Consider the following 72,089-nt stretch of genomic DNA (forward strand, 5'->3'; position numbering starts at 1 on the left):
AAAAAATGATTGTGAGTCAATCACTCTCTAAGCTTCAAAAGTGATAAAATAGAGAGTGATAAACAGCCAACCAATCAGCTCCTACCTGCCATGTCACAGACTGTGTTTGAAAAATGACAGGTAGGAGCCGATTGGAAGATTGATACATCTGGCCCTTAATTTGAAACATGCATCATCATCATCCTCATAATAATAATAATAAAAAAAATAAAAAAAACATAACACTTTTATTGGAATATACATTATATACATTTTGGGGGCTGCATATATACCAAACCAGTCAACTAATATTGCAAGATAGTAAAGAGATGAGATAATAATTATTATTATTATAATTTTATTTATAAGGCGCCACAAGTGTTTCGCAGCGCCGTACAAAGGAACAGTACAGGGAGACAAAACTTGGCATAACATTGAATAAATAACAAAAATAGAGTACAGGTAAAGAGCGCCACAGATCAATACACAGTACAGCTTGAATATAAGTAGCGAGGACTCAATCAACATACAACTAGAGGCTTGTGGCCAATGATGGAGATGAGTATGCAGACGAAGATGGTCACTGAGGGCCTTATTCACTCTTTCTGACAAAATCCTTCTTAGTCGGACAAAACCATGTGCACTGCAGGTGGGGCAGATGTTACTTGTGAAGAGAGAATTAGATTTGGATGGGGTTTTACTTCAAAGTGAGATCTATATTGCAGTGTAAAAATAAAGCAGTCAGTATTTTCGCCGCACAGAAACAAAATAACTCACCCAAATCTAATTCTTTCTGCACATTTTACATCTGCCCCCCCCCCCTGCAGTGCACATGGTTTTGTCCATCTAAGAAGGATTTTGTCAGAAAGAGTGAACTAGAATAAGGCCCTGAGTGTTGGAGTATAGGAGAGCTGTGAGTGAAATGTGAAGAGAAGTGGGCTTTAACAACAGGAGGGAAGAGGGCCCTGCTCGGAGGAGCTTACAATCTAGTAGGAAGGGGAGGTAGACAGATTACAAGAGGTGCACGCAAGTGGGTGGTGGCCAGATAGCAGGATGTAAACAGGCAAGGGGTCGGAGAACCAGCTAGATCACGCAGTGGAAGGGTACGCTTTGATGAATAGGTGAGTTTTCAGTGCCCGTTTGAAGCTTTGCAAGGTCGGGGAGAGTCTAATGGAGCGAGGGAGTGCGTTCCACTGAAGGGGTGCAGCACGGGCAAAGTCCTGTACTCTAGCATGGGAAGCAGTGATCAGGGTGGAGGAGAGACGATAATACTTTATATCCTCGATACAGTATCACTGGAACGTGTCTCTCATCCATCGTCCGGTCACATCTGGGTCTATTACGTATGACGCCTGTTATTGATTATTTATAAATCTCCAGCATTTTATGTACTGCACACTCAGGGATAATAAATACATAAATGCTAAATAGAGATGAGGACAGGAACAAAGGTGATACGGATGTTTATGGCAGAGTTTATAACTCCACAAATCATTATCATGAAGCCCCAATTGGTCTTATTTATAAGGTAGTGACTAGTCACTGGTCACCAGATAAGAGCTTGAGGGTATGAAGACACCAGTACACTGTACTTTCCTACTTTTCATTCCCTCAATCCAACAGAGATTCCATGAATCAATGGATGGCTGTGAATTGGTTACAACATAATCCTCATCACACCCTTTTTATTACTATGAACTTGGGTTTGAGGAGTTTGACCTACTCTCTTGGAATTCTGTGGGGGCACCTCATAATTTGGAGATCCGGTCATTAGATCGACAGTCAAAAGGTCAACACAAGCTAAAGGTCGACATGGGAAAAGGTTGACATTAGAGTTCATGATTTTTTTTTAAATCAGCATTCCCCACAAAGTCTGCAGCGTCTGTACCTATCTTCCCAAGTAATTCACAAAAACTGTTACTCTCTCCAGTACCAGTCCGGTTCACTCATCTCCAGTGCAGTACGGTTCACTCATCTCCAGTGCCAGTCCGGTTCACTCATTTCCAGGGCAGTTCGGTTCACTCATCTCCAGTGCCAGTCCAGTTCACTCATCTCCAGTGCAGTCCTATTCAGTCATCTCCAGTGCAGTCTGGTTCACTCATCCCCAGTGCAGTCCAGTTCACTCATCTCCAGTGCCAGTCCGGTTCACTCATCTCCAGTGCAGTCTGGTTCACTCATCTCTAGTGCCAGTCCAGTTCACTCATCTCCAGTGCAGTCCGGTTCACTCATCTCCAGTGCCAGTCCGGTTCACTCATCTCCAGTGCAGTCCTATTCAGTCATCTCCAGTGCAGTCTGGTTCACTCATCTCCAGTGCAGTCCTATTCAGTCATCTCCAGTGCAGTCCTATTCAGTCATCTCCAGTGCAGTCTGGTTCACTCATCTCCAGTGCAGTCCGGTTCACTCATCTCTAGTGCAGTCCGATTCACTCATCTCCAGTGCAGTCTGGTTCACTCATCTCCAGTGCAGTCCGGTTCACTCATCTCCAGTGCCAGTCCAGTTCACTCATCTCCAGTGTTAGTCCGGTTCACTCATCTCCAGTGCAGTCCTATTCAGTCATCTTCAGTGCAGTCTGGTTCACTCATCTCCAGTGCAAGTCCGTTTCACTTATCTCCAGTGCAGTTCGTTTCAGTCATCTCCAGTGCCAGTCCGATTCGGCAACCTCCATTGCAGTACAGTTCAGTCAACTTAGGTGCCAGCCCAGTTCAGTCATCTCTTGTGCAGTCCGGTATAGTCATTTCCGCTCCAGTCTGATTCAGTCACATCCAGTTCCAGTCTGGTTCAGTCGTCTCTGTTCCATTCCAGTCCAGTCACCTCCGGCTCCAACTCATTCAGCTAAATTGGTTCCAACCCAGTTCAGTTACCTCCGATTCCAGTCTGGTTCAGTCGTGTCTGGTTCCAGTCCAGTTCTGTCATCTTCGGTTCCAGTCCGATTCAATCACCTCTGGCTCCAGTTCATCTAAACCAATGTTGGTTTCAGTCCAGTCAGCTATCTCCAGTTCCAGTCCGGACTGTGATATCTCCAGTTCCAGTCCAACAAGGAATCGATTCAGCCTCTTCAATTCCTGCACATACTTAAAGTTCATCCCAAGTCCAGCAGATTCCTACCTTAGTCTGGCAATTTGCACTGGTCCAATGGATTTAGCAAGCGGTTCTGAATTAGGATCGTCACTACTACAGATTATAGCCAATCATAAGTTTGGAGAATACTTAGCGATAACTAGCCCAGTGCCTTTATGAGATATCAACATGCCGGGCAGGGCCAGTGCAAGGCCCCATGTGGGGGGGGGGGGTGTTAGTGGTGCGCTGCAATTTTGCCTCTCCACACGTGGGGAGGGGTGTGCCAGGTATTGTGGCAGGCCACCACGCCATTCCACAGGGGGGGGGTGTTTGCCAGGGGCGGGGGGTGATCCGGCAAGTGCCGCCAAGTAACTCCAGGGGTGGGGAGGGGGAACGGGTGATTCGGTGGCAGCCGCCTAATTGCTCCGGAGGGGGAGGAGTTGTGGCCGGCGCAGGCGCCACTGACCTCCATCCAGGGGGGGACCTGCTCCGCACTGCTGCTCTCTAGTGGCCAGCGCCCTAGGCTGCCTAGTGGTGGCACCAGCCCTGATGTCGGGATACATTTGATCACTTTCCCCTGCTTCAGAGTATGAAGCCTTCTATTTATAAATCTCCAGCATTTTATGTACTGCACATTCAAGGATAATAAATACACAAATACTAAATGAAGTCACCTAAACATCGGAACAGGGCAGATTCCCCATTAGCATATGGGAACGCCTCATATGGGCGTTCCCGTGCTAATGACCCCATGACGGGAACGTGGTGGGCGGCCCGCTGACATCACTGAATTTCAGCTGCCCACCCACTTGCCCCCGGGCGTACATGCATATGTATGGTTGCTCAGAGCAACCTTACATATGTGTGCATCGTCCACATCTTTTGATGGTCGGCGACCATGGAAAGATGTGGGAGGGTCCCAGTGGCATGCGAATGGATGTTTATGTAAAACATCAATTTGCAGCCAGTGCGAAGGTACACGACTTGCGATTGGTGGGCCGGCGTACCACCATTTGCAAGGCGGGATCTGGTTCACTCGCAAGGATGCGAATTCGCATCTGAGCGTATGAACCAGAATAACCCCCACAATTCATCCAGGTTTTATTACATGAGACATGCAATTAGTACATAAAGCAATGCCATAATTGAATTAATGTAAATACTAAAGTCCCTAAATTAGTAAGGACAAAATGGCATGTAGAATGTTGTACGGGTGATTACTTCTGTATATACCACATCGAGGCCGTCATTATATAGAACAGTAGAAGCTGTGGTACTGGTTGCTCGGGCAAGCTTTGCTACCATTACACAAGTAGAGCGCAGAGTAACATACAGATTTCCCCGACGTACTAGAACATAGTTGAAGACCGCTACATTTAATACTAGCTGCAGACGGGCGTTTTGATCCAGATCCCAGGAATAATAGAGACAAGGCTGTGGACACTATTATAAAGGACTAATTGGGCTCTGGGGACCTATTCTAGAGGGGTATTATCAGTCCCGCATTATAATGATCATCGAAGCTTCTGGTATGTGACAATGTTATGATGAATTGTTGTTTTTATCACAGTATATGATTGCATAATAACATATCGCTTAAAATATAAAAATACATATACTGTATAACGCACACTCTGTGGTGTGTGAGAGAGAAAGATGTAGTTTCACTCGCTGCCAACGGATGACAGTGTTTCGGAGACACACAATCAATAGACACACATATATATATATATATATATATATATATATATATATATATATATATAGTCTCTTTGCAGTGGCGTAACTAAGTTTTGGGCACCATCCCCCCCCGCCGCCACCCCGCCAAGCACCCCCAATCCCCCACCGCCCATGCAAACCCCCCCCCCCCAATCCCCTGCAGCCTTACCTATCTCGCTGGTCCCGGCGGCTCCGTTCTTCTGCTGAGGACCACCACAAAATGGCCACCCCCATAAAGCAGACAGTTTCAGAGAACTGTGTGCTATATGGGGGCGGCCATTTTGTGGTGGTCCTCAGCAGAAGAACGGAGCCGCCGGGACCAGCGAGATAGGTAAGTCTGCGGGGGATTGGGGGGTGTGTAACTATAGCACCGCAGCCCCCGGCGCCCCCACATGCACAGCGCCCCCCCGCGGTGGCAGGGGCTGCGGTGCTATAGTTACGCCGCTGTCTCTTTGACAGTGGCACTCCGGACTTTGTAAACTAGGCTGTAATGATCTGACAGAGCAGAGCCAGGCATTGCAACAGGTGGCTATACACAGAAGTCTAACCACCAGGAGGAGCTGGTTCCAGACGGCATGCAGGTAGTTCAGCACCGGTGATTCCTCACTTTTCAGAGACTGATATAAATACCCCTGGCTGGAAAATGATTGGCTATGGTAATTAGGTGACAGCTGAGTGGTTCTTGTCCAGTCTGCTGATCCGGACTGTCATGGCTGCACCCAGTAATGGGGTTGGAGGGAAACTCTGGCAAGCGCCTGACAGGGTAGCGCTGCCAAACAATGTTTTGGAACAATACGGTGTCACGTGCCGGATATAGATTGGATAACGGAAGACGGCTCACTTGTCAACAATGAACACCTAGCCATTTCTTGTCTCATGCTAGATAAATTACAGAGTAAATAATATACCTTTACAGCTGTGGAGATGGAGAGATGATGAATACAGTAATCCTTCTGAATTATCCGTGATATGTTGTATTGGTTTCATTTCACCATAGAGCTGCACACTTGCAGGTTAACCTTGATGGCATCAATCATACTGTAATTCTTCGCTGATTCCTGATTACTGTCAGAAATCACCTCAGTAAAGCTCACTAATGATCTATTGACACATATTAATGACTGCTGCCAGTACTGGAGCTGTCACGCTGTACACTGCAGACATGAACCTGGGAGGGGGTGGGGGGGTTATCAATGCTTGAGAGTAAGCACCAACCAATCCGATTCTGTTGTCTTATAGGCTGTTTGAAAAAATGACAGTTAAGGGCGGATTGGTTGGTACTATATCTTTTTTCACTTTAATCCTCTTTGAGATTTATTGTGAGAGAGAAAGAGAGAGAGAGAAAAATTAATCAGCTTACCATAAGGGAATGGGTCATTGTATCGACCCAATATTCGGTTGACAGGCCATAGATCGACAACCTATAAAAGGTAGACATGGCTACGGTCGACAGGGACTATAGGTCGACAGGGACTATAGGTTGACAGGGACTATAGGTCGACATGGTGACAGGCATATCCAAACTATGGCCCTCCGTCTGTAGTGAAACTACAATTCCCATCATGCCTTGCCACAATTTTGCTTTTAGGGAATGCTAAAACTATGGCAAGACATGCTGGGATGTGTAGTTTCACAACAGCTGGAGGGCCACAGTTTGGACATGCCTGCCCTAGTGGTATATGAAAAACTGCCATTTTTAAACATGTTCACAGCCGTGCATAGAGGCAGGGGGGCGGCGGCTACCTGTTTGCTGGTCTCCGAGTACTTGCACCTGAACGGGCAGGTCTGAATCGTAGCCAATATTGCAATAGACAGACATCACCGTGCGTGTAGTACATTCCATGATGTCACCACTCCCATTTCTTTGCAAAGCTACAAACTGTATATAAAAAAAAAACTACAATGCAATTTAATTTTGTCCAATCAGGACCTTCTGGCCCCAAAGGGGGCAGGGCCACATGAGGAGTGGGCATGGCCTTTACTGGAGGGGGCACGGCCTAGCACCAGGACCCCCCTTCATTACAGTAATTTTGGGGGCGTGCCATGTGCTCTCTCTGAGCAGCTGGGCAGCCCCCAGCTCCTCTCCCTACACTGCTAGATGCTGTCACAGTGAAAGTGCCTCTTAAAGCCTCTGTTTAAGTTCTTATAGAAGGCTGGAAATTCATATGCACTAAATACACAATTCATCAAAACAGTCTGGGATATTCCTGCAGTAGGTCCTTGTGCTGTCTGCATTAAGCGTGTAGTCCAGATGTAGTCATGGCAATCTGTCTGGCGAGACTGCCTGGGTTCATACTTATTCATGCACTGGCTCTGTGTAAGGACTGGGATCACTTCTGATCATGAACTGTCACTGTGGAATTTGGTCTCTGCAAGTTTGGATATAAGATGGGTCATTATTATACCAATGCTCATAGTCATTAAATGGGACATCTGCAATGTAACAATGTATTGCAAGAGCCACTACTTATATTATACTGTAGCATTTTATACACAGATACTGTTTCTATTGGTGTTACTGTTAATATTGGATTACACTGCAGCAAATGGCTGTTTGCTAGGTACAGTATCCATGCTCAGGGTTATGATAACCACACAGGAATGTTGGTTTGTTGCTGTGCTTGGAATGTGCATGTTAACATTGTCATTTTTAAATAAAGTTTCTGCATTTGTATTCAAGGCTAATGCAAGTTTAATATTCATGCCTGATAGATCCATAGGCTGAACATGTAGTCGGTTTTGTTATGGAATTGGCTGCTACATTTTAATTGATTTTACTGCCTGTGATTCTTTGCTACATTATCTGAAGAAAATTGATTGATCTAGACTTTCTTGATTCGCTTCACTATGGAGAATCAGATTTTTTTTAAGGCCTGGTCCGAAAGGTTCTTACTGATCATTTAAATGAAGTAAATTAAGTATATTGTGCTTACCGGTCTCTTATAGGTTCAGTTATGTGGTGGTTCTAATCAATTGTGCCAAGAAGGAGGGGAATTTTTACCCGGGCCCGAGACAGATAGAGGGGCAAAGGTCCTGCCCCCCCTCTCCCGCTGCAGCTAGCTGGGCAGTATGCTGAGCGGGGGAGAGAGGAAGCTGCAGCGGAAGCCTGTCCTCTCTCTCCCTGAGCAGGGACCACCAGCAACCTACTAAGATTTTTTAAGGGATTTAGCCATGCCCCCTCCCGTAGGGGAGTTGGCCTGTCTAAGAAATTATTGCAATATTTTGAAACCAACTTTCCTTGAATTTAAACAGAATACAGTTTGGAGTTTAAAGGAAGGGGAGGGGGGTGATCAATTATCAACGAGAGTCAGGGCCGGTGTAAGGCACCGGAGCGCCCCAGGCAAGCCGGGGTGGGGGCGCCCCGGTGTCTGCCACCCGAGTACCTGTCCTGCGGCGCTGTGCGTATATAAAGCTGGCGGCGGCAGCAGGGGGTCCCTGCAGTCAATGAGAAATAACGAGCGCTATCCGCCGGGCTATGCGGAAGTGCTTCTGTTTTGGAAACACTGGCCGCACGGCGCACGCTGATTGGCTGAATCTCAGCGTGCGGTTAGTGTTTCCAAAACAGAAGCGATTCCGCATAGCCCGGCGGATAGCGCTCATTATTTCTTATTGACTGCAGCAGGGCCGGATTATAATGGGGGCACAAGGGGTCATTGCCCCTGGGCCCCCCTCTAGCTAGGGGCCCCCTGTGGTTGGCATGTATTTTTTTATTTTTTTTTAGCTAAAGGTTTTGTGCATGGGATAGGTGGTGCAGCAGCTTCACCTATCTGCCAATGTGACAACGATTAATGGTGCTGAGCATCGGGAGCCAAGTGTGCAGTGCAGAGGCTGAGACATTTGTGCTGAGCTCTGATTGGTGAAGTTCATTACATGCTTCTCAGGCCCATGGATAACAGCAGCAGCAGCCTAGTCATGGGAGTTTTTTTAATCAGAGGCAGCACTGGGACTGTGAGGTCTCCTACAGAGTAAGGTGCAGAGGGACAAACACAGGCTTTTCATGTGGTATGTATGTATGTATGTATGTATGTGTGTGTGTGTGTGTGTGTGTGTGTGTGTGTGTATATATATATATATATATATCTCCCCTGAAGTTACCCACTGACCAAGTTTATACTGCCTTTACTCTGTGTTTTGACAGTGTAATATTCCCCCATGCAGTTTGCGGCCAGTAATGACAAGTGCAAGGGGGCCCCCCTGTCTAAAGTGCCTCGGGCCCCCCGAAGGCTTAATCTGGCACTGGACTGCAGGGACCCCCCGCTGCCGCCGCCGCCAGCTTTATATACGCACAGGGCCACAGGACAGGTACCCGGGCGGCAAGGGGGGGGCGAAATACCGCCCTCCAGTGGCCGGCGCCCCAGGCAAATGCCTTGATTTGACTAGTGGTGGCGCCGGCCCTGACGAGAATGCTGCAGCTGTGAAAAATTGTGGATTTTGTTTTTATACGACCCCGACTCCTGTGAGAATGCCACCACTGGAATCCCAACAGCCGGAATTTCAAATTTGGGGGGGAGGGTTAGGCTATGGGAGGGGACAGTTAGGGATATGTACATAGCTACAATGTGCACCTGTCTAATTTATAATATAGAAATATATATATATGGTTAACTACTCCTCCCCTCTATGAGGTGAAGTACCACCAGCGACCACTAGAGGCCACTCAACGGACCAAATGACTCCTTAGCAGAAAGTGAAAGCAATTTTTGCACGGACACTGATCTGTTTTAAAGTTGCTGGATATGGAGAGAGAGAGCTGTGAAGACAGAGATTAGAGGAAGGAACTGGTAGTGGGGTGGAGAGTTAAGGTCCATACACACTGGGTAACTATGTCCAGTGTGCATGGACAGTGATGATCGCATTTATCACTGGGGAAAAAGACGCTCAGTGCATACACACTGAGCGGCTTTCCCCCGGCCCGGCGCCGACGGAGGGGGAAGGACGGCGTTGAATAGCAGAGCGCTATGCAAAGCCGTTTTGAAAGCCGTCCTTGTATAACCAGCAGATGAGCGGCTTTCCCGGCGATGTTGCGGGAGCGTGCAGCAGTGCTCACCGCCGGGCCATACACAATGGGCGGCTTTGAGCTGAAAGCCGCTCAAACCTGCTGTTTTGAGCGACTTTCAGCTCAAAGTCGCCCAGTGTGTATGGGCCTTTAGTAGGCTAAAACTGTCACAGCTCAAAGTGAAAGTGCATTGCAGAAGCTGTCATTTTGACGGGCTTTTAACCAGTATAGAAATAATATTCCATCACCAACCTGTTTCCATGTTTCTTGTTTTAGAAATCTATAAACTAAGAATGAGTCATTAGCTGCTGAGCTGCATTATAATTAATATACCTCCACCTTCTGTTTGCCGTCTCCGGATACACATATCACCATATATCACAGCGTGAGCCCATTATTCTCAAGCAAAGAGGATGTACAGTGTATTTAGCAGGAGAGTCACTGTAATGATTACATCACTCACCAAGCTGCAGAACTCCGGCTTAATTAACTGCATGGATTTTATTTAACCTCCCCAAATTCTCCCGTGAATGTATTTTCGGAAGAAAATTCATTTATCAGTAGTTGTGTGTACAGAAAAGGTCAAAAAGACAAAAAATATGTCAATTAATCTGCCGCCTGTTATAATACATTACAAGAGATTGTTCCTTTTCACCCACATATATAACGTGATACTGTGTGTAGTAGACATTTATGGCTACTTAATTGAGAGCTATTATAGAATTTTTGATTATTTTTTTTTACAATATACATTTTCTTCAGCATCTCTTATATAATAATAAAGTTATTTAAATACACAGTCCCTATTTTCCAGACCGCATACAGTAGCTGGTGCACAGGTGCAGTCATTACTAACTGTCACATTTTCAAACATGCTGCATTCATTCCTAACTGACACATTCTACAGATCCACAGTTGGCCTGTAAAACATGACCCATTGGTAGATCTAGGACAAGTTTGGCCACTCCCAGTGCTTGATTAACCAATAGGATGATTAGGGCGCACAGACTGGGGGATTGCCTTGCAGGTAATAGCCAAGGAATAAAATGAAGGCCTCATTTATCCTATACTTGTTAGCTATCACCCATCCTGATGTACTGTGGGGGGCAACGTTCTTAAGATGACTGCCAATGTAACTTACTGATGGAACCATAACTTTATGTACAGATGGGGCAGGCCTCTTCTTTGCTGGCGAATCGCCAGAACGTCACCGCTGGCGATCCATCAGCAGCCTGGCTCACCATCTGACTGAGACGCGCGTGCGTCTCACGCGCACGCGCGTCTCAATCTCCGTCGGCGGGGCGACGGGAACCCTGTCTCCGCTTCAGGGAGACGGACAGGGTTGGGGGGTGGTGCGGGCAGGCGGCGGGGACCCCGGGTGACCGCTCACAAACCGGCGGTGACCCGGGGGAAGCGCTGGAAGCGCCGTCGAAAGGGGACGCGTGCGCCTCTCATGCGCGTGCGTCCCCATCTCGCTATACAGATGGCGCTGGTGGGGGATGGCGGCTGGCGTCGCCATCGCCATCCCCTGCAAAGATGGGACCTGCCCCATCTGTACATTGTGCCAACTGAGCAGCCTAAAGCCAAAGTCTCCTTCCCTGGAACCCCTCTCATTCATCTCCAGCGCCCACCAGAATTTCCCCGCTGGCTGAGAGGGACTCCATCAGACTGGGACGAGCGAGCATCTCACACGCGCACGTGTCCCAGTCACTCTGCGGCAGAAACCCTGCCCGTATCCGCTTCAGGGAGGCAGGCAGGGTTAAGGGGGATGGGGTGTGGAGGGAGGCGGATGGGGACTGGCGATGGTGGACGGGGAGGCGGCGGATGGCAGCGGGGAGCTCCATCGGAACGTGGTGTGTGAGCATCTCGTGCGTGAGCATCTCGTGCAAGCATGCCCCTTCGGACGGATGGCGGGGTCTAGGACGGATGGCAGGGTCTGGCGGCTAGCCTCACATGAATGACACAGGCTCCATCTGTATATCTTTATGTATATATATATATATATATATATATATACTGATACGGGACGGACCGGCACTCAAATCCTTGGAAGATAAGTTTGCTGCGGTGCCTTCCAATACTTGGAAATAGCAGGAGAGGAATAAATGGCGGCACTCGTAGACTTGATGGTGAAACAAAACTTCTTTATCAAATCATCATAAATTGTGCAAAAAGATGTCCGACGTTTCGGGGATGTACCCCGTTTTCAAGGTGCAGAATACAAACAACGTTGTTTGTATTCTGCACCTTGAAAATGGGGTACATCCCCGAAATGTCGGACATCTTTTTGCACAATTTATGATGATTTGATAAAGAAGTTTTGTTTCACCATCAAGTCTACGAGTGCCGCCATTTATTCCTCTCCTGCTATATATATATATATATATATATATATATATATATATATATATATATATAAGTCCAGTAGAGGGATGGCACTCAGAAATAATTTGACATGAGTCAGATGATAGTCAACGTTTCAGGGATCTGGTCCCTTTTATCAAGACATGAATAAATGGTGCAAAAGTACATGTATATATACAAGACAGAGTACTTACAGAAAGTGATTCCCTTCACCCAGCCACGCTCACTCACGGAGGCAGGTGACGTCATCTCTGCGCATCAGCGCCGACGGCCTGACCGATCGGGGGGCGTGGACTCACCGGAGAGCATAGTAACCATGGGGATGACAGCTTGTCAACGGGGCCAGTACTCGAAACGAACTGCTCTGGCCGCCGGCGGTATAGGCATCGATCGTCACTCCGTATAAACCGGAGGAGAATGCACTGTTAATGAGACAGGGTTACAATGAACAAGTGATGAAGATATGTGCAAAAAAATGGCATAAGAAAACATATTAAAAACAAGGGATGACATGGACTATGTCAGCAATGGTGTCGACACTAACTGTGTGTCGGGTTGTGAGTGAATTCACAAAAGACTGCTATATAGCCCGGTGGCCCGTCATGGGCAGATCAGTGATGCACCTCAGAGTCAACAGTACCACCACAGAGGGTGGGGGGGGGGGGGAAGGAAAAGGGGAATGACAGAGAGGGGAAGACAACAATCCAACATGAGCGTTCATGATGAGGGAATAATTGTCCAATTACTACTAATTACAGAAATGGAGTGAATGATAACTGCTCATTCAGTCCTGCAGGGTGGATGGTTTGCAATTTGTAAATCCACAATGTCTCTCGCTGTAATAAGATCTTGCCTCTGTCGCCTCCTCTGCGATTAGGAGGTATCCAGTCTATCATTTTGCATTTGAAGTTGGTAATTGAATGATTGAATTCTTTATAGTGTCTCGCAACTGGTTGGTCCATCGATTTCCCTTCAAGTGCAGCTCTGATGTGGGAGCGATGTAGGGCAATTCTTTCCTTTAGTTGGCGGGTGGTTTTGCCTATATATAATAATCCGCACGGGCAGCGGATTTGATAGACCACGTAGCGACTAGTACATGTAAGGGGGTATTTAATTTTGAAGAGTTTTCCTGAGGCCGGGTGTCTGAAGGTATCACCTGTCTCCATGGTGCTGCATGTAGCGCAACCCGTGCAGCGGTAGTTGCCGGGTTTGCGAGATAAAAAGTGGCTGGGTGTGACAGTGTCCATGCCAGTAACGTCATTGTGAACCAGAACGTCCTTAAGGTTTTTACCTCTGCGGTATGAAGGCAGGATTCGAGTGTTCTTTAACGATTTCAGAGCAGGATCGTTCGCTACAATAGGCCAGGTTGTTTTGGCGGAATGCATCAATGATTTACTGGAGGTGCTGAAATCCTGTGGCCATACAATTCTGTTGTTATCTGGGATTTTACTGCTGAGGTTCAAGGCTTCTGTTCTGGATACAGCTAGCGCTTTTGTTTTGGCTGCAGTCAGGGTTTTGTAATGATATCCTCTTTTGAGGAATTTGGCCAACATGGTGTTGATTTGGGTAACTTTATCAATGGGGTCACTGCAAATGCGCACAATTCTCAAAAATTGAGAATATGGGAGAGCCTTCTTGAGTGGAAGGGGGTGATGGCTTTCACCCTGTAAAATTGTGTTGCGGTCTGTGGTTTTGTAGAACATGGATGTGTGTAAAGTACCATTCTCTTTCTGAGTCACCTGAACATCCAAGTAATGGACCGATTGATAACTACAATCGAAGGTGAGTTTGATGGTGGAGTCAAAGCAGTTGATGTTCTTTATCACATCCTCAAATTCTATTGGTGTACCAGACCATAACAGGAAAATGTCATCGATGTACCTTGTGTACCCCAATATTTTGCTGGATATGGCAATGTCTGTAAAGAAGAAGTCTTCCTCTGTTTCGAACATATAGATGTTGGCAAAGCTCGGGGCTACGCAAGATCCCATCGCGCACCCCGAGCTCTGAATGTACAGCGAGCCATTGAACAAGAAATAATTTCTTGATAATGTTAATTCCAGCAGTTGTAGGAACAGGGATACATCAGGGCCGGAGTAACTCAGGTTGTTGGTAAGAAATCGTTTGACGGATTGTATGCCCGCTTGGTGGGGAATGCTGGTGTATAAACTAGCTACATCAATTGTGCATAAGAGGCATTTGGAGGGTAGGGGTGACCAGCTGATGAGTTTATTGAGAAAGGTGGTGGTGTCTTTGAGAAATCTGGGATGTAGCTGGATCAGAGGTTGTAGGTAATTGTCCAAATATTTAGAGATGTCGTAGTATAGTGAATCCCTTGCCGCAATTATCGGTCGACCGGGTGGCAAGGTGGCATTTTTATGCAGTTTGGGGATGGTGTACAACGCAGGGATGCGGGGACATTCTTTGGTCAGTGCTTCCTTGATTATGGGTGAGATCAATTGATCTTTAACGGCCTTGTCCAAAATGTCGTCAAGTTCTTTCTTAAAGGTCAATGTTGGATCGTTATCCAATTTTCTGTACACTTTGTCATCCGATAGTTGTTTGTTGATCTCTGCAGTGTATGCGGATAGATCTTGAACGACAATTCCACCCCCCTTGTCGGCGGGGCGAATGGTTATATCTTTATAACTGCCTAGGTCCTTGAGGGCCTGGCGCTCGGTGGTGTTAAGGTTGTTTCTGGAGGTGGTCGGCATCTGACGCAGGTTATCAATTGTTCTTCCCATGTGATCTGTGAAACATTTGATCGTCATACTTTGGGAAACTGGGGTGAAAGTCGATTTTTTTCTAATGATGGGTGGTTTGTCGGAAATAATACTGTTCTGTTCACCATAGAACTCGCGTAACTTTAATCTGCGATTGAATTTGAAGAGGTCAATTTTGTCTTGGAAGTCGTTGGCATTGTGAGTGGGGACAAAGGAGAGTCCTAAATTCAAAACCTTAGTTTCTGCCGGAGTAAGGACCCGTGAGGATAGATTAAACACTATGTCCTCTGGTTGCGTTTCCTTCCTCGTCTGCCTTGCCCACTGACCTCCGCGCCGGGTGCGGGTTCGTGCCTGAGATCTAGGGTGGCCCGGGTAGCAACCCCTAAAGGGGGACGTCTGGAGTTTTTCTGGGGGGCACATTCGGTCTCGCTTGATGAGGCTGCTCCGCTAGATAGATCAGTGTCCAATGGGAACCGTTTGTGTTTTCTGTAGCGTTGATTTCTTTCTCTTTGCTGACCTCTATTGTATGCCCAACCGTAGACTTTTTGCTCCTGGTAATCCCGGTTAACTCTGTCAAATTTTGATTTCTTGAATATTATAAGGTCCGCTTTGTATTTCTCAATTTGTTGATTGAGATTTGATAGCCAATCTTGAGAATTGTCTGATTTGATTTTAGGCAAGTTCTTTTTCTCAAACTCTGCAATGTTGTTAGTGGTGAGAGTGAGTTCTCTGCGTGCCTCTTCAATTACTAGAAGTATCAAATCGAACGAACAACGGTTCAATACAGCAGCCCACTTGCGGCAAAAATCCGTGTTGTAACGGCCAATGGTGGGGGTATTTCGGATGCGAAATCCTCTGGGTATCTTTTTTTCTCTGAAATAATCAGATAAAGACACCCCGTGTAGATAGTAGTCGACTTCACGTTTCTTCAAGCGTGTCAGTTGTGCCAGTAATTGTTGGACTGTGTCTTCTCCCGCTGTGGTGGTGAGGTTGTCACTGAAGAGGATACCTTCTGCCTCAGAGTCGGTGTGGGTAAGCACTTCTCCCAACGGTAGAATAATGTTGGTGAAGCCGATTGGGTCTTCTGTTGCTGACATATCCTTTAGGTGCAGTTGCAAGGACTGCTACAATAAAGGAAAAGTAATGCTGCTGGAGCACAAACACAAAGTCTGATAAGTAATCCAATGAAAATGCGGGGTGCCTTGTCAGCAATGCTAATGAGACCACTAGCTGCAATATATTGGTCCAGGAGGACCGGCACTCGCCGCTCAAATACAACAGTCCTGGTGCCTTTCCAAGAAAGAATAATACAAGTCCAGTAGAGGGATGGCACTCAGAAATAATTTGACATGAGTCAGATGATAGTCAACGTTTCAGGGATCTGGTCCCTTTTATCAAGACATGAATAAATGGTGCAAAAGTACATGTATATATACAAGACAGAGTACTTACAGAAAGTGATTCCCTTCACCCAGCCACGCTCACTCACGGAGGCAGGTGACGTCATCTCTGCGCATCAGCGCCGACGGCCTGACCGATCGGGGGGCGTGGACTCACCGGAGAGCATAGTAACCATGGGGATGACAGCTTGTCAACGGGGCCAGTACTCGCAACGAACTGCTCTGCACCTCAGAGTCAACAGTACCACCACAGAGGGTGGGGGGGGGGGGGGAAGGAAAAGGGGAATGAATGAATCTTATTACAGCGAGAGACATTGTGGATTTACAAATTGCAAACCATCCACCCTGCAGGACTGAATGAGCAGTTATCATTCACTCCATTTCTGTAATTAGTAGTAATTGGACAATTATTCCCTCATCATGAACGCTCATGTTGGATTGTTGTCTTCCCCTCTCTGTCATTCCCCTTTTCCTTCCCCCCCCCCCACCCTCTGTGGTGGTACTGTTGACTCTGAGGTGCATCACTGATCTGCCCATGACGGGCCACCGGGCTATATAGCAGTCTTTTGTGAATTCACTCACAACCCGACACACAGTTAGTGTCGACACCATTGCTGACATAGTCCATGTCATCCCTTGTTTTTAATATGTTTTCTTATGCCATCGATGCCTATACCGCCGGTGGCCAGAGCAGTTCGTTGCGAGTACTGGCCCCGTTGACAAGCTGTCATCCCCATGGTTACTATGCTCTCCGGTGAGTCCACGCCCCCCGATCGGTCAGGCCGTCGGCGCTGATGCGCAGAGATGACGTCACCTGCCTCCGTGAGTGAGCGTGGCTGGGTGAAGGGAATCACTTTCTGTAAGTACTCTGTCTTGTATATATACATGTACTTTTGCACCATTTATTCATGTCTTGATAAAAGGGACCAGATCCCTGAAACGTTGACTATCATCTGACTCATGTCAAATTATTTCTGAGTGCCATCCCTCTACTGGACTTGTATTATTCTTTCTTGGAAAGGCACCAGGACTGTTGTATTTAAGCGGCGAGTGCCGGTCCTCCTGGACCAATATATATATATATATATATATATATATATATATATATATTTTTTTTTTTTAAGTACCATTTAAGTTTACAGTTTAATTGAAACCATTTGGACGGACCATTATAAGTCTGAATATATCCACAGGGCCTTCTTTTAATGCAACTTGTGCTACCAATCTCCCCCATGGTCAGTTCCCATTATTTGTTCTACACCAGTTACTCTAAGCTCAGCGGGGTTACCTCCATGATGTTTCTCAAAGTGCTCCAAAAAGCTACCGCATGTACTTGTAGCTAACGAATAATGTTTCTTCTGTGCTCAAAGAAAGATCTGTTGGACAAAGTTTAAATCAACTCAAAAGGTTCAATAACTATCGCAATCTACAAATGTCTAAAACATTTAAGTAATAGGCACATAGCAAGATCATCTGTTGAAATGACATACTGTATAGTGGCATCTCTTACTGCTTTTAAAATCTTTAATGTTACACACACTTCAACTTTGTCACATTGGGTCTAAAACTCTAAACACAGCCATTTTGTTATAAATTGACCAGCCTACCTACACACTTATAATTCAAGCAACCATCGTTTTAAGTTCTTAATAATTAGGAGAAAACTAATGACTAAGCTCATTAATTTTATTAACATTCATTTGGGTCTATTTATTAATATAGGTTTTAATATTTTATCTTGTTCATTTTTTAAATATTTTTTTTCATTATGCTATTAAACGTTTGTATATTTTATTATCTATTGAATCTTTTGAGTTTGTTGAATCTTTTTTACAATACATCTATACAGCTCTAGCGAATGTACCTGTACTAGTCTGTTAATGAGGCTACATTATGAGATCCTTAGCATTATCTTTATCTTTAAAAGCTTTTATTATACTGCATTTCATAAAAAAAAAAATCATTATTCATCTTCAGTTCACCCACAAATGTCGGTGATTGAATGAATCTACATATTACCAATTGGTATTGTTAAATAAATTAAAATATAGTAGAGTTCTATTGAGTGATATGCAAAATGTCAATGCTCTTTTTGTGGTAAGTGAGCGTTTTTTAATTTCTAAGTATTATGAAATATATTTGTAGCAAAATTAAGAAATGGCGTAGAACATCACCTAAAAATGTAAAAAAAATGCGACAAGTTTTCAACATAAAGATCAATCAAAATGGGTGGATCAATGTACTCAGGGCTACAATTGATTTCTATAAATGGAACTGTGATCGCATAAAAAAATAATATGTAAAAAAATATATAAATTAATTCAACAAAAACTTGCGAGACCCCCGTGAGATTGCATTATCAGTGTAACTTCACCGACCCAGGCTTTTCAGTTGTTTTTTGGTAATCGAAACTTGTGCATACTGTAGATGGTCAAGAAGCAATGGTACTTGTTTCCTAGCACGGCGCCCATCGCCAAAAGGCATACAATGGTATGCGATGCGATGTTAGCCGATGTTATACAATTTTGAATTGTATACCATCTAATTGTATGGCATATACAATGGTATACGATTTTAAATTGTATAAGCACCCTAATGGGTGTTTTCAATGTTAAATGTGCCCCCTATACGATAAATAATTGTATAAGCACCGTAATAGGTGCTTGCAATGTTAAAAGCACCCCCACGCCACCCGTATTATCAACGCCAACCCGAAGCGTGGCGAGTGGCGGCGGTACAAGTCCTCAGACCTTTTCACACCCCCACTATCCACGTCGGCGTGGAGTTGGTTTTATATAGTGCCCAAAGCGTGGCGAGCGGACGCGGAATACATGTGAAGTAATACGCGTCTGCTCGCCATGGTTCTGGCTCAGTGGCTCGCTGCGCGCGCCACACTATATAAAGACAACTCCACGCCGACGTGGATAGTGAGGGTATGAAAAGGTCGGACGACGTGTACCGCCGCCACTCACGGGCTCGCTGCGCTCGCCACGCTTCGGGTTGACGTTGATAGTGGCGATGGCGTGGGGGTGCATTTAACATTGTAAGCACCTATTAAGGTGCTTATACAATTAAAAATCGTATAGGGGGACCATTTAACATTGAAAAAACCCATTAGGGTGCTTATAGAATTTAAAATCGCATCACATTGCATTGTATGTCATTGTATGCCATATACAATGTTATACAATTTTAAATTGAATACAATGCCATACGACTGAATATCGTGGGCGCCGTGCTAGGAAACAAGTACCGAAGCAATACCATTCCTTCCATTTTGTATCTTTAATATCTGAATATTGTCTTTAATATAGGACCTTAAAGAGGACACATAAAATAGAGCAACATAATAAAAGTCTTAAAAATTATGGAACTCAGTGGCTTAAGTTTGTCCCAGTGGCCCAAAGGCAAGATAAATATTGGTGCCCCCAAATAGCTTAATCAGTAAGGTGTCTGTCTCCAGTAAGACAGGTCATGTGCTCTAATACAATGTGTGAGACTTGTAAAAATGATGTTATGAGGGGGAGTCAGCCACAGAAGCGATATTGACGACTATCAATTAACTGATTCAAACTCAAAGGGGAGGAGAGGTGCCCCCTTGGGAGCAGGAGCCTGGCAGCAGATGACTCCATTGCCTCACAGTGTTACGCTTCTGATGCAACTGTTACCAAATAAAAAATTGTGGCCAGCGGACGTACAGTATCAAGAGATTAGTGTATTTTGGACCAATGATAATATGTGAGGATTATGTCGGACAGGTAGGTTAAGTAATTAACAAAAAATTTAATTCCCATTTGTTGCCCCCTCAATATCTGACATTGAATTGATTTTCATTGTAGAATTCATAAGTAGGATCCTCTTATAGTCAGATAAAGTGCATTATTTTATTTTATTTAATCACCAGATTTCTAGACCAACACACTCCTACTGGCTGAAATATATTAGATCTATCTGATAGTCACTATGGGCCTTATTCTGGTTAGGTCGGTGAAACATACGTACGGTCCGTTTCACCGTACGTTTCCCATACGCGGACGGTGAGCGTAAGTCCGCCCACAGACCAGCCGCATATGGACGGTCACAAACACCGACAATGGGGAGTGGCGTACACTTGAGCGTACGCCACTGTATATGGACGGGTTTCCTCTTAGACACCGTTAACTGGCGTACAACAGAGCGTACGCCACCGTATACAGATGGGTCTCGTCCGTTTTCACACCGACATCTTCTGTATATCTGAGCGTACGCCACAGTGCACGGACGGGTCTCGCCTTAATTCAATGGAAAACTCAGCGTGTGTCACCGATCGTGAGAGTGAGCGTACGTCCGTGCACGGTGGCATACCCTTCACATATATGGCCCTGCTAATCTAGCCTTTCAACTATAATTAAGACAATTAATTAATTATTCTAACTGTAATTCAATAATTGTTTTCTATTAACTCAATTGTCTACCTTAATAAACACCCTAATAAAACAACATTTTCACCCTCATTACATGTATATTTATTATGTTCTAATGTGGCATTTTAATCACTATCTATGTGTCCCCACATTGGTTTTACTTTTAAATAAAGTTATGTTGGTGTTACAGTGAAAAAGTTGACACATGTCGACTTCTGTGAATTGAGTGTCCTGCTTTTTAAAGTTTACAAAAACACTTACTGAATGGGTGTAGATGGTTATAAAATAACTACCTTGACATATATAAGCAGGTCTTAGAATAAATATTACCTAAAATTAAAACAACCTTTAAATGTAGAGAAGTATAGAAAGATAAGGTTCCAATGTGTTTGAGTGCTGTGTGTGGCTTGCAGGTAGTGAAATCATGGTTTTCACTTAATAGGCTGCAGCATTGCTTATTACATTCAGGTGTAGTAATCAGCATTAATTAGCAGACCCAGGCGTCCGCTCTCATGCGGTATCTCTAGGGGTGGTCTGGAGCTATCTTTGGCTTCCGCCTGTTTTTGGCCCAAAATGCACGGTGCGTTCGCCAATTAAGCGGTTGTAGCACCGTACATTTTTGGTGCACACCCGCGTGTAGCCCATGTTAAGCCCAATTTTCCTCATTATTCTGGCCGCTCCCCTAAAAACGCCCCCATGCCGCCCACAATGACCGTACTCTTGCGGACAGGTTTTTTCAAACGGAGAGACCCGTCCGTGAGCGGTGAGGTCGCAGCACCTGCGCATTGCGAAAGCTACGCATTCGCAGATGAAAAAAAAAAACAGATCCGCCCGTATACGGTCCCACCGTACCAAGCAGAATAAGGCCCTATGTACGTAGGTGCCTACTCTAGTATATCAGGATCTTTGAAAGCGAATGAATGTCAGTGGTTATATAAAGAAAAAAACTTTCATGACATGACCTCTTACAATACGTTCGGTAAAATTGTGATTTTGATTTAAACTCATTGGTAATACTCTATTCTTATCGCAGATCAAAGTTGTGCTAATATCACAGAGATGTCTTGTTCTCCGACACAATGGGATGTGCACTTCGCTCTTTCCAACAGTTCACGGGGTCTCTCAGGCTCTCATTATCTGCATTGTCCTGTAGTAATGGCATTGAAAGTATTCTTTTTTCTTTAAGTCTTTTAAGGCAAAGAATCTTTTTCAGCACTTGCGAAGCCATTGAGCTCTTGTGAAAAAAATAAAAAATGGGTTCCGAATTTTGGAAAAACGTAAACGTTGACTTCTTATTTACACGGACAATGGTGCTAGTACCCTAGATGATAAAGATTTGAAAATAAAATATTATTTATTAGGATTAATAATTCGGTACTTATGTAATATCGGATTCAGTATTGAATCCCGGCGGTCGGGATCCCGGCGGTCGGGATCCCGACGCCGGAATCCCGACAGCCGAAATGCCAACAAGGGGGGGACGTGGATCGCCCCCCCCTTGCGGGCTCGCTGCGCTCGCCACGCAGCGGGCCCGGTGCCTCGCTAAGCTCGGCACACTAATTTATTCTCCCTCCAGGGGTGTCGTGGACACCTACGGAGGGAGAATGTGTCGGGATTTCGGTGGTCGGGATTCTGAACGCCGGGATCCCGACCGCCGGGATTTTAACTGCATCCCGTAATATCTGGGCTCCCATTTTTCTTATGAGACCGCGTCCCCTTGCCGGGTTCGCTGCGCTCGCCACGCTTCGGGCACGGTAGCTCGCTGTGCTCGCCACACTATATAAAATCATCTCCATGCGTAGTTGGATAGTAGGGGTATGAAAAAATGGGGTGCATTTACCATGGGAGCCCAGATAATACATAAGTACCAATAATTCTCTTACTACTTTTGACTCAGGTAAATTTGCGAATGCTTCTAAAAAGGAAAAGAGGTGATGTTGCCCATAGAAACCAATCAGATTCTGTCCATCATTTCTCAATTGCATTCTTGAAAATGATATACACAATTTGATTTGTTGCTATGGACAATATCACCTTGTTTTGTTTCTATAAGATTTAGTAAATTTTCCACTTGGGGGGGGGGGGGGTAATCATTCTGGTATTCCGACAGTTGGATTCCCAGACCGTTTACATCTGATCTGACAATTACTCGACAGTCATAATTCAATGTTCCAACTGTTGAGTGTCGGGAAGACCATGGTTCAGAGAAAACGAGTGCAGCTTATCGAAAAACGGACGTGAATTCGACAATCCGTGTTCGATTCTAACAAAGATCCGACTTAAAAAAAAGTCAGATCTGACTGCCTTCAGTGCTGTTGGTATAGGCAGCATTGAATAGGTGAGTACTACTATTTCCACCAGCGGCACAGATTGGATACCCCTCTTAGTCTCTGTGATTTTGGGGTCTCTTTATTAATCCCAAATTGTTAATCCTCCCCCAAAAAAGTTACTTGATGATTAACAAGACCCTCTTTACCCTTGCAAACGCAGTACTCTTATCTTTCTATGAAGACTGAAGAATAACCCTATTTACCAAGATCCAACATGCTGAGAGCTTTGGGGCCTGACCATATGAGCTAACAGTCTCTTTAGATAAAAGTCCTTCTGTGGCCAGACGCTCCGCAGTTAAACAATGAGTAATGCATGTACAGTAAACCACAACTCAGGGAACATTCATGCTCACACTCATCCTGGGTTTATCCAGGGACGTTCCACCTTGCACACCTTCTGCAGGTTGATGTTCTTCCATTATTCAAAGCATGGATCCTACATGACTACTCTTTCGGATTGAGAAGACTCTTCCGAAGGGCAGTACGGATGGTGTAATGGTTAACATTACTGCCTCACAGCGCTGAGGTCATGGGTTCTATTCCCACCATGGCCCTAACTGTGCAGAGTTTGTATATTCTCCCCGTGCTTGCGTAGGTTTTCCTCTGGGTACTCCAGTTTCATCCCACAATCCAAAGATATACTGGTAGGCTAATTAACTCCCAACAAACTTAACCCTAGAATGTCTGTGTGCGTATACATGTGGTAGGGAATATAGCTCCTTTGGGGCAGTGACTGATGTGAATCTTCGAATATTCTCTGTAAAGCGCTGCAGAATATGTGTGCGCTATATAAGAAAGAAACTGATAATTAATAAATAAATTGTCCGGAAGGCTCCCGAAAATTGCATGACCCTCCTGACCCCCTGGAAGGCTAGGCAAAGCTTTACAATTTTTTTATCCCCCAGGTTCCAACATGTAAAGTGGGTGTTCCAGGTGTCTCATGGCGCACATTTTGCTTAATCGCGTCATCCTAGCCATGTCCCCAGCTGTATAATACTGGCAATCTTTGGCACTCCATATTTTGGCATGGCTAGTGCTCAGCCCAGAAGTGGGCAAGAGAAATAAAGTGGAGAGAGATAAACGACCAACCAGCCAGCCCCTAACACAGTCAGTTATACAGTATGACAGTTAGGAACTCATTGGCTGGCATATCATCTCTCTCCTCTTTAGCCCACCCTCCCCGTCCCAATGATGACAGTTGCTCTTTAAATAAGCCAAGTACAATCTAAGAAATAATAGAACTATTGTCGCTGTCTCTAAGTTTGAATAACAATTATTCATGATTTCTCTGTAATGAATACAGAAGAGGAACATTAAGCTGGAGAACATAGCACAATCAGTGAGCATCACTTGAGAAATTACTCTTTAAAAGCAAATAAAGCGAGTTGGTACAAATGGTATCTGAACATTTAGCGTTCGCTAACAGCAGCTTAAAATGACAGAAGAGTCCTGAATCTGCTTTTCTCTAAAACACTCTCAGGGCTTCCGAGTATTCTAAATGGTAAAGAAAAAGCAATCGTCCTCCAGTGTTCGTTTGCACAAAGGCTGAGAGTGTCTTTTAATATCAATGCTGGAATATAAAACGGTGTGAGAGCCCGACAATCATAAGCTTTTATGAAGAGGGAGTCCGAACTAGTGACACTCCAATTCTCGCAGGCGGCACATTACAGTCCTCAATCTGCTCGTAAACTAAGACGGACGCACGCTGGGCCCCTGGCATGCACAAACCCGTATCATGCCTGCTTTTTAGCAGAAAGACATTATTTTTATGCTCCGCTGTTCCAGGAGGCCCACTCCCTGCCATACCAATTAAATGATGATTGAAAATATAAAGCGGCTTCGCTGCCTGACCCTGCTGCTGCTGAATAATACTCTCCTCATATTTCTGTGTGTCAGTGAATCTAAAACCGATGTCGCTCTGACGCACGGTCGGAGTCAGCGGTTTCCGGACACTGGTGTTAGGGTAAAACTGCTGTAGGAGGGCGAAACTTAAAATGGAAATAGGGCCAGGTTCAGTAATGCAGAGAAGCAAGTTATTTTGTGTCTGGAAGAAACCATGTTGCTATGCGAAGGGGTGCAGTGGCGTAACTATAAATTTTGCTCCCCCCTGTCAAAATGTTTGTGGGCCCCAAACACCCCCCCCCCCCCCCAAAAAAAAAAAAAATTGCCCCCCCCCCCCCCCCGACATAATGGAGAAGGTGAAGCAGGATAGAGGAAGAGAGACCAGCAGACATTGCTGCTTCCCTTGGCTCCGATACATCCCAGGCTGCCCCAGCACGCCCATCCGCCCGCCCATCCTGTACACAGTAGCCGATAGCCAGCTCTGTGTACAGTCAATTGAATCAGTGAGGGGATTTGTTGTCTCTGTCATTGCCGCACCCGCGCTGCGGCTGACTCATCTCTGGTGCTTAGCCAGTGGGCAGCGGCAAACAGCAGTATGTCAGTGCGTCGAGCAGGTGCCGGCGCCCACACAGACCCTGCTGCCGCTTGCTCCCCCAAGCGGCTGCTGGGGCTTCCGTACAGTAGTTATGCCACTGGGTGCAAATACATATAGTAAATACTGGCTTCTGATGCCCACAGATGTTAGACAGCTTTATTTTTATAAGGCCCCCATACACTAATCCGATTTATCGCATGAAGCCTCGCATGGGATACCTCGGCAACTGCCTGCCAGGTCGCCGCTGGGCTTCCTGGTGGCTGGATCACATGCGATACTTCGTATGCAGTCCTTGAGCATACAATGGACCAAATGTATGAAGCCTTAACAAGAGATAAAGTGGAGGGTGAAAAAGGGGCGAGATGTATTAAGCCTTGAAAAGTGATAAAATGCAGAGTGATAATCCACCAGCCAATCAGCTCCTAACAGTCATGATTTACACATGGCAGTTATGAGCTGTTTTATAACTTTTCAAGCTTAGCACATCTGGCCCAAAGAGAGATAAAAGACCAGCCAATCCATTCCTAATAGTAATTTCTTAAACACATACTGTAGCATAACAGTTAGGAGCTGATTGGCTTGTCCTTTATCTCTCTTTATCATCCTCTACTTTATCTCTTGTTAAGGCTTAATAAACTTGTTTCAATGTATCTTATGCGACCCCGAGTAAGTGCTACTGGATCCTTCTGGATCCGAGAAATCTTACGTGCTCGACATGTGATGTCTGGATCCCATCCGATGCGCAGGGGATCGGGATCTGAATCGGTGGCTAGGCACATCCGATTTGGGCACTTTTTACCCGATTTCTCACCCTGATCCGTCAGTTGAATAGGGCCCAGTTCTTATAAGTGTATGGCCAGCTTTAGATTTCAGTTTGAACACCCCCTCCACCTAAATCTAAATCTCTCTCTGCACATGTTAAATTCTACCCCACCTGCAGTGCAGCAGGGTTTTGCCAATTTGTGTGCTTCTTTGCTTTTCTAACGAAGCTGAATAATTCCCATAGTGTCCAGTAAAATATCACCTACTAAGTGACTGTGCGAAGGAGAAATTACAATGTAACCAATGTATAAAAATAGACAGCCTCTTTTTTTTTATTTGTAAATATATATAAAAAATCATCTAATTAAATATAAGAGTAATAACTTTATTTGATCATTTTTAATAATTATTTATGTATTAGTTACCAGCCAGAATGATGGAACAACATAACAGTAATGTCAGCGCTGGGCAGCTGTGACCACCTGAAAAGAACAACACTTGATTTGTACAATAGAGCGCCATTTAGTGACCACTGACTAGCGAAACACTTGAATGCTACCCATAGAGGTGAGGTGCAGCGTTAGCTTTTAATTATATAGGAATATTTATATCGTCAGGATGAAGAGTCGGACGGGCGGACGGGGGGGGGGGGGGTGAGGGGGGGGGGGGCGGGCTGGACCAGCTACTGTTCTTATGTCATAAGCAGCAGCAGTTGCATGTAAAGCATAGGGAACCGTTGTACACATATAAACATACATGTGATCATGTATGTAAATATGTGCTGGATGGTTTTCACACACTTCTACGCCCGCCCCTGGTCTCCCATTGGCTATCTTCACAGGAGTCTAGGGGTGGACATAGGCACGTGTGAAACATGCTGATTCCCGGGCACCGTATGACACCAGCTGTTTTCAGCACGGCTGATACCATTCAGAACATATATTACATACATGATCACATGCATGTTTATATGTGCTAAGTGATCCCCACTGCACTACATGGTCGCTGCTGGTCATAAACTGCAGTGGTCATAAGGACCCAGCCTGCACCCAGTATCGGTATAAGTATGGGAGTGGGAGTGAGAAGGAGTGGAACGTGGGAAAGGATGGCAAACAGCAGTCCGAGCAGGGGGCGGAACAGAGAAATGGGGGTGGGGCCAGATAGGGCGGAGGCGAGGGAAGACTAAGGTGACCTTGCACAATCCGGGTTCTTTTACTAGTATTATATAACGGAACACAAATGCACAGTTACAGTAATTACAGATGAGAATTATTTTTACATTTTTAATAGTTTTATCCCATTTATAAGTTCATCAAGCGCTCAGCATTGTGCAACGCCACAGCATTATCCGATCGTTTCCATCATGCAAAATACTGTAGTGTTCACGCTCCCAAGGGCTTACACATCACATTAACTTCCCCGGCAGCCGTTTGCAATTCCCATTTTTAAAAGAATGTATTGTATTCCGAAGATTTCCTTTTGGCCCAGAACAGCCATAATATTATTATAAAGTGAATCATTCAACCCGCAGTCGGTATGGTCTAGTTGTCTTTTAGAGCACTTTTTAGTATAAAAAATACTATACGGCAAAAAACCTTTTTACCATTTGACAATATAAAATCTTTTTCAATTACACAATGTGACACCGCCGAGAGAATGATGTCTGCTTTTCATTATAATTGCTTCCAAGGAAAAACATCACGGAGCTGAAATGTGCTACCTTGTTTTAATTGCAGTAATATAAATTTACCTTTCATTACTGTTAGGCCATTGTAAATCACATTGAGGAGCGTAATTTACCAACATTTTTTTGCAATATATTTCAATTATAGCTCTACATGAAGTATTGGTCCAGGAAAATGACTGCGGGTAGTGATAACCTTTAATTAAGTAATTAAAAGATGTGTTTAGAGAAAAGTGCGCAGCTGACAGAGAGTAAGGGATTCACAAAGACAAACATCCAAACACTCCACAATAAAAGGAATAAGGATCAAATGGGGTGTTTACCTGTAGGTAAAGAGTAGGCCAGGGCCGGATTAAGCCTTCAAGGGGTCCGGGGTTACTTTAGACAGGGGGGTCCCCCTCCCACTTGTCATTACTGGCCGCAAACTGCACGGGAGAATATTACCCTGTCAAAACACAGAGTAAAGGCAGTATAAACTTGGTCAATGGGGGAGGGGATTAATATAAACATAAATATATCTCTTATATATTTGGCTACATCTGTCACTCAAAGTGTGTGTATAACGCTGGGTGGAGCCTCTGACTCACATGACTGACTCACATGACAGAGAACCAGCCCAGTGAGCCCACAGTGCCAGACACCCTCTGCCTCCCCATGTTGCCCAGCACTGCTACTCCACAGCCACCAGGTAAGCGCCCCCCGCCTAACACCACCCCGCGCCCCCCTCCCGTGATTTGCGGCAAACCCCCCCCCCCCATGCGACCCCCCCTCCTGCGATTCGAGGCAACCTCATCCCCCCTGCGACCCCCCCTCCCGCGATTTGCGGCAAAAACGACCCCCCCCCCACCGCGACCACCACCCCCCCCCCCGCGATTTGCAGCAAAATGACCCCCCCACGACCCCCCCTTGCGCGATTCGCGGCACACACAGCCCTCCCCCCCCCCCGCGACCCCCCTCCCGCGATTCGCAGCAACCCCAGGATTAAATGGCACATGCAAAACACTGATATGGCTATGGTCGACAATGAAAAAGGTTGAAATGAGTTTTTGAAGATTTATTTTAGATTTTTTTTAATGTTTTCATATTCATTGTCATGTGTCGACATGGACACCAATGAAGTGCCACACTTATGTCAACATTTACATGTGTTGACCTTTCTGTGTTGATTTTTTCTTTTTGCGATTCGCGTCACCCCCCCCCCCCCCCCCCCCCGCAACCCCCCTCCCGCGATTCACGGCACCCCCGCGACCCCCCCTCCCGCAATTCGCAGCAACCCCCCACCGGAACCCCCGTGAACCCCGCCCTCCCACGATTCGCGGCACCCACCCCACGAGACCCCCCCTCCCACAATTCGCGGCAGCACCAGGATTAAATGGCACATGCAAAACACTGACATGGCTATGGTCGACAATGAAAAAGGTTGACATGAGTTTTTGAAAATTTATTTTTAATTTTTTGAATGTTTTCATATTCATTGTCATGTGTCCACATGGACACCAATAAAGTGCCACACTTATGTCAACATTTACTTGTGTTGACCTTTCTGTGTTGATTTTTTCTTGTGGTGATTCGCGTCACACCCCCACCCCTCCGCAACCCCCACTCCCGCGATTCAGGGCACACATACCCCCCCTGTGACCCCCCTCCCGCGATTCTCGGCACCCCACCCCGTGACCCCCCTCCCGCGATTTACAGCACACCCAACGCGACCCCCCCTCCCACGATTCGCCGCGACCCCCCCTCTCGCGATTTGCAGCAACCCACCCCCCTGCTACTCCCCCTTCTAACCATACTTCTCATATACAAACGTTCACAAATTAAGGGGGCACAGCCCCTTACGACGGTGTGAAGTGCGCCCGTAGGGCGCGATGAATCACCTAGTGGTTGACATGTAAAAAATACATGCCAAACACAGGGGGGGGGGGGCCTAGATAGAGGGGGCCCATGGGTACTGACCCCCTTTCTACCCACCCCCCTTTTAATCCGGCCCTGGAGTAGGCGCCTAAAAATTGGGATGCTAGCTACTTATACAAAGGGAAGGTCAATTCCCAACACTTATGCAAACAAAAAAAAAAGAAAAACGTGGGGGACTAAAAAGATATATAAAAGCTGATCAATTGGGTATTACAATTTTTTTAATAATTTTGTTTATTGTATCATATTATTCCCAGTATTTTTAAATTTAAGTGTATTATCGATATTCTAATTTTACTTATTACTTTATACCATCATTGTGTATTCATTTTTTTATATTCCATTCTTGCTCTTCGTGAATGAGACGATTATTATACAATAAACAAAATTATTATTGTAATACCCAATTGATCAGGTTTTATATATCTCTTTAGCGCTCCATCTTTTTCCTTTTTCCAAGGTTCAAATTGGCTATACCTCTGATCAGCCCTGGCTGTACCAAGGTTTGGACTGGCCCAGTGTATAGCCACACCCCTTCTGGCGACTGGCCACACCCTTCACATCTACCTCGCACCTACCTACTACTTTCCAACGGCGAGTGATTTGTGCCCCAGTCTGACGCTGGCTGTACCCATCCAGCTACCCTAAAATCTCCTGTTTGTGTGATCCCAAAACCCAGAGGAAATAGATGTACGGTCCTAGAAAATAATTATGTTGTTGATAAGGTTTTAATTATAAGCATAGAAATCATTACTTGGGTAATATTTATTATTTATTTAATACCAGCAGGGGTTAAAGTGAGGGGGAATGGGGTGGAACTGAGCTCCACCACCTCTAATGGTCAGTTGGAACATTTGAACCTCCACATTGGCCCTGTAACAGTAATTCTCACAGAAAAGCATTCTAGTTTGCAGGGGGATGCCAAAAACCCTACTACTGGCCATGTCTCTGCCTCATGGGGGAGGGGAGGGGGTGTAATTAGGTGGCATAGAGAAATTAGGGTACTTGTGTATTATCACGGTGGCAGGCTACGCTAGGTTTCCAGCGTAGGCTAAGCTATGTTGTCAGCGTATCCCAACGGGTGCCTAGTGTAGTCAACATAGTGACTTAAGAGGGGTAGGGTTGGTTACTATGGGATGGGGCGCCTAAACTTTTCTGGCGGTGGGGTGCCAAGTTTATTATTACGCCACTGATATTGGCTTACCAGTCAGTGCAGGATTTACAGCTCTAAGTTCGTTTGATCCATTGTCTCATGTGCAGTGCATACCCTGCACCTGTGATACGGTAGGTGCACCAGCTGGTTACATTGATTGGTAGTGGCTGTGTAATCAGTAACTTTGATTAACCCTTTAAAGTAGTTCTTAAAATCCTAGAGCAATTCTAACAAATTTTATACCTGCTCATGTCCCTTTAGGGGTCTATGGGCCAGATGTATCAAGCTTCAGAAAGTGATAAAATGGAGAGTGATAAACAACCAGCCAATCAGCTCCTACCTGTCATTTTTCAAACCCAGCCTGTAACATGACAGGTAGGAGTTGATTGGCTGGCTGTTTATCACTCTCCACTTTATCACTTTTTGAAGCTTGATACATCTGGCCCTATGTACTAAGCTTTGCAGAGAGAAAGTGAATGGGGATAAAGTACCAGCCAATCAGCACTGTCATGTTACGAGCTGGGTTTGAAAAATGGCTGGTTGGTAGGATTATGCTGTCCACACATCAGACCAACTTTCCTCCAACCATCCAACTAGCTGCTTGAAAAAACGTGGTTTTCAGAATATTTCATTCCCCCCCCCCACCCCTTTTTTCATACTTTCATACTTACCTCGTCCCCCGATGTCCACGGCGGCCTCCGGGATCCTCTTCAGCGACATCTCTGGTCCCAGGGGTGCATTGTGCGAGTGCGCAGTCTCGCTGGTAATGTCATCGGCGCACCGGCACACTAGCGCAATGCACCCCTATTACTGGAGATGCTGCTGAAGAGGATCCTGAAGGCTGCCGTGGATGTCAGGGGACCATCAGAGCACCACCAGGGGACCAGGTAAGTGTGGGGGAAAAAATCCCAAAAAATCCCAAAAAATCCCTTTTCCAAAACACTTGTGGTCCCGAGCATTTCAGATAAGGGATACTCCACCTGTACCAGACAATCAGCTAGTAACTGCCATGTAACATGTTAGGAGCTGATTGGTCTTGTGTTCACGGACAGGATTACCTTGCAAAAAATAAAAAGAGCGGATATTTTGCCAAAAACGCTCTCTGACCATGCACCTCTTTTAATTGTGTGGCAACATACAGCATTTAATGTAATGCCTAGAAGTTGGCGTTGCCCAAACTATATTTTTTCTGCACAAGATACAAAAAAAATACTAAAAGAAGCCTTAGAGGAATATCTCATATTCAACAACCCTCAACAAACTAATCCAATAAATATGTGGTGTGCCCTGAAAGCAGTAATGCGGGGGAAAATTATCCAGATTACGGCCAGATTAAAAAAACAGGAACGACAAATTCTTATTAACTTTGAAGACCAAATTAAAAAACTTGAGAAAAGCCATCAAGAACAACCAACTAATGATCAAATATTCGCCGACCTCCTTAAAATAAGAGAAGAGCTAGAATCTTTAAATGTTAAACAAATAAATCGACAAATGGATAGATTCAAACAAAAATACTACGGGGAGGCCAATAAAGCTAATAAATTTATGGCTAAAAAAATCAAAGGTAGAAGGATTAAAAGTTCAATAACGGCATTATATAATAAAAAAGGGGAAAAAATAACTAACCCAGCAGAAATGTCTAACATCTTCGCAGACTACCTGAGTAAATTATATAATTTGAGTGAAGACAAAGAGACATCTTAACCATCCCCACAGCAAATAGATGCCTTTTTTGCGGACATAGAATTGCCAAAATTAACCCAGCAACAGAGGGAACAGCTTAATGCCCCGTGGAACTTGGGGGAGGTAATGGGCGCAATAAAAACCCTTAAATTAAATAAAACACCGGGGCCAGATGGCTTTATCAACAACTTCTTTTTAGACTTTCAGAACGAAATAGCACCCACTCTACTCCAGGTTTTCCTTGAAACAAACATAACGGGTAAACTCCCAGAAGAAATGCTCGAAGCAAAGATAGTCATGATAGCGAAAGAGGGGAAAGACTCCACACTCCCTAACAATTATCGGCCGATTGCATTACTTAATACCGATATTAAAATCTTCGCCAAAATGGTCGTTAATAGACTTACCCCAATGTTAAAGGATCTAATAAAGATAGAACAAGCAGGGTTTGTCCGGGAGAGACAAGGTACACACAACATTCATAAAGCAATCCATATCATGGAATATGCAGTTAAGAAAGACTTTCAGCTGGTGGTTCTGTCTCTGGACGGAGAAAAAGCTTTCGACCGCTTAAATTGGATATTCATGGAGAAAGCTTTGGAAAAATATGGATTTGACGGGAGCTTTGTGAAGGCCATTTTGGCACTATACTCAGCGCCATCTGCACGAGTGTATTGTAATGGCTTCTTGTCACACAAATTTAAGATCACAAATGGGACAAGACAAGGCTGCCCGCTCTCCCCAGTAATCTACGTTTTAGTGATCGAACCACTAGCGGAAATCATTAGGCAAGCAAAAGAACTGACGGGTCCCATAATAAATAAAGTGCAGCATAAAATATTATTATATGCAGATGATGTCCTCGTCTTTCTGACAAACCCTAAGCAGGCTCTGAGTGTGCTCTTGAATATTATTCAGGAATTTTCTAGAGTATCATATTATAAACTGAATACAGATAAATCTGAGGCTCTTCCACTAAATCTTGATCCTAATGAGCAAGACTCTCTGAAAAGGAAATATAGATTTAAATGGAAGGAGAACGCTCTGCAATACTTGGGTGTCCAGTTGGTGGCAAATGAAAAGAATCTGATAGACTTTAACTTTGCCCCTCTTCTTCACCAACTGAACACAAAAATTAATACTTGGATGAATATAGAGGCATCAGTAATGGGTAGAATTGCTATGCTAAAAATGTTCTTACTACCTAAGCTATTATATCTTTTCCGTGCCCTCCCAAAATCACTCCCTAAATATTGGGTGGATAGATTTAATAGCATATTCAATAAATATATCTGGAGGAACAATCGTGCTAAAATAGCTAAGAAATACTTAATGCTCCCAAAGGATAGAGGTGGCTTCGCGCTGCCGAACCTAAGATTATATCAATCAGCTACTCTTATTGATCAAATTAAGGTAGTATGTGGCCCTATGGGTAAAGAGCTAAGATCAGACCCAGAAGTGGATAACAAACTGTCAATTCCTTTTGAACACTTAATATGGCTCCCACCTGCTGTTGGAAACCAGTGTAGCGATCTACCGAAGGGTATGAGAGTTATACTCCATAATTGGCATAAATTTTTAGAAACAATAAACCTTCTAGGCTCCCCGATAGCACATTTACCTCTTGGTGCTCTAACAAAAATTATCCCAAATCTCGATCTAGAAGCATGGGGGAAACTCTCTATAAAAACATTAGCAGACCTATATATTAACAAACAATTAATGTCATTTGAACAGATTAAGAATAAATTTGCTGTCCCAAATTCCGATTTCTATAAATTTTTGCAGATTAGACACTACCTGCAGTCGGATGTCTTTTCCTCAAGGGAATTGACATCACTCCCGGCAGAGTACTTACATTACATATATGGGTTGAAAAAGAGCGGAGGAATTACCTTTTGGTATAGAACTCTAATCAAAGAAGAACCGGAGTATAAAAGGAAAACGATATGGCAGCAAAAGTGGGAAAAAGAGTTAAACTTTGAATGGGAAGTGGAGCAATGGTCAAAACTATTTAATACAATTAAGCATATGTCCAAATCCATAGTGCATATCGAAAGGTACTTTAAAATCTTTTACCAAACTTACTATACCCCAGCTAAAATCAATAGTTTCTCCCCTGACCACCCAGATGGGTGTTGGAGATGCGGGGAAAGAGCGGATATAAAACATATATTCTGGTCTTGTGTGAAATTAGAGAGTTTTTGGGCGGATATTAAAACATTACTAGCTGAGAGGCTGGACTTGGCAATACAATTAACACCACAGTTGATATTACTACATATTGCCCCAGAAGGCTTGATAGGCTTAACAGCCTTTAAAGAAATATCTATTAAACCAAATAATATCCGCAATAATTGCGACCATTGCCCAACTGTGGAAACAAGAACTAGTACCATCCTCTCAGAAAGTAATAAACAAAATTGAATATAGCTATAAAATGGAAACTTTAGGGGAAAATCAAAAGGATAGGAACACAAAACTATGGATAGATTGGGAGATCTCCCGGAAGAGAATACTAGGGAGAAATTAGTAGCTGGGAGGAGCTCGAGGGTAGAATGGCCCGTACCGTTGCATATTTAGACGTGGGAAAGTATATGATAAGCAATCCACCCTGTCAATAATACATGTAGTTGGTATAAGTGTATAAGTGTATATGTATTGTAAATGTTAATGTCATTGTGTTTGTATGTAATTTACCTTTAGGACACCCAAAGATGGGAGGGTCCTTTTTGTGTGTTAATAACTTTTTTAAAAGAAAATGCAAATAAAAATTTATTAAAAAAAACAAAAAAAAAAGGAGCTGATTGGTCGGTATTATAAATGGCAGACTGCCAGTCTGAGCGAATAATCGACAGCCATATTTGTAGAGACCTAATCTACCACTGGGGAAAAGATGTATTTGTCCTGCATTCAGCAATATACAATACATCCATATTAGGTTGCAGCATCTACAGATAGAAATGTCCCCAGTACTGTACATAGCAATCTGTACCATCCATCACACACGTTTCATCTCTCAGACTGTCAAACATTTATAACAATTGCATATCCTGTACGTGACAAGTGCTTAAAATATATTAATACAGTATCTGTATTCTCTGATTGTTATGTTTAATTAGTTTTTTTTCCTATGTCATGCAGAGTAATTCCTATATGTGTTCTTTATGTATATGTATATATGTGTATATTGGAGTTGCTAGTTTAGCAAGTACCATATTTTGGATAACTTACATAAAGGATCTGTCCGCAGAACGTAAGACCACACACTGGGAGCAGAATCTCAACAATTACAGACATGTACATTAATAATGGGCTGGTGAGAGGCTCGTCCGGATTGTCAGCAGTAAGGAAACATCTGATGCAAATGACTTGCAGATTAAAAATAGAAGATGCAGTAGCTGAGGCCGTAATTACTTCTAGAGGGACTTTGCGAACCATAAGGCCAGAAGATTGACTTCCTGCGCAACGGAAATCATTCTGCAGGATTGGACCCATAGCGGAAATTGCAGTGACACTTACTAGTGATTATAAGGGTAATATCGTAGATTAATGATGCAGAATGAGATCAAAATAGGTTTGTGGACAGCGCAGACTAATGTTCTCTGAAGCCCACGGCAGTGGGAGATTTGTCAAGATTCTGACGATAGTATAAAACTGACCGAAGACTGATTGTGACATTAGTGTAATAAAGAGGCATCAGTAGGATAAACATGCCTATGTATTCTGTCTCACAATAGAAATCAGACTGAACCTGTGGTATCCTGCTTGATTGAGGGGTGTCTATAACTAATTGCTGTTACGGACAAACTTCCAGCAGTTCTGTCATCTTAGAGTTTATTATATAACACCCACCATCTTATAGAGACAGGAGAAGGGCAACATCAGTAGGACAGGTGTCTGTAGGGGGGGGGGGGGGGGTTAGTATGATTTGCCGGCAGACGGGATCCCGGCAATCACAATCCCAACAGTGGAATCCCGATTACTGGAATGCTGTCAGGGGGAGCGCAATGAGGCCCCTTGTGGGCACGGTTGTTCGTTTCACTCCCCACAAGGTACTATTCCCCATCTATGGGAGATGTGGACCCCTACAAGTGAGAATAGATCCATACTTGCCTACCCTTTCGGAATGGCCAGGAGGCTCCCGAAAATCGTGCCCTCCTCCTGGCCCCCTGGAAAGAATAGAATAGAATCAACTTTATTGGCCATGTATGCTTGCGCAAACTAGGAATTTTTTGTGGATTACAGTGCAGCATCAAGCAGGGATGAAAAGGGGGTGGAGGAGACATTACATATATTACATAAAGACATTACATGCATTCCATTTCTAGCTACGACTATGGTGGTCAGGTCGCCAAGTAGGGACACGTTGTTTGGCTGTTGATATTGGGATTGCATTCGCTTGGATTGGATTGTTCAGGTGATGGACGGCTAACGGAAAGAAGCTTCTTGCGGATCTGGATGTTTTGACGGGGATGGACCTGAACAGTCTTCCGGATGTTGAACAGGTTGTGACCGGGATGCAGCTTATCCTTCGCGATCTTCTCAGCGCGTTTCCTTACCCTGGATGAGAACAGATTCCTTATCGGGGAGGTCGGTCCCTATGATCCTTTCCGCAGTCTTCACTACCCTCTGCAGTTTTTGTTTGTCATTCTCGATTGCGCCACCGTACCAGATTGTGATCGAGGAACATAAGACAGACTCCACAATGGCGGTGTAGAATACGCACAGCAGCTCCTGTGGGATGTTGAATTTCCTGAGTTGCCTCAGGAAGAACAGGCGCTGTTGGGCAAGCCTCCCAAATTTCCCTGGATTGGAACCCCACATTCTCCCCCGCATCCAGCATTCGCGGGTGAACAAGAAGGGAGCGGGGCTAAAATGACACAAATTATGCCCCTCCATGTACACTCATGAATCACGATATTTTCTGAAATTCAATGTTCTCTCCCCGCCCCCCCAGAGAGTCTCCACTCAGGGCCTCTCCCGGAGAGGTGACACGAAATGTCGGCAAGTATAAACAGACCCTCGGAATATTAACTACGTCCCTCCCAGAGAGCTGCTGCAATTTTAAAGCGAGGAGATTAATTCAGCAATCACGTCTACAAATAACATAGTGCTTCAATACAATTCAAAACGCATTAATATTTAATGCTAATTTAATTTTACTTAACAAAACAAACGTTTTGGATTGACGGTCAAATAACTGAAAGCCGTCTACACGCGATGGCTGATTCTTCTGTCGGTCATGCTCTGCTCCTGACAAATGCAGTAAGCATTGAACCTGCATGATTTAAGCTTCCCTTGCTGACATGTCATGTTGTAAAAAATGTAATACTTTTATATATTGGTCTTTTCAAATGACAGAGTAGATCAATAACGCGCGTTTCATTCACACGTTCTGCTGTTTCATGCATTAGATTTATGCCTCCTGTCAAACCGTTCAACACGTCTTGATTACATATTATATTAGATATAATATACAATACTTCTGGAATGTAAGGTTATCAAAAATGTATGGAACCATAAAATGTTACATCGATCAAGGAGCTCATCGGGTAGTCCAGCAACACTGGTTTCAAGGCACAGTGTGAAATCCATCACAGGTGAGTATCTTCTTTCTTTCCTTACAGGGGTTTAAGTATCATAAACATATAATTTTCACAAAAATAAATTACAAAGGTATAATAAAGGAAGTTTTATTAGACTGGAACACGGCTTCCTTGTAGCTATAAAGATTCAAAGTTAATCAGATGTAAAAATATTCACTGAACAAACAGCACTTTTCCAGGTCACAATAAATATCACAATACAACGATACAAATGGTTATCCCTCTATGTTTATCTAAACAACCACCTTTCTAAAGGTTACTTAATGCTTTAAGTTTATGATTTGGCTGCAGCCTATAAGTTCCCTAAGAGTTAACTCTTTGCTTTTATCTTTCTTGAATGAACTCGCCTAGACAAGTCCTTGAAGAAGTTCAGTTAATATCTCCAAACTAAGTTGAAAGGTAAATAAATACTGAAGAAGGCCCAATAAAGGCTCTATAAGAGTTATGGCAAAGTCTCCTCTAATTATATCTGTCTTTTACCCTGCTCTCTAATATCCTGGGGAGGTAATTCACTTCAATGGTCTTTAGTTATCAGAAGAAATGTTTTCCAAATGGTGGAAATGTTGAGTAGAATTGTGCTGGCTGACTTTGCATTTAAGGCTAAGGTACCAAAAGTTCCTTTGTATCCTCATTGAGTTAACTTAGCTAGATGACATGTACGCTAGAATAAATGTTCTTAGATGTATTCAACTGCAATTGGTGGTGACTGCAATTCTCCTACGCTGTTTCAATTGCCAATGACTATTATCTATTCACTGTGCACAGACTCTTATTGGTGAACTCTAGTGAAGAAAACTGAATGGTTTCCACTGTAATTAGCTTTTCTGTATAACCTCTCTATTCAGCTAGGGTAACAGTGAGTTTAGTGAAAACTGGTTACTGTCATCAGGCACTGGGATTAACATTAGCGAGGTGCAGGGTAACTAGTAGTGTCTCTTCCTTAATGCTTTAGACAAGAGCTTCTCCTGTATAATCTGTTCCTCTGCCTGACTTATGATTAACTGTATCACCATGTTTCCTTCTGAGGTGAGCTGTAGTAACTGTTTCTGAAGCCTTTCATATGCACTTTTACTTTATTAAATCTGTGTTAACCTTCACAGCTTGTACTGTATTAACATCTCCTAAGGTGCTGCAGCCGGGGAGTGGGTATAGGCTGTCAGTCTGTACTGTTTTAGCTGCTCTGTGTCTATTACAACCTGTCAGTATCCAATTTTCTGAGCACTATGTCTGCTGTAACTACTCCTTTCTGACAACGTGAGCTGTTTATCATTAGTCTCTTTATACTAGGCAACAGGGATATAGACTGGGTAGTAGTTGTATAAATATTTAGCCCAGATATGGAAGTTCCTTCCTCACAGCACCATCACTACGAATGTCCCTCCAGCTGTCAGTCAGTTGCTGCTATGCTGATGGTGGCGGAGCTTTTATATAGGCGAGACATGGATGTGGGCTGTCAATCTTTATTAGCTTCTCCCTTCTGAGTATGAAGCAGAGGTTTGGCCTGATGTTGGATTTGGTTGCCTTTTTGGGGCCAGGTTCACACTCACCACTCACTGCCCCTCTCCACAGAGATTCTCCATCTTCCCCTCACAGACTGCACTGCACAACTGTTGCTCCCTCTCAACTGTCATCTCCTGACCCTGGTCATGTGACCCACTCCTGACCTCTTAAACAGTTGCAGAGACTGCTGGGAATTGTTCATCACTCAGACAATGTCCACTGTGGGGATAGCATATGTTTATAGCACAATATATCTTATATTAAGAATAACTAGTATGGCATCGTATGCCTATAAATCACTACATGCACATATATATGAATTTATCACATTTTTCCCCGGTAAAACATTGCATGTCCTCAGGCAATGGATTTTATACATTTTTAAACATCAATATACTACATAGATATATATTTCAAACATTGCAAATCATTACATGCTTTTTAAGTCAAGAAAGTTTACATTTTTACCATAAACCATTCTTTACTTTAAACAATTTTGATTAGTCTCTGAAGCGGAGGGGTTTCACTCCTCGGATACTTCTAATGAGTCTGCTGGACATCTCCTCTGCACCATCTTTGTGGAGGAATAGGCCACGTTCCTCTGCCTCTCTTCTTTTCTCTGCGAGGAGTATTTCCCTAAGGCGCTGAAGATATACTGGGTCTTGCATAGGATGGTAGGGGACTTGTGGTATTGCAACTTCTTCTGTACAGTCCTGGTATGGCTCGAGTTGGTTTCTGTGTACCATCTTAAGAACTTGGTGGTCATCTCCATCTCTTCTTATTCCATACACCCCAGTGTCTGTAGCTGAAAGGTGAACAATTACGTAGGGTTCAAATTCCCAGAAGGGATCTAAGTCATTACTCCGTTGGTCATCCATCTTCCAAACTCGGTCTCCCACTTGGAACGATGCGGCATTCGCATTCTGGCCATAACTTGTCCCTTGTGGATGGTGGGCTGTCTCCATCCTTTCTTCCACTACTTTCTCTGCCTGTTCATGCCGATGCTCGTGTTCGTTCACCCCATCGGACTGTATCACTTCCGTCCCCTCGGGGAGGGTGTCAAGCTCCTGATCCGCTGCGCTGTTTCCCCTACCAAAAGGTTGCCTGTGGGAGAATGGTGGTGGACTTCTGCACTGGAGGGGTCTCTGCGGAGGGAACACTTCTTCCACTCTCTCCCCTTCACTTGCTTGGTCTGTACTTATGCCTTCTCCACCAGATTCGGCAGCATCCTCTACTTTTGGCTGGTAAGACCAACTGCGGAATTGACGTCTGTTGGGAGCAAACCGGCTTCCTTTTACTGGTACACCACCAGGGCCCGTCACGTTGGCTGCCTCAGCACCCTTCTCCCCTTCTACCACATCAAATTCAACCGTCTCACCCTCTCCAACACTGCGCAGAAATTTCTGGGGGTTGTTTCTCTTTATGGCCGTCTGATGGACAAAGACATCATCTCTTGTGTCATTCCTGTTGATGAAGCCATACCTCTTCCGGACATTAAACCACTTGACAGTTCCTTGTACTTGTGTAGCCAGCACTCTCTTCTCTACCTGGCTTCTCCGGCCATAAATAGTGTGCTGCATAATTCGGTTCAGAGTCTGAGGTTGGCTGTATGATTTTTGTGTCAGTGTCGAGATTAGTTCTTCCGGGCAATTTCTTAGGACATTCATTCCAATAATTATGGGCGGTAACCATTGTTCTTTAACAGCCGTAATTAAACATCCTTGATTGAGGAGATGAGCTTGTCCTATCTCGATCTCAGCTTCAAAGTATCCGCAACACTCGATACGTTGTCCATTACTGGCTAACAAATTCAACCCGGCCGGTGGTGTGGCTATGATACTTTCTTTCCTCCAATGCTTAATAAACTCATCCCAACGAATCGTAGTCACTTGTGACCCGGTATCCAACAATGCTGGTATGCTGACTCCATTCACTTTGATGTCAAGAGTAGGGCAACACCCAATGAATTTTGGTATCCATTCTTGCGATGTGGGACCTTCTACTGAAGATTCTCCCGACGGTTGGTCCCGGACCTCGGGAGTCCTGTTTCTATGTTCCGTACTGCGGCAATTTTGCTCAATAGGCCCGCTCCTTTGGCAATGCCTGCAGATGGGTCTTCCGTGTTCATCTAATTTATCTGTAGGAATTCGGCGGGAGCTCCATGAACCGTTTCTCCCATCATTTCCGTAGCAGGGTTCTCTCTCCATCTGCCAGGGTCTCTGTGATGTCTGCGTCTCTTTTAAGGTTCTCAATTCTCGACAAAGATCCGTCATTCCTTGTGTCAATTCAGCAATTTGCCCTTTCATTTCTTCAATGGGGTCTTTAAAGGCAGCAGATTGAACTTGCTGAAAAACGGTTTCAACAGGTGCGTTCACGGTTCCCTTTTTGGGTTTATCGCCTAAAACCTTTACCATCAACTCCTTGAAGGCCGCAAAGCTTATAGGTGATTCTTGACGATGTAACATCTTTAACTGTCCTTTGGTATTGGCATCGTAGATTCCGTCAAGAAATTGATTGGTTAAAGTTTCATCTTCTTCAATCGGTTCCTTTGGGGCACACAACTTTATATCCTGCAATGCCTCATGTAATTCTACGGCATATTCTCGTAGCGTTTCATGCGGTTGTTGCTTTCTAGAATAAAACTGTGTTTTGAGTTCTGATAAAGTCTTCGCATCGAACACTTCTGCTAACTTTTTCAGTATGTCTGTTGCCGATTTCTTTTGGCTTTCTGGCCACGATTTCACTTCCCTTTTCGCAAATCCTCTCAGTTGAGCCAACAGTATTTTTACTTGTTGATTTTCATCTAATCTATATACCTGGAACATGGTTTCAATTTGTTCCCTAAAGTCGCGGAACGCATTTGTTTCAGTCATTCCACTATCTCCGGTATAAGTGGGAAGCCATGGCGCCCCCAAGTAATAGGGCATAGTTATCACTGCCGGTTTAAGTGTCGTTGAACTCATTCTATCCGTTGGATTTCCTTGGTCCTCGTTGCCAAGCATCTCTTCTTGACTATTGTCTTGAGACATTTTGAGTGACGCTGGGTTAGGTTTTCCTCGCTTTTGATGTACGTATCCTGTTCGTCAGACGCCAAATGTGAAATCCATCACAGGTGAGTATCTTCTTTCTTTCCTTACAGGGGTTTAAGTATCATAAACATATAATTTTCACAAAAATAAATTACAAAGGTATAATAAAGGAAGTTTTATTAGACTGGAACACGGCTTCCTTGTAGCTATAAAGATTCAAAGTTAATCAGATGTAAAAATATTCACTGAACAAACAGCACTTTTCCAGGTCACAATAAATATCACAATACAACGATACAAATGGTTATCCCTCTATGTTTATCTAAACAACCACCTTTCTAAAGGTTACTTAATGCTTTAAGTTTATGATTTGGCTGCAGCCTATAAGTTCCCTAAGAGTTAACTCTTTGCTTTTATCTTTCTTGAATGAACTCGCCTAGACAAGTCCTTGAAGAAGTTCAGTTAATATCTCCAAACTAAGTTGAAAGGTAAATAAATACTGAAGAAGGCCCAATAAAGGCTCTATAAGAGTTATGGCAAAGTCTCCTCTAATTATATCTGTCTTTTACCCTGCTCTCTAATATCCTGGGGAGGTAATTCACTTCAATGGTCTTTAGTTATCAGAAGAAATGTTTTCCAAATGGTGGAAATGTTGAGTAGAATTGTGCTGGCTGACTTTGCATTTAAGGCTAAGGTACCAAAAGTTCCTTTGTATCCTCATTGAGTTAACTTAGCTAGATGACATGTACGCTAGAATAAATGTTCTTAGATGTATTCAACTGCAATTGGTGGTGACTGCAATTCTCCTACGCTGTTTCAATTGCCAATGACTATTATCTATTCACTGTGCACAGACTCTTATTGGTGAACTCTAGTGAAGAAAACTGAATGGTTTCCACTGTAATTAGCTTTTCTGTATAACCTCTCTATTCAGCTAGGGTAACAGTGAGTTTAGTGAAAACTGGTTACTGTCATCAGGCACTGGGATTAACATTAGCGAGGTGCAGGGTAACTAGTAGTGTCTCTTCCTTAATGCTTTAGACAAGAGCTTCTCCTGTATAATCTGTTCCTCTGCCTGACTTATGATTAACTGTATCACCATGTTTCCTTCTGAGGTGAGCTGTAGTAACTGTTTCTGAAGCCTTTCATATGCACTTTTACTTTATTAAATCTGTGTTAACCTTCACAGCTTGTACTGTATTAACATCTCCTAAGGTGCTGCAGCCGGGGAGTGGGTATAGGCTGTCAGTCTGTACTGTTTTAGCTGCTCTGTGTCTATTACAACCTGTCAGTATCCAATTTTCTGAGCACTATGTCTGCTGTAACTACTCCTTTCTGACAACGTGAGCTGTTTATCATTAGTCTCTTTATACTAGGCAACAGGGATATAGACTGGGTAGTAGTTGTATAAATATTTAGCCCAGATATGGAAGTTCCTTCCTCACAGCACCATCACTACGAATGTCCCTCCAGCTGTCAGTCAGTTGCTGCTATGCTGATGGTGGCGGAGCTTTTATATAGGCGAGACATGGATGTGGGCTGTCAATCTTTATTAGCTTCTCCCTTCTGAGTATGAAGCAGAGGTTTGGCCTGATGTTGGATTTGGTTGCCTTTTTGGGGCCAGGTTCACACTCACCACTCACTGCCCCTCTCCACAGAGATTCTCCATCTTCCCCTCACAGACTGCACTGCACAACTGTTGCTCCCTCTCAACTGTCATCTCCTGACCCTGGTCATGTGACCCACTCCTGACCTCTTAAACAGTTGCAGAGACTGCTGGGAATTGTTCATCACTCAGACAATGTCCACTGTGGGGATAGCATATGTTTATAGCACAATATATCTTATATTAAGAATAACTAGTATGGCATCGTATGCCTATAAATCACTACATGCACATATATATGAATTTATCACAACAGTAATGTCCTGCTTGCACTGCTGTCCAACATTTACCTCATGGTTCAGTGTATGTCTTCAGGGAAAATGGGACAGATTCATGTTTGTACAGGAAGTAAAGTGAAACAGTCAGCAACTGGGCAAAACCTTGCTGCACTGCAGATGGGGTAGATGCAACATGTGTAAAGAGATGTAGTTTTGTGTGGGTTATATTGTTTCTGTGCAAGGTAATTACTGGCTGCTTTTGCATGTAGCCAACACATTTTAGATAGCTTTATTTCACACGGCAATTTAGATTTCAGTTTGAACACCCCCCACCCAAATCGAAGGGGTACATTTGCTAAAGCTTCGAAAAAACAATAAGAGGGGATGTTTCCCATGGCACCCAGATTCTGTTTATCATTTTCTGAGATGCAATTACCATGTGTTGGCATATTTTGGCACAGCTGCTGCATATAACTTCTCAGTTGTGAAGGCATCTGCATATCATACTTGCCTACCCTCCCGGAAAGGCTGGGAGGCTCCCAAAAAGCAGATCTGCCTTGAGGATAGGCAAATCCCCTGCAATCCCCCGCCCCCCTTGGCGGGGGTACCTGGGGACTTGAGGATGCAGATTGCGTCATCCTGGCCCCACCCCCCACTGTGCAATGCCCGTAATAATGGCATTGCACAGCGGGGGCATGGCTACGATGGCAACCGCCACAGCCCCATATATGGCTCAGTTGTTGAGCTCCACCTTTGGCCCCACCCCTTTCATTGCAAAGCTGACTGGCCCTGCCCCCTGCTTTCTCTATCTAGCTGCCCTCTCCCACAGAGGGTAGCCTAAAAGTAGGCAACCCTGCTGCATATGTCTCTGAATCAGGCCCATGCTTTTTAAATTCCTTTTGCCCACCTTTTCTATTGGGTAACCTGATAACGTCATGTGACGTCAGCCGCTCTCCCTTAGCACCCCACGTCACGCTGCCATTTACATGGTGATGCCAGAGTTTGCATGGGATCAGCAATAAAACGATGGGATTTCCCATGCCCCTCTGCCGCTGTGCCCCCATACAGCCCCTCTTGCCCCCCACCATGCCAGCACCACCCCCACATTGCAGGTCAGTGAGGGCGCTCACACAGAAGCCCCGCACATGCGCATAACTGATTATTCTCTTGCGCAGGGCACCACCATCGCTTCCCCGTGCAAACGTGTGGGGGGACCAAATGGAGTAGGATCGGGCCCGTGAAGAGAAATAAGCCGTATACTGTAATTCATGAAGCAATGAAAAGAGCGGAGAAGTGAGCCACTGGGGAAGTTGCCCATGGCAACCAATCAGCGCTGAGCTAACATTTATCAAGGGCATTCCAGAAAATGAAATGTACTGTGCTCATTGGTTGCCATGGGCAACTTCTACACTGGCTCACATTTCCACACTTTCAACTGCTTCATTAATGGACCCCATAGTTACTAAACACAGTGGGCCAGATGCACTAAGCTTCAAAAGTGATAAAACAGAGAGTGACAAACAAGCAGCCAATCAGCTCCTTCCTGACATTTTTCAAACACAGTCTGTGACAAGGCAGGCATGAGCTGATTGGCTGGTTGTTTATCACTCTCCATTTTATCACTTCTGAAGCTGAGTGCATCTGGCCCTATATATGCAATATAAACATCTTAGTTGAGCAACACTCTCAGAATAATACAGTATGTCTCATTCTACTTTTGAGTTTGACGTGAGCAGTCTGCCTGATAATTACTGCAATTATTTTATCCTGCCTGGACAATTACACTGTCTCTGGTCCCAGGTCCCCTCCGCTCTCTAGCTGCTGCTATCCATTCTGGAACAGGCTGTGCATTCAAGAATAGTTATATGGGAATGATTACACTCGCACCATAAAAATATAACCATACAACTCTGTGTTGTTCATATACATATAGGCCCTTATTCTGGTCCATTCGCTCCCCTGCACCTTCACGTTTTTTAGAGACTGCGCATGCCCATCCGCCATGCGCAGCGTTGTGCGAGCAGGCACTGCAAACTGATTATTTGCCAGCCGCAAACACTGCCGCTGTTTGGTGCTTTTGAAACCACAGTGCACCATGACACAACTGTAGCTTATGGCTCTGTTAGTGCAATGTGTTGTTTTATTATTGTAAATAAATTGAATACATTTGCAAATTAGCAGCCTTGCAAGTCCACCAATCCCCACCTTGCAAATGAGGCCTGGCCACCACCATGAACACCAAGAAATTTGCAGTGCCCCGGAATTTTTTTGGGTGTGGCCTAAGAGCAGAAGGTGTTGCCACCTCCCATGCTTAGGCCACGCCCCCTCAGCTGCACACACCTACCTAGAGCATGTGCTGTACCTACAGCAGGCTCAGCATGAGCTCTCACAGTGGCGTAACTAAGTTTTGGGCGCCCCCCCGCCGCCCCACCAAGCACCCCCAATCCCCCGCCGCCCATGCAAACCCCCCCCCCCAATCCCCTGCAGCCTTACCTATCGCACTGGTCCCGGCGGCTCCGTTCTTCTTCTGCTGAGGACCACCACAAAATGGCCACCCCCATACAGCAGACAGTTTCAGAGAACTGTGTGCTATATGGGGGCGGCCATTTTGTGGTGGTCCTCAGCAGAAGAACGGAGCCGCCGGGACCAGCGAGATAGGTAAGTCTGCCGGGGATTGGGGGGGGGGTGGAACTATAGCACCGCAGCCCCCGGCACCCCCACATGCACAGCGCCCCCCCCGCGGTGGCGCGGGCTGTGGTGCTATAGTTACGCCACTGAGCTCTCATGCTGTCAGTGAGACGCTCACGCTGAGCCTGCTGTCAGCACAGCACAAGCTGTAAGTAGGTGTGTGATAAATTGATGCTATTTCTAATTAGATAGTTTTCTTCCTCTGTTGCTCACAGGAGTATATGACCTTGGTCACAGCTGACGCTGCTGCTTAGAGAACACCTTTCATATAACCGTTGCTGGGAACAAGCCAATTATGGCATCCCTACACTGAGGGGATGTGGCAGTACTGACGGCGAGGCCGGACACTGACGTGATTCTGCAACTTCATTAAAGTAAACCTACAGTTTAAATTACTTCATGTATATTAAAAAGCTGCGTTAGGTGGTGGCGGCCCTGTGCTTCATCCAGGAATATATTTGGCAAGAGATATAAGAAAAGAACTCTATAGAAGTTACACGCACTCTCTCTGACATCGACACTTCTCTTTACGTGACTGTAATGGGATATGCATATTCAATAGATAATGTACACTTGTATGTTATACAGATGGAACAGGGTTTATTTAAACTAATGGTGAACCTCACCGCCTCAGTCATTTGAACTTGTATCAATGTTTTATAAAATATTGCTTGTTCGATCATCACTTATATCTTGTATAAAACATAAGTGTGAGGGTGCAGAAAGTCACAAAGAGATAAAGTAACACACTTTTACATTTACATTGTTTACACTTGTTTGTGTCCTGTGCACCTGTATTGTGTGCACCTGTATCCTGTGCACCTGTATCCTGTGCACCTGTATCCTGAGAACCTGTATCCTGAGCACCTCTATCCTGAGCACCTGTATCCTGAGCACCTATATCCTGTGATATGTATTGTGAGCACCTGTACCCGGGGCACCTGTATCCTGAGCACCTCTATCCTGTGCACCTGTATCCTGAGCACCTGTATCCTGTGCACCGTTATCCTAAACACCTGTATCCTGAGAACCTGTATCCTGAGCACCTCTATCCTGAGCACCTGTATCCTGAGCACCTCTATCCTGTGCACCTGTATCCTGAGCACCTGTATCCTGTGCACCTGTATTTGGAGCACCTATATCCTGTGATCTGTATTGTGAGCACCTGTATCCTTAGCACCTCTATCCTGTGCACCTCTATTCATGTACTTGTATCCTGTAAAGAAGATTATAAACAGTCTCATGGACATATTATACTCACAGCCTATGGATGTATAAGATATGAAAATCATAATTACTGTACCATTTATTTACATAGCTGAGTTTCACCTTTGAAGTTAAGGCGAAACGCGTCACCCACAAGAGTAGAAACAAAAAATATAGCAGCTAAGCCCAATGAAGTGGAGCTTATTAACTAGCATATAACTGGAGGAATAGATTCTGTTCAGTGCTATTGGTTTAATCATTAATCTCTTATATATTTGGCTACATCTGTCACTCAAAGTGTGTCTGGAGCTATAACGCTGGGTGGAGCCTCTGACTCACATGACTGACTCACATGACAGAGAACCAGACCAGTGAGCCCACAGACAGTGCCAGACACCCTCTGCCTCTCCATGTTACACAGCAAAGACACAGCTACTCACCAGATACACCAGGTGAGCGCCCCGGGCCCACACCTCCATACCTCCCAACATGACCCTCTCCAGGAGGGACAGAATGCTCTGTTTGTGGACTTCCATCTTAATTTATGATTGTCATCACCTGTCATTTTAAACAGGGTAATTGATAAGAAAGGTGTTTAAGCACAGTTGATGGTAATCCATAAATTAAGAAGAAAGTCCAGAAACAGAGCAATGTGTCCCTCCTGGAGAGGGTCATGTTGGGTATGCACCTCTCTCCCCCCCCCATTCACGGCATCCCCATGATTAAATGGCACATGCAAAACACTGACATGGCTATGGTCGACAATGAAAAAGGTTGACAAGATTTATTTTTCACTTTTTCAATGTTTTCAAATTCATTCTCATGTGTCGACATGGACACCAATGAAGTGCCACACTTATGTCAACATTTACATGTGTTGACCTTTCTGTGTTGATTTTTTCTTGTGGCGATTCGCGGCACCCCCCGCGACCCCCCTCCCGCGATTTGCAGCACACCCCCCGCAATTCGCGGCACCCCCGGTGACTCCCGCGATTCGCGGCCCCACCCCGTGACACACCCCCCACCTGCAATTCACGGCACCCCGCGACCCCCCCTCCCACGATTCGCGCCAACCCCCCGGGCCCCCCCTCCCGCGGTTCACGGTGCCCCCCATGACCCCCCCTACCGCGATTCCCCACCCCTGATCCCCCCTCCTGTCATTGCGGCAAATCCCACGCCCCCGCGCCCCACCCTTCCGCGATTCACTGCAACCCCCCGCGCCCCTGGGATTGGCTTCCCTAATTTCCACATTAAAGTATGTATTTGTTTTAATGGTCAATACTTTGCCACCGTTGTTAGTAGTACAAATGACTGTGGTTTCATTTTGGTTCCGTTGACTAGTAAATTGTCGATTTTGATATTGTGTAATTTGTTTTGCTTTGTTTTATATATCTTTTTAAATGAAATAAATTGTGCTTAAGCCAGTCCGTTGCTAACGTTATGCTGCCCTGCCGTACTGAAAACATACTGTACTGTGTATACAGTATATTGTTTGGTATAAAGTTATGAGCGTTGTGTAATCATTTATGGCTTTTGAGTGTTCTTTTATCTGCAAAAGAATAGCAAAGCTCTTTTGTACGCAGCTGTTTCAGATTAATTTGTTCTTGTGCTGTGTATTTCTATAAGAGAATCTCTAATTGGTGACATTCAGTGCATTTATTCTGAAACTACAGTACTTCTGAGATGACTGAATTAGAGGTGATTTTATATTGTGACTGCAAGGGAAAGGAATAAATTACAATAAAATAATTTATTATTATTATCATTATTGTTATTATCATCTGAATGTGTTTATTTAATCACTATGAGAATAGCTTCTGGCAGGCACATTGGCCCTTATTCTGGTTGAGTCACAAGGCTGTGAATTTGCAGCCTTGCGAGTCCCCCAAACACATCATAATTGTCAGCTGTTGTTGTCTAGATGAGAAACCTTCGGTGTGATAATGTGCGGTGCTGTCCAAATGCTGAAACATGTTACGAGCAGTCCGTTCTCCCCCTCTATCTCACTCTGAAGGTGCCCATACACTAGTAAAATGTATCTTTAGATCTGGCTGGTTGGAACAAAAACATGGTTATGGATGAGTGACAGTTTGTTAGTTTTCCAGCATTTCCAAGCAAATGGTCAACTGTCATTTGCTCTCATCCATAACCATGTTTTTGTTCCAACCAGACAGATCTGCAGATAAATCTGCGTGTGTATGGCCACCTTCAAGCATTTTGTGCATTCAGCTTTGACAACAGAATATGTATTTATTTAGTTTCTTAGATAGCGCAGCATATTATGTTGCGCTTTACAATTGGATTCATAAAGTCCCATTAAAATTACCCCTATGTACACGATTTCGGCAGCTCACTAAGGCTAATTTGCATTGGGCAAAATTCAGGCAGTTTCAAGCATTCCCCAATGTACCCATTTACGACATTTAGGGTGACATGTAAGAGGAGTTTTTTTGTTAAGGTTCCGAAAATGCCCTAAATTGCATGTTTGTAAATCAAATTTTTTTTAGCCAAACACAGGGCCTTATTCTAGTTCACTCTTTCTGACAAAATCCTATTTAGATGGACAAAACCATGCAGGGGGGCAGATATTACTTGTGCAGAGAGAATTAGATTTGGGTGGGGATTTTACTTCAGAGTGAGATCTACAGTATATTGCAGTGTACAAATAAAACAGCCAGTATTTACCCTGCACATAAACAAAATAACTCACCTAAATCTAATTCTCTCATGGAAATGTGCTAATTTATTCTAAAAATATTCTATAAATCTTGTTACTTTGCACCACATTTATTTACATTATCATTTATTTTACATAAACACATTGGTTAGCATTTATGCCGAGGATTAGAACCTGTGGCCTGTGTCACTGGAGGCAAACCCCTTACTGATAGTGATAGAGCTATTTGCTTCTCCACAGTAAGTATGCAGATTCTGACTACAGTACTGTATATATAATTGTTAATTCAAAACCATTGCATTAGGCAGAGTCATGCGGTGCAGTAACTTCATATAGCTAGAATTTACATGCTTCCTATATAGGAGTAAACAGCCCCATCCAGGGCCGGCGCCACCACTAGGCAAATCTAGGCATTTGCCTAGGGCGCCAACCACTGGAGGGCGGTATTTCGCCCCCCCTTGCCGCCCGGGTACCTGTCCTGCGGCGTATATGTATGTAAAAGCTGGCGGCGGCGGCGGCAGCGGGGGGTCCCTGCAGTCAATAAGAAATAACAATTGCTATCCGCCGGGCTATGCAGAAGCGCTTCTGTTTGTGAAACACTGGCCGCACGCTGATTGGCTGAGATTCAGCCAATCAGCGTGCGCCGTGCGGCCAGTGTTTCCAAAACAGAAGCGCATCCGCATAGCCCGGCGGATAACGCTCATTATTTCTTATTGACTGCAGGGACCCCCCGCTGCCTCCGCCGCCGCCAGCTTTACAGCGCCGCAGGACAGGTACCCAGGCGGCAGACACCGGGGCGCCCCCACCCCGACTTGCCTGGGGCGCTCTGGTGCCTTGCACCGGCCCTGGCCCCATCAGTAAGATATCTTCTTCTAGAGCAGTGGTTCTCAACCTTGGTCCTCAGGATCCCCAACAGTGCACGTTTTCCAGGCCTATACACAGAATCACAGGTGAAATAATTAACTCCACCTGTGATCTTTTAAACTGTGCCAGTGAATAATGAGTGCACCTGCCGGGTGACCTGGAAAACATGCACTGTTGGGGGGGTCCTGAGGACCAAGGTTCAGAACCACTGTTCAAGAGAAACAAGTCATGGGTTCTAAAACAGGGTGTGAAACTTGTAAAAATATATTTAGATTTTTTTTTTAAAGTGTGACATCTATTATCCTGCTAGGAGGACGAGTCAGCCACAGAAGCGATATCGGCAGCATTCACTTAACTGATTCAAATTTACAGGGGAGAAGAGGTGCCCCGTAAGGAGCAGGAGCCCGGCAGCAGAGGACTCCATTGTCTCCCAGGGTTACGCATTTGCCTTAATCATATAACGACTTATAGCAGTGGGCATTTCTTATAGTAGTGGAAATTTCTTTCTGACGGGGCATTTTTCAAGAAAATGGGGGAATGGGCAACATAAACGCAAGTGTGTCACAGCCTCCTGCAAAATGTATTAAATAAGAAAATAATATCATTAAAACGACCAATAAAGCCCAGGAACAACGTATTATTTGTTGGGATTTTTAAACAGAAAAGCGGCTGGGAGCATATTTAAAAAAAATAAAATACTAATAAAAAAAAGAATAAAAGAAAAACAGATTCTAGAAATAATAGTTTATTTGCTCCACTGTTTTTGTAACATGACAGTTTTGACATTTACATTCAATCCGCTGGTTTATTTATGAGTATTTTTTATTTATTTTACCTCATAAAAGACTTTGTAGCCATATCTGCCGCGTTCGGGAGAGAATGACAGATTTCTTATGCATTTCTGACTTTCAACAAATTGAAAATATGACAATTCCGATGTTGTCTGTGGTTCCCTTTTCATTGTTGCTTGTTCTGCTATATTGTAGAAGGCCACAGAAATCACTCTGCCGCCGTCAGATGCATATATATTATATATACTCTACTGTAGGACGTGGTGTGCAAATACTTAGAAGACGTTTTACAGGAAGAATTAACAAATGCAACACATCTGGTATCCAGATGACAGTGCGTCAGTCGACAGGTCCAAAAGATAGACAGATTAAAAAGGTCAACGTTGCTTAAGGTTCTCAGTTCCAAAGGTCAACGGACTTCATAGGTCGACATGACAAGAAATGATCGAGACATGTTTTGGGGTTTTCCATGTTTTCCTAAGATTGGCTTCATTTACTATCCATGTGGGCATCTATTGGGAAGAGTAACCTGTGGTTGCAGAGAGGGCCACCTTGCTTGAAGCCCTAGGGCAGTGATGGAGAACCTTGGGGCTCCAGCTTTTGTTGAACTACATATCCCAGCATGCCCTGCAGCAGTTTTAGCATGGTTAAATAGCAAAAATGTAGCAGGGCATGCTGGGATGTGTAGTTCAATAACGGCTGGAGTGCCAAGAGTCTCCATCACTGTGCTAGGGTCTATGCTTGTACGGATGGTTGTAAGCTTGCAGCAGGGCTCTCCTACCTCCAAGTCTGTCTGTTGTTACCTAGTTTTTTTTTTTATATATAGAAAGGTTTTATTACATAACTACAGGAGCAATACAGTTACCTAGTTTGTTTTATCACTGTCTACTATTGTAAAGCGCAACGGAATCTGCTTCACTATATAAGAAACTGTAACGGAATCTGCTGCACTATATAAGAAACTGTAAATAAAAAATAAAAAATGGGGGTCACAGAACTTGAAATATACACGATGTGTGTCGATCATTGTCATTTCAACCTTTTGACCCTTTTGATCTTTTGTACCTGTCAATCTTAACCTGTCAATCTTTCATATGTCGACCGTTTGTACCTGTCAATCCAATGCATGTCGACCATTTGGTGTCAACCTACTGACTAACTGTCAACTATAACACTGATGATATATTATGCAACACCCCCCACATCTAAAGTACATTCATTGCAATTCTAAGCTTAGTTATATCGCTTCAGGATGGCAATCGATGATGATTTATTATTGATGGTTCCTGGCTAATGTAGAACACTTAAATGGGACTATATACACAATTGAAACTACATTTATTGTCAATAGTGTATACACAAGAGAGCGCCACACGATTGGTTAGTTAGTAATACAAAATTCATCAATTTATTTGTATATAATATTTAAAAGACATCATTTATTTTAAAAATGAAAAATATAAACAGTAATTAATATATTAATATTTAGAATGAATATATTAATAATTATTCAGCATAATCGGTTCCAAGATTATGATTAATTAGTAAATATTCAAGAAAGAATTAATTTAAATTGTAGTGTTCTGTATTAAGATCAGTGGTTCCCAAACTTTTTGAATCACGGCACCCTAAAGTATCAGAATATTTTTCACGGCACCCCTAGACCAAAAGATGGTCTACTAATTTCAGGAAAAATATTAAATTAGTTGTGATTTAAATTTCCCCACATATTCTTAATTGGAAGCCACAAGCACTGATTTTGCCTATTTCATTGGCAATAAATAACTGGAATTGGTTCTGGACCACCAACCTGAGGCACCCCTGCAAATGCTCCAAGGCACCCCAGGGAGTCTAGGCGCACAGTTTGGGAACCGCTGAACGAGATGTTATGTCACCCTGTTAGGCTCTGATAGAAGTCCATAATGCCGGTAGCACTCCAGGTAGAAGTTATAAATTTGCCCTTATTGAGAATAAAACAGAGGACCCCAAATCCGGTATTTGGTTGCATTAGACCCTAGGGTCTACTCCGGAGGATTTGTATAATTGTCCAGCAATAGTGGGAATTGTGTAGAATCCTCACTAGTATGTTATCCGACAGCAGCGGTGGCAGCAAGGTACAGTGATGTTCGGACGGCTCAAGCTTCGCCCGCTCAGCAGCTGTCGCCTGTTGACGGACTTGCTGTAGATGTAACTGGCAGTGAGCGAGCCATCTCTCACCTGCTCAACGAAGTAATCAGCCGGGAGTGAGCTTCTGCTTGCTCAGGGGTGGCCGGGCAGGTGTATGTACAACGGCTGTGGTGTTGGATATATCAATAGATAGCACTGCGGCTATGATCACACAATTCACCAACAAAAAGAAAGTTCAGAGCAAAAACAAGAGTGATGGATCCGGTATGCTGGATAAGGGGGGTATGCATATGGAACCCCTTTAAAATCTATATTAATTTATCATGATCTAATTGGTACAATTGACTAATCATTGGAGCGTTCTTTATTTATTTTGCGCCCAATCACTTTTTTGTTAAAGTTTGCTAATGTAGAATACTTTTGCAGTCAATGACGAAAACTTGGTGGTTTCTCTCTATGATGGCGCAGCATAACCTAACCCCATACCCCCTCCCCCTGCCCAAAGTTGACAGACGCTGAGAATGGCTCCACCACTGACACCCATCGAGCCCCACCTCCAGGTTCTGATTGGCCCACGGGCCAGTTAGTCAAGGAAAAGGTATGACCATCAGTGGTCATCCATTGGGGCAGTACGGATGGTGTAATGGTTAGAATTACTGCCTCACAGCTTGAGGTCATGGGTTCATTTTGTGCCATGGCCCTAACTGTGCGGAGTTTGTATATGCTCCCCGTACTTGCGTGGGTTTAATCCGGGTGCTCCGATTTCCTCCCACAATCCAAAAATATACTGGTAGGTCAATTGGCTTCCAACAAAAATTAACCCTAGAATGTCTATGAGGGTGTACATGTGGTAGGGAATATAGATTGTAAGCTCCACTGGGGCAGGGACTGACGTGAATGTTCAACTATAATCTGTTGAACGCTGCAATTGGCCACCATCAATGGCCACCATCATCGGCAACCATCAATAGCAACCACACACGATTGCAATCCCAGATATAGCTCTAAAAAAAAAAAATCATGCATTAAAAGCACCAGTAATGTTATAGATTTACTAAATCTAAAGCTTTTAAATATAAGTAGCCCATTATTTTAATTGACTCTCAGCACTTGGTTTACTTGTCATGTCGTTCTTATAATTTGTAGAATAATATAACCAGGGAGAGAAAAGAGCAGATTTTCCCAGGACGTATGTTTTACATGAACGGTTTTCTGTTTATAACTGAATGTGATGAAACGTTGCACTGTACTCTCGGGGAGTCAATGAATACAAACTGGTCAGCGCTTTAAGAGAGAACTTAATTGTAGTGTAAGTATCCCTTCCCGTGAGTATCACACTGAACTGAGATTCATGGGTGATTACTCAGATTTATTATGCAGAATAATGATCAAACACCATTTCTCGCGGGAAATTACAATGCACAGCTCTGCTGGGAGCTTTCAATTAGGAATAATACATAAAAAACAAGTATTTAGCTTTTATTTTTCATACAACACCATGCCAGCATTTCATAATTGAAACAAATAAGTAATAAAAATAAAAATAAAAAAAAACATTTGTAGCTCTTTTGTGAATTATTACATCACAAAAATTTGAAAATGTTTTTTTTTTTTCCTCTGGAATTTCATGGAATCCCAACCAAATAGATTGAACTAGTTAAAAACCAATCAAAATGACGGCTTCTGCGATGTACTTTCACTTTGAGCTGTGACATTTTTTACTTTCACTTTGAGCTGTAACAGTTTTTAGCCCACAAATTCTCCACCCCACGCCCAGCCCCTCTCTGCTGCTACCACCAATCTCTGTCTTCACAGCCCGCTCTCTCCATATCCAGAAACTTTGAAACAGATCATTGTCAATGCAAAAATATCTTTCACTTTCTGTTATGACATCTTGTAGCACAAAAAGGAGTGATTTTGGAGGTTATTCTGATCGGAGCGGCCAAACGTGCGTACGTTCACTATTAACGTACGCTAGCCGTACGCGGCCGTTAGGGTTAAGTCCACCCACAAATCAGCCGCTTACGAACGGGCAGAAATAACGTAGAAGGGGAGTGGCGTACAAATGAGCGTACGGCAACGTACGCGGACGGCCCAGCCCTTGCACTCCGACAACAGGCGTACAACTGAGCGTACGGCGCCGTTTACGGACGTCTTTCGTCCGTCTTCCCACCGACTTCTTGCGGAGATCTGAGCGTACGCCAGCTTGCACGGACGGGTCCCTATTGTTTTCAATGGAAAACACAGCTTATGTCACCGCTCGTGAGAGTGAGCGTACGTCCGTGTACGCTGCCATACCCTTCACATATATGGACCTGCAAATCTTGCCTTTCAACTACAAATCAGACAATTAATTAATTAATCTATTTGTTAATCTATTATTGTTTTCTATTAACTCAATTGTCTACCTTAATAAAGACCTAATAAAACAACATTTGAACCCTCATTACATGTATATTTGTTATGTTCTAATGTGGCATTTTAATCACTATCTATGTGTCCCCATATTGCTGTTACTTTTAAATCAAGTTATGTTGGTGTTTCTGTATATGTACTAAATTATGTCCCTAATTACTTTGTCCACAATGTGTAAGATGTATACCTACCCTGATGTTATGTGTGATGTTTTAATCTAACAACATTAAACATTCATGCATTTTCACTATGTGTTATTTTACTCAAAAACACACACATTCACACATCAATCATTACCCCTCACCTCAAATTACAAGTATAACTTACAGTACACATCTGTATGTACCTACCCTTACAAGCCCTCTAACATATTTCTGATTAAAAACACAGGCAATTTCGAACTGTACATAAACTTTTATTTAGAACAAAAATAATAAGGGGGGGGGGGATAAAAAAAAATTAAATGCGGGCCTCCAGAAGGCCAAACAGGATCTGGAGGTACAGGAGGGTGAGGACGATCTCCCGCATTAGGGCTGCCACCTCCTCCTGCTGCTGTTCAGTGTCTGTAGTGAAGGGATAAAAAAAAAAATTAATATATAACATACACAAATGTTTGTTGTATTTGTACATAATAAAAAGTTCAGAGTTATGTGTGAAGGCCACATACATTTTTAAACTACATTGAAGATGGGTCTGCTGTAAACACAGTACTAAAAAATAATATGTTAACACACACATACTGTACATAGTAAATAACATTAATTCAATTACTCCTTCATGGATGAATGTATGCTGTATCCCAATTGGTACTTTGGTTTTGGGGGACTGTCCTCTAACCTCACAATTAGGCTGTGCTATTTAAGGGTTATGACATTGTTGTGGCTTAAGCACTCCTTACTATTTTAAATTTCGGACATTGCTGTACAAATTATAGGCCTACAGCTATGTTTGTAAAGCATGCATCCGCATGGCCTCACAGACTATTACCAAAACAATCTCTACATTTATGTTGCAGTGTTGCACATCATGCTGGGAACTGGAGTTACCCAACACCTGGAGCCACATAACTACCACACCACTAATGTCGGATATCTCATTGGATGTACTGTTATGTCAATTATTCAAGGGGTGAGGCATGGCCACACTCAAAAAAACCACCAAGGGGACCCTTGTTCCTGGAGAAGGACAGGACACACCTCATGGTCGCCCTGCAGTGATATGTTGCAACTAATGTTGATGTTGGATACACATATGTGGTTGTTGTGATTGTTTATGTGTAGAAATGTGTAGGTCAACATTAGACACATTATTTACTTACGGCTACTTGAGCCATCCTGGTCCCCGCTGGTTGGCTGTGCGGTGGTTGGGGGGGTCAGGAGCAAGGGGGATGGGATGGGAATTTAGATAGAGGTAGTGGGTGTGAGTGGGGATTGGAGAGGTTTGGGGGTGGGTGGTGGAGAGGTGTAGGGGGGTTGGAAATGGGGAGGGGGTGGGGGTAGGGGTGTGGGTGGGGGTAGGGGTGTGGGTGGGGGTAGGGGTGGGGGTGGGGGTAGGGGAGGGGGTTGGGGAGGGGGTGGGGGTTGGGGAGGGGGTGGGGGAAGGGGATGGGGAAATTGTGTGGGCCCCAGCTTGAGCCATTGTCTCGGCCTCCTCTTCCTCCTCCTCCTCTTCCTCCTCCTCTTCTTCCTCCTCCTCTTCCTCCTCCTCTTCTTCCTCCTCCTCTTCCTCCTTCTCTTCTTCCTCCTCCTCTTCTTCCTCCTCCTCCTCTTCCTCCTCCTCGTCTGGCTGCTCCAGGGCTGCCTGCTCCTGGGCTGCCTGGTCCCGGGCTGCCTGGTCCCGGGCTGCCTGCTCCCGGGCTTCCATGCGTGCCCTTGCCCGTGCTGAAATGTTCATGTTGATGGCATAGAAATCGAAGATTGGGTTTCATAAAAAAGGGGGAAAGAAAAATTCACATTAGTCATGCTCATAACCTTCCAAATTATCATTGCTGTTATATTTCAGACATTTATCATGCAAACTAATTGATATGCTACACCCAAAAACTGAGCGACTACTTAACCCCCCCCCTATACACCCCCTATACACCCCCTATACACCCCCTATACACCCCCTATACACCCATATACACCCCCTATACACCCCCTATACACCCCATATACACCCCCATACTCATAATACATATAATACATATTTATAAAAAGTACAGAAAACATTGCTAATAAACGCTGTCATACTAGTAAATAAAAACTTACATCGGGCAATATGGCGGCGTAATGTTGAGAGCAACACTGGCTGGCGCCGCCGCAGGTCCGACCAGCGCCGCTGAAGTTGGGCCACGCTTCTGTCGATGCCCGTCCGTATGAAGATTAGCCGGCGGGCAGCATAATATGCCCGCCGCTTGTCACGACTGGTGACATAAGGGCCCCTGGGCCCCAGCCGCCGGTCCATGACCTCAACCAAGGCCAATAGCTCTGGGGTAGAAAACGCCCTAGCCCTGGTTGAAGTCATAGTGGCAATGGCGCAGTTATTAATTGCAGGTACATATATCACTTTTGGTGCTTGCTGATTGGTGTAAAAAATTGTTTGTTTGGTATTAACTTTATTAATCCCTCTTACATTAACAAACTGGATGCGAATAGAAACTTACGCGGACCGTTCCGATATACACACACCATAACCAACAGCATGCATTCAATGTATAGAGAGGAACTGTATATACAGTGTGCGGAAAATAATACACGCAACCATCTACTTATAACTACGCTGCTTAAAGGGGGCACAATACACCGATTTCCATGGAGAGAAGTACTGTATATACAGTGTGCGGAAAATAATACACGCAACCATCTACTTATAACTACGCTGCCTAAAGGGCCACAATGCAACATGTTGCTGTATGACAATTTCATACACATTACATATGTAAGGAAAGCATTATAACGTGATGTTTTGAAATGTGACTCACAAAGCATACACGAACTCCAACAGATACCAGCTGACAACACTCATCATTGGAATGACAGGTGCACACATTTCACGATGTAGCCCACAATGCTCCACAACCTGTGTATGTGCATATACAGGTGATTGATCAGGTGCGTTGAGACCTGCGTAATTTAAGCGGGAATTATCGGCGGGAAATATCGGCGTAAATGAGCAAATACATTGCGGAGAAAAATATACGCCCCCTTGTTCATGGCGGGAGATTAACATATAAATATTCAGTCAGATGCAGGCCACAATTGCTGCAAACATGTCTAGTTCAGACGATTCCGCAGCTGAGGACGCTCTCCATAGAGCAAGAGCAGAATCCTTGCTGGAAAGGTTGAGGCAGAGGGAGCAGGAGAGGACAAGGAGGAGCCAAGACCAAGCGGGCCCCTCAGTAACAGGCCCTGTTCAACCTCCACCAGCTCCACAAGGGCCAAGCAACCAGCCAGAACAAGAGGTTGCATCTCTCCAAACAGGTGTGACCCAGCAGGTGCATGGTGAGAGAACTGGGGCCACCAGAAAACGAGCTGCAACATCAAGGGTGAGGACTGAGCAGGATACCACCACCAGAAAGAGAAACCCTGCATTTGTAGAGGCCGAATTGCGAATTCTAGTGCCCAGGGCACGCGAATGGATTGAATTGCCAACCAGGAAGCCGGGTGCCAGTGCAAGGAGAAACCTTTGGGACAAGATCACAGAGGAAGTGAACCAGGTGGCACCAGTGGTCAGAAATTGGGAAGCGGTGAAGAAAATGTTAGTGTGTTTGTCAGGGCTATTTTTCTGCAGGCTCCAGCAGGAACTGAGGCCCTTATTCTAGTTCACTCGGACAAAATATTTCTTAGATGGACAAAACCATGTGCACTGCAGGTGAGGCAGGTGTTACTTGTGCAGAGATAATCAGATTTGGGTGGGGTTTTACACCTGCCTCACCTGCAGTGCACATGGTTTTGTCCATCTAAGAAATATTTGGGCAGAAAGAGTGAACTAGAATAAGGGCCTCAGTTCCTGCTGGAGCCTGCTGAAAAATTGCCCTGCTGTTTGTCCCCCTGATGTCATATGTGTGTACATATGTTACATGTATGTTTTGAGAATAATAGAAAGGTGTGTTTGTAGATAGTGCTACACTTCAATGTCACATGTGAACACAACCATGTCTAATAACCCACATTGATATATGAAACATGCACCATTGATGTGATGTGAGGTTATGGGCACAGTTCTGCTCATGTGAAGTATGTGATGGGACAAGAGAAAGTGTTTGTTTGAAAGAGTTGTTGTAACATGTTCCATATGATGCTACTGAAAAAAGAATGACCAACCTGTGCACATGTAGCTGGTGAGAAACTACACATCCCAGTATGCCATCCCATAGTTAAATTACTCCATAATAACCACATTGTCAAGCTATGGTGGAATGTGTAGTTTCACACCAGGTGGAGGTGCATAATTTGGCCATGGATGATGTCATTTCTGCATAGTGATGTATGTATGTGCATTTAGTGGCCTAATGAATGAGATGAGACACTGAAATGCCTCCTAATGGAGACATGAATGTGTGTGTGGGACACATATGGCTACAAAACATAAGATCACCCACACTAGGAAATGTCACGTAGCTAGGGGTACCACCTAGTCCCTTTAATTCCGGACACATATTAATTACACAGGTTCTGTGGCTGGCTGACTTCAAGACTCTACTTCACCTAATTTTAAACTGCCACAGAACCTGTGTAATTAACGTGTGTCCGGAATTTAAGGGACTAGGTGGTAACCCTACACGTAGCACAGTGGTGCACATATCTCATGGTGATATTTGTATTTTTAAACTTGTAGGTGGACTGACTTCAAAACGGCAATGAAGAGGAAGATGACTGACCGGTACAACCACAGCATGTCCACCGGGAGAGGGCCTATGCCCGATCATTTGGAGTATACCCCCCTGGAGCAGGACTCCTTGGACGTGATTGATGTGGGCGAGGTCAGGGGGATCTCCAATATGGACAGTGAGCTCCCGGCGGAGGTCTTTGCTGCTGCTTTTGATGGTAAGTCACAGTAATGCATTGTATTTAGAAAGATATTTTTTAGTGCGTATGTGATGGTGACATTGTTTTCAATTATTATCCTAGAAGAAGCAGAAACCCAGGATGAACCGGCAGCATCTTCCTCTGCAGAGCCACAGGCGGAGCAAGTGGTCCAGCCTCCACCAAGACGTCACCCCCAGCCCCAGGAGACATGGGATGAGAGCGTCATGGTGATGCTGGAGAGGATCGAGCAGCAAGGGGTGGATGCTGCGATCCGTCAGCAGCAGGTGGCGGAATTTCTGGCGGAGTGGAAGGCCACAAACAGGCTGCAGTGTGAGGCCTTGAACCGCATTAATGACACTCTGGCGGCTGGCATGCAAAGCATTGGCCAACACCTCAGCCGCCAGAATGAACTTCTTGCGGAGCAGCTGTCCACCGCCAGGTCCCTAAGGGACAATCCCCCATCTGCTGGCCCACCCCAAGCTGCTCCCCAACCTTCCACCTCTGCTGACCCTCCTGTGTCCACTAGGGGAAGACGCCGCAAGCCAGCTGAGCCAAAGGCCCCTGTCCCCAAGGCCCCATCTAAAAGGGGGAAAAAAGGGCCCAAATGAGACCTGGTTCACTTCCTCTGTGGTTGGACCCCAAATGTTTAAATTGCACTGGACATCCACTTCCTGAGTTGGCCATCTATCCATTTGCGTGCCATGGGCATTAAAGTTCGTATTTTGACCTCTACAAATGCAGGATAAATTTTTGGTGGTGTGTATCTTGCTTAGTATTCACCCTGGTTGTTGCAGTACGTATTCTGGTGTCCCCATTTCTTTCACCATTGCATTTGCAGGGTAACACATGTTTGGAGATATGCAACCTCTTGTTCTGTTTTTTTTTTTTTTTTTTTTGTGTCTATTTTATTTGTTTATTTGATTTCTGACATTAAAGTGTGAAATAAGCTGTGATGCTGAACAGCAAATAAATTTATTTTACCAATTAAATCAAAATTGTGGTATGTGTAATTTCTTGTGTGAAACAAATACTAGATTTATGTGTACTTACTGACCAGGGTATTTTTGAACATTTGTTGAAGTGTGGTAGAAGCTTCCCATGTGTAACCCTCTCCATGGCCATTCCCATGTTCCTATCCAACTTTTCCCTGCTAATTAGTTTGTGTCAGCACATGTGCAGAGCAACTTAATAGGTGAGAAAGCAGTTTGTGTGCAGGTGAGGTAGCTCCTACAGTAGTAGGTAAAAGCAGGTCCAGAACAATGCTTTCCTCATGGAGTGGGTGAGGCAGACAAACCAGGGTGAAAAGGTAAATTTGTGTAGGAATGCATATGTGTCCTCCCTAAAAAAAGATGTGTGAATGGGCCAAACATGATAAAATTGCTTGTGAGCAAACATGTATAAGTTTTTAAATATATATGATTTTACAGTGTCATAAGCAGATGTAGGAATCCTTTGTTAGAGAGATGTGAGTGCAATAATGTGATTGGTGGCATCTTACATCCAGAGTGTAGTCAAATCCAATTCATAGCAGATGAGATAGTGGTAGAGTTCAGTATTTTGGGTACTATACAAAGATTGTGTGCAAAATAGTGGTCATGGGCTTAAAACATTGCTGAAACATCCTTTGCAGGTGTTAGATGTGGTTTATGTTATTGTATCCTAAATAGAAAACCTATGTTTGTATTAGAGTGAACACGTTGACACATGTCGACTTGTGTAGATTGAGTGTGCTACTGTGTAAAGTCTATGAAAGCACATAGTGAATGTGTGTAACTGTTTAGCAAATAGCTACCTTAGCGTATATAAGCAGGTCTTAAAAAGATTCTTACCTTAAATTAAACAAACCTTTAAATGTGGAGAAGTATAGAAAGATAAGCTTCCAATGTGTTTGCGTGCTGTGTGTGGCTTGCAGGTAGTGAAATAATGGTTTGGACTTAATAGACTGCAGCATTGCTTATTACATTCAGGTGTATGTGTTTGAGTAGTAATCAGCGTTAATTAGCAAACTCAGCCGCACGCTGGCATGCGGTATCTGTAGGGGTGGTCTGAGCTGGCGGTTGGCGGCCGCCTGTCTGGTGTCCGAAATGAACGGTGCTTTAGTCGATCGTGCGGTAGTAGCACCGCTCATTTTTGGTGCACACCCCCGTGTACGCCCATATTTACGCCCATTTTCCCTCATTATTTTGGCCGCTCCCATCAACACGCCCCGATGCCGCCCCCAATTCCCGTACACTCGCGTACAGGTTTTTTCGCACGTTGAGACCCGTCCGTAAGCGTTGTTCAGTGGTCGCGCCTGCGCATTAGCGAATCTGCACATGCGCAGATCAAGAAAAATCCCGGAACGTACGCGTACGGCCCGGCCGCACCAACCAGAATAAGGCCCTTAGTCTGTAGGCCCCTAATGGTCACTGACGGTATTGCACCTTATAGAGGTAAGGGGTAGTTAGCCTTTTATATACTATATATAGATATCTGACTCTGAAATGTCATCCCATCTTTTTTGTTAGTCATCTATGGTTTAAAAACCAAAACACTATGACACAAAATGAAATTTTTTGGATAAAGTTCTGCAGCCCTACAGCAAATAACTGACAATAATTTTATTGCTTTTTAAAACAAATTTAAATATATGAAAGATCATAAATGACCAGGTGGTTCTAACACCCTCTGCCATATATCCCCGTTGCAACATTGGCCCCTAAACCGCCAGTGGCAATAGATTTCTAGTAGCTTTGCCCTGAACCCCCAGTGTCCACAGGACCTCACTCCCATATCAATACAGTGGCATAGCTAGAAATCTTTCTCCCCGCTGCCCAAAAAAATTTGCGCCCCCCCAAAAAAATAAGGGGCAAGGAGATGGACTACGGGTGGCAGTGGCTGAGCTGACAGGCGACCCAGGCAGCAGTGAGCACTGAGCTGGTCCTGCTCATTACCTATGCACGGGGCGCGGACCCGCTCATTCAATATGCACTGCACTGGGTCCCCGCTCATTAAATATGTACAGGGTGGGACCAGCTCAGCGCTCACTATTGCCTGGGTCGCCTGTCAGTTCAGCCAGCGGCGCCCACCAGAGATCCCACTGACGCCGATCCCCCAAGCACATTAATCTATTATGGGACATTAATCTATTGTGGGCGGGATATACCAACCTCTTGCAGTACATGCGGCCACCAATTGTACCAATATTAATCAAATACAGATGGACCCCGTTTCCTTTTTGCGAGGGCTGGTGACAGAACCGCCAGCCCTCGCCAGCCGCCGTCCGTCGAAAGGGGACGCACGTGCACAAGACACTTGCGTGCCTCGTTCCAATGGAGCTCCCCACTGCCATCTGCTTCCTCCCCGTCCGTCGCTGCCAGTCCTCACCGCCTCCCCGCACCCCCCCCCCTAACCCTGCCCGTCTCCCTGAAGCGGAGATGAGCAGATTTTTCACCGCCATGTAACTGGGACGCACGTGCGTGTGAGACGCTTGCGCGTCCAAGAGTCCCTCTCAGCCAGCGGGGACATTCTGGCAGATGCTGTAAATAAATAAGAGGGGATCCATCTTTATGTACTAACCCTTGTGATTAGTAAGGCAACAGGGCAGCTCTACTTATAAGACTTGCCCTTTGTGATGGCCGCTGGTCCCTGGACTTCCGGATTTATGACTCGGGAATCTATCTGCACATATGCAGAGTTACACGGTGACTGTGGCGGTTACTGGGAGCAACCCCCATGGCCACCATGTCACTCTGCACATGGGCAGAAGGACTCCCTGGTCATAAACTCAGAAGTCCAGGGACCGGCGGCCAACACAAAGGGCAGCTCTTATCAGTAGAGCTGCACTTATACAGTATACGATTAGAATCTCCTTGATCTTTTCTCAGTTCGTGGCTGAGACCCAGGAATTTGCCGGCCTGCTAGTCTAAAATCGGAACCAGTGATCATAAATCCCCCCCCCCCCCCTTGCAGAATGCAGTGGAGTGGGCCGCAGCCAATGGTGCTTGGGGGTAATGCGATGCGCTACAGAAGTTTGCATTCTAGGGCAGAGACCAGTAAGTCAGAGCCGGGAAATCATTTCTATACTTGGGAACAACAGGTTTCCACCATGTTGACCTTAGGATCGTCAGCCTAAGCCATGTCGACCTTGAGTGTTCGACCCATTGCATGTCAACATTATACTGTATGTGTCAACCTTACGACCGTATACCTTCAATATATCTTGCAAACTGATGGTTAATGCAATCTGTGGGTCAGATGTTGATCTCAAGGAAAAGATGCTTGAAAATGTGGCACTGGTATCAACAATTGCTCAAAATCCGTAAGAAATTGTGAGCATTCCTCCCGTAAGATCTAGTGGAATTTCTCTGGTAAAAATGGAAACTCCAGGACAACAGAGGAGAACACACAGCGGGTGTCCCATTGATACATACATGATATTTGCCCCCTGTAACTGATGATTGATGTTTCTGCTGTTATTTGAAATTCCTGGATATAGGACCAAAGAGAAACGAACGGAATCCAGAGCACACTGTGTGATTGATGCTGTGGAATGAAGGTGCATATGCTCACCTAATAAACCTGTCAGTGCCCCCGTATATCCATCATTTTCATTGTGGGCTGTGGTACTGTACATACAATCCCGAAAGGATGGATACTGTATTTTTATTTGTTGGAAAACATGTAGATAATTACAACAGTAATATGTAGTGGAAGAAATTGTGAATATATAATAGACCTACATGATATTGTGCAACATAAATTAAAGATAAAATCTATGGTAGATGAATCTTGAAATAAAATCATATATTTACTACATTATGGCATTTTAAGAACATGTAGGTCTCAGACACACATATATGTGCAGTTAGAACCCCCCCATACCTGGTTCCAGGGCAGTTTCTTTCCAGTGATGTACAGTATTTGCAAATATGGAACATGTGCAAATGAGAGTATACAGTAAACTACAGCACAGACTTGCTAGCTCCGAGAAATATGGTACCACCGGCAAGTATAGGAAGGGGAAGCATCACATGAGTAACCACTGTGGTTGCTCCAGTTGGAAATGTGTATTCGGCAGAGTTATATAGGCACACACTAGCCAATGACTCAAGCTATAAACAGTCCAGTTACTTTACCAGTGGTATTGGTTTATTGAAGCATGATAGGTACAGCTGTACTCACTGTTGCATACACACTGGTTCTATTGAAGCTTCTGAAACGTAAAGATCTATATATCTCCCCAGGCAGTGAGTGTATGCTGCTTGCAGGTAGTGGTGCAGGATGCTCGCACAACTTGATTCAGGTAATCACTTGTATCTCTAAGGAGGTAAGTGGGAGAAGTGTGTCTCCACCATGTCCCTTCTCACACAGTCCCATTGTATAATACTCATTTTAAACCAGAGCCTCAACCCGGGTTATTGCAGCTCCACTTTGGGGTCGGGCTTGGTGTAAATGGAGTAAAAAAATAACCTGGGTCCTGTTTCTGACCCTGCAAATGCTCACAGTCGGACAAGGAGCTTGTTTTTGCCATCTTTAACACTTTTAATTATTGCAAGACATATCTTGGACTTCCACTAATTAAACCATGACTTTGTCTTGAGGCTCAATGAATAAAATGATAGTGAATTCCTCATCGTACTTTCTAGAGCTGGCCAATATTTCATCTTGCAGATATCTTCTCTCTGTTGAACTTCCATGTTGATAGTCTCTGACTCAAATATACAGTATCATCAACTGCTGGTATGTCCTGTGGCACATGCTTGCTCCCAACTTTTCTTCAACTCTACTCTACCACTCAGCCCTGCTCCCTCTTTCCTCCTACAGTTTCCCTTCCTAGCCCAGGAGTCAGCGCAATCACTACACCCTCTACATCTCTGCCTTCTAAATTAATATCACCTCAACGCTATAGCAATCCTGATAATCTCATTCACATCCCAACCACTAACTCATACCCCCTATCCTGTGCCCTCTGGAATGCCAGATCTGTTTGCAACAAACTGGTTCCCACTCGTGACCTTTTCATTTCCAACACCCTGCATCTCCTAGCCATTACTGAAACCTGGATCACCAACTCTGACACTACTTCTACTGCTGCTCTCTCTGCTGGGGGCCTCACATTCTCACACACACGTCGACCTGGAGGTCACCATGGTGGTGGTGGGCTCCTTTTACCCTCTAGCTACGCCTATCAACTCATTCCTCCAGTACCATCCCTTACATTCTCTACATTTGAGGTCCATGCTATACACCTTTACCAACCGGCTAATCTTCGAGTTGCTGGTATGCCCTCCAAATTCCTCGACAACTTTGCTTCCTGGCCTCCTCACTTTTTCTCTTCTGACATTCACTCTATTATCGTGGTGATTTCCCCATCCCTATTGATAACCCCTCAAAATCATCTCACATCTTCATTTGGTGTCTCCCAGTGGACCACCTCACCCTCCCATTGGAATGGGAACTCACTGGATCTGGTTTTCACTCATCGTTGTGATATTTCTGATTTCTCCAACTCACCTTTTCCCCTCTCTGACCACCACCTACTCTCTTTTACCTTATATCTCTCTGCTTCCCCATCTCTACCTCCTAAGGCTACCATCACCAAACGTAACATTGAGGCTAGAATATGTACAGGAAAAGGAGTGTCACTGTGTGGTGCACCAAGAGAATTTACAGTAAAATATAACCTTTATTGTTTAATTGGTAAAAAGCATTAGCGAGATAAAAGGACACAATACATACAAATACAAACATTGAACATGTGAAAATAAAAAGGATATTACTATCCTCACTATTCACTCTCCACTTCTATACAAAACTTCAAACTGGCTCTTAAGATCCACTTCTTCACCAAACCCAGCAAACTGTCCTCCTAACCTCTGTTCCTCACCCTGTCTACCCCTCTGGTGTCACCCCTGTCTGTCTGCCCCTCCTCTTTAGAATGTAAGCTCTCACGAGCAGGGACCTCCTACCTCATGTGCTTCTCCTTTCTTACTTCAGCAGTCTTCGACTGCACCAAAGCACTCTGTTCTCTGTCACCTTGATACTGTACTTATGTTGCAGCAATCGGCTGACGTTCCTGTAATCAGTTACCCTGTATTTGTCCTTTATTGTCTTCAACTGTAAGTTACTGTTTCCTGATTATATGTACTCTTTAACTCGTCGCTGCGGAACCCTTGTGGCGCCATATAAATAAAGGATAATAATAATAATAATAGCTCATGTTGTTCCTTTAAATCAGGGATGTGGAACCTTTGGCCCTCCTGCTGTTTTTGAACTGTACATCCCTGCATGCCCTCCTACAGTTTTGCTATTTGGCCATACAAAGACTGTTGCAGGCCGTGCTGGGATGTGTAGTTTAACAACAGCTGGAGGGCCGAAGGTTCCCCTTCCCTGTTTTAAATATAATATTTTGCGATTTAAAAATCTGTCTGGCATTTACATCCCATAATCTGCAGCCTTTGCTTTTACGGCAGCCGCATGATGCACTTTACTGACCTTGAATTCATCTTTTGTCTTTTGATACATGGACATTGGCCTTGCTTCCAAAACTCCTGAGTTTTCTTACACTTGGTTTTCTCTTTGACCACACTTCAATATGTGTTACTGTATGTCTATCAGTGCAACTGTAGGAGAATGCTTCTTGAAATCGACTGCTGTGAACATGACTGGAACCCCAAACTGCTTGTCTAGGCCTGCATACTTCAGCCTCCATCTTGCTCTCTCTGTTCACTGACATTCACTGACATTCACTAACATCATCTTACTCAGGTGTATAAGCAATGATATTCACCACCATTATCAGAAGTCAGGGTCTTGAGTCTGCGACCTGTCTGGTTCTCTAAAAGTTTCTTCCAATCGGCAATCTTTTTGCACCACTGCAGATTTCTCTCTGGTGAACAGGGCCGGCGCCACCACTAGGCAGCTCTAAGCATTTGCCTAGGGCGCCGGCCTCTGGAGGGCGGCACTTTGTAGTGCCATATGGAAGCGGTGGCCCCTGCACCTCCGTGGAGCCAGGTGAGCGTTCCCCTGTGTCTCTCTCCAACCTCTCCCCCCTCACCCTGGGTCAGAGGCACCCGGGTCAAAGGCGCGAGAAGCTGCCCTGTGCTTCCACTGCTACACTGCGGGGTGGAGGGTGGGGAGAAGCTGGCCAGTGCCGTGGAGCAGATAGGCGGGATCCCCCCACCGTGCCATGGAGCAGGTGAGCGTTCCCCTGTGTCTCTCTCCAAACCGGGTCAGAGGCGCGAGAAGCTGCAGAGTGCTTCCACTGCGTGCTGCGGGGAGAAGATGGTATAAGGAGAAGCTGGCCAGTGCCGCACCCGCCTGCCCGCACTGCCCCCCGCCCCACCGTGGAGCAGGTAAACGGCCGTACCGGGTCAGGGCGGGGGGACAGGGGGTGTCACCTGGGGCGCTGAAACAGCTTACACCGGCCCTGCTAGTGAAATACACTTGTGTTTTTTTTGTAAAGGTATCAATATAAACATCACATCACAAAATATTCGTATACTCTCAATGAGTTTACTTCCATTGGGCATTCGGCCAGGTGGTGGGTGGCATTAAGCCTCTCGCTAAGCAGCGAACGACCGCTGCATAGCGAGCAGTCCTGAATCAGCTCCATTGTCTTTTATACATATTCATTGGTTGTCCTGTGAAGTTATTGTACAATTTACAGTTTTGTCGCTAGTTTACTTTTTTATTCCTATTTCACACAGAAGAGAGAGAAGCGTTCGGAGAAAAGAGAAGTGTCAGGAATCTGAATATAGCTTTCTCTGTAAGACGTCTACTTCTACCGTGCAAGACAGAATATATCATTGATTTATTTCTTCAGAAATCCAGAGACACTTACCCGTCAGTCAGGTCAGTTGATATGACAGGCCATTCAGAACAATGCTGAAAATGTCAAGTGCTCTCTAAGTGTCGGTTATATTGTTTGTTAGAGCCTGAGAACCCTTTTAGCATTCGGAACACGCACAAGGACAACACTTCAGTTATTTATCTTCTCCTTTAATTATAAGCACAGTCTTTTTCGTCTTTGATGGGTGTAAATAAAGTTTCCAAACACTTTAAATCTACACTGAGACACAATCCTGAGCCATGGAGGAAATTGAGGAATATACTGGAGCTCTATAGTTCAGATACATGGAGGGTTTATGATAGGGATCAGCAGGTTCGGATCTCTGAGATCCTAGCCCCCGAACTTCCCGATCTAAGATGGGATCCATATCCGGGTTTTCGTGCAAGACTCGGATCTCAGATGGAGGCAAAAACGTCATTCTTACGCTGTCAGATTCTTGTAGGGTTTTGGATCCTATATGAGACCCTGTGTTGGTGCAGTTGATGCAGAAATAGAGGAGGAGGAAGACACAATTTAAAGATCAGGAACCTCTTCCTAGTGCTGAAGCTGCTGCCAGTAGTCATGACATTGACAATGCAATTCCATCAACCTCGTCTGCTAAGGCCGATGCCCAGTATCATAGAGGGCATGTAAAATCAAAGAAGCTATCATTACAAACCCCCCAAAATTTTAAACTATCTGTTGAGAAACATAAAATTGGCAATATGCCATTCTCGAGATGAATTGGCAAGGAAAGGCTATGTTCATGACTGGTGCTTCAGCTTTAAAATATGTTTAAAATAAGGTTGGACAAACATTTATTGATTAAAAACATCCAGGGGTACAATTAAGAATAACAATCTGTCTT

This window comes from Crinia signifera, chromosome 2, assembly GCF_055691185.1.
Source record: "Crinia signifera chromosome 2, ASM5569118v1, whole genome shotgun sequence".
In the NCBI taxonomy this organism is placed as follows: Eukaryota; Metazoa; Chordata; class Amphibia; order Anura; family Myobatrachidae; genus Crinia; species Crinia signifera.